Source organism: Vigna unguiculata, chromosome 4 (assembly GCF_004118075.2).
Source record: "Vigna unguiculata cultivar IT97K-499-35 chromosome 4, ASM411807v1, whole genome shotgun sequence".
NCBI lineage: Eukaryota > Viridiplantae > Streptophyta > Magnoliopsida > Fabales > Fabaceae > Vigna > Vigna unguiculata.
In genome coordinates this window covers 31,449,701-31,521,789 of record NC_040282.1, presented here as the reverse complement: position 1 = coordinate 31,521,789, position 72,089 = coordinate 31,449,701, and the positions used below count along the sequence as shown (strand labels likewise).

The 72,089-nt window shown below is 32.1% G+C and overlaps 7 protein-coding genes across 13 annotated transcripts; 5 read left to right on the top strand and 2 right to left on the bottom strand.

The window, feature by feature from the left end:
* Nucleotides 1–7,877: 7,877 nt before the first annotated feature.
* On the top strand, nt 7,878–9,517 carry LOC114180746. The gene is made up of 2 exons (XM_028067042.1): nt 7,878–8,607; nt 8,769–9,517. Exons 1-2 carry the CDS (start codon nt 7,878–7,880, stop codon nt 9,515–9,517), a joined length of 1,479 nt encoding a protein of 492 aa, XP_027922843.1.
* A 15,207-nt stretch (nt 9,518–24,724) lies between these two features.
* On the top strand, nt 24,725–28,464 carry LOC114181453. The gene is made up of 3 exons (XM_028067917.1): nt 24,725–24,830; nt 25,999–26,082; nt 26,608–28,464. The coding sequence occupies exons 2-3, from the start codon at nt 26,005–26,007 to the stop codon at nt 28,147–28,149; spliced, it is 1,620 nt and encodes a 539-aa protein (XP_027923718.1). The 5' UTR covers nt 24,725–24,830; nt 25,999–26,004; the 3' UTR covers nt 28,150–28,464.
* Nucleotides 28,465–41,826: 13,362 nt separating this feature from the next.
* Nucleotides 41,827–44,778, top strand: LOC114182576 (UPF0481 protein At3g47200-like). 2 transcript variants are annotated; one of them, XM_028069471.1, is made up of 3 exons: nt 41,827–41,921; nt 43,177–44,453; nt 44,537–44,777. In XM_028069471.1, exons 2-3 carry the CDS (start codon nt 43,189–43,191, stop codon nt 44,538–44,540), a joined length of 1,269 nt encoding a protein of 422 aa, XP_027925272.1. In that variant the 5' UTR covers nt 41,827–41,921; nt 43,177–43,188; the 3' UTR covers nt 44,541–44,777. The 2 variants fall into 2 exon arrangements, with proteins under 2 accessions (XP_027925272.1, XP_027925273.1); XM_028069472.1 differs by having other exon boundaries at nt 41,839–41,921; nt 42,400–44,453; nt 44,537–44,778.
* A 5,733-nt stretch (nt 44,779–50,511) lies between these two features.
* LOC114180745 (ATP-dependent DNA helicase PIF1-like) lies at nt 50,512–52,549 on the top strand. Its single transcript, XM_028067041.1, has 4 exons — nt 50,512–50,620; nt 50,702–50,836; nt 51,290–51,883; nt 51,969–52,549. The coding sequence occupies exons 1-4, from the start codon at nt 50,512–50,514 to the stop codon at nt 52,547–52,549; spliced, it is 1,419 nt and encodes a 472-aa protein (XP_027922842.1).
* An 876-nt stretch (nt 52,550–53,425) lies between these two features.
* Nucleotides 53,426–56,323, bottom strand: LOC114182577. Of its 4 annotated transcripts, none has more exons than XR_003604123.1 (5): nt 56,206–56,323; nt 55,529–55,648; nt 54,950–55,096; nt 54,394–54,473; nt 53,426–54,309 (listed from the first exon to the last, which is right to left on the bottom strand). XR_003604123.1 is itself a non-coding variant. In XM_028069474.1 (3 exons), exons 1-3 carry the CDS (start codon nt 54,664–54,666, stop codon nt 53,782–53,784), a joined length of 669 nt encoding a protein of 222 aa, XP_027925275.1. In that variant the 5' UTR covers nt 54,667–54,939; the 3' UTR covers nt 53,426–53,781. The 4 variants fall into 4 exon arrangements, 2 of the variants coding, with proteins under 2 accessions (XP_027925275.1, XP_027925274.1); XR_003604122.1 differs by having other exon boundaries at nt 54,950–55,082; XM_028069474.1 differs by lacking the exons at nt 54,950–55,096; nt 55,529–55,648; nt 56,206–56,323 and having other exon boundaries at nt 53,426–53,787; nt 53,920–54,309; nt 54,394–54,939.
* Nucleotides 56,324–56,979: 656 nt separating this feature from the next.
* On the top strand, nt 56,980–60,142 carry LOC114182575 (putative UPF0481 protein At3g02645). Of its 3 annotated transcripts, XM_028069470.1 has the most exons (4): nt 57,113–57,301; nt 57,591–59,055; nt 59,138–59,184; nt 59,668–60,142. In XM_028069470.1, exons 2-3 carry the CDS (start codon nt 57,603–57,605, stop codon nt 59,143–59,145), a joined length of 1,461 nt encoding a protein of 486 aa, XP_027925271.1. In that variant the 5' UTR covers nt 57,113–57,301; nt 57,591–57,602; the 3' UTR covers nt 59,146–59,184; nt 59,668–60,142. The 3 variants fall into 3 exon arrangements, with proteins under 3 accessions (XP_027925270.1, XP_027925271.1, XP_027925269.1); XM_028069469.1 differs by lacking the exons at nt 57,113–57,301; nt 59,668–60,142 and adding an exon at nt 56,980–57,031 and having other exon boundaries at nt 59,138–59,406; XM_028069468.1 differs by lacking the exon at nt 59,668–60,142 and having other exon boundaries at nt 59,138–59,406.
* Nucleotides 60,143–62,541: 2,399 nt separating this feature from the next.
* LOC114181721 (TMV resistance protein N-like) lies at nt 62,542–66,275 on the bottom strand. The gene is made up of 4 exons (XM_028068254.1): nt 65,653–66,275; nt 64,380–65,481; nt 63,966–64,238; nt 62,542–63,866 (listed from the first exon to the last, which is right to left on the bottom strand). Exons 1-4 carry the CDS (start codon nt 66,150–66,152, stop codon nt 62,721–62,723), a joined length of 3,021 nt encoding a protein of 1,006 aa, XP_027924055.1. The 5' UTR covers nt 66,153–66,275; the 3' UTR covers nt 62,542–62,720.
* Between the last annotated feature and the right edge of the window lie 5,814 nt (nt 66,276–72,089).

The window sequence follows — 72,089 nt, the reverse complement described above, 5'->3', positions numbered from 1 at the left end:
GCATTTTCTAAGATGGCAGAGATACAGTGATTGGGCGTGACTTGTTGCTACAACAAGGGATGCTAGAGGATATTGGGCGTGACTTGATACTACTGGAAAACCAACATCTATTCTTTGTTCTTGAACCACTTGGAGATAAGAAAACCAAATCTTCTTGATCCAAAAAACACAGCATGGTTCATGACAACACATATCCATTTTTCCTCCATCATCCAAACATCACCTTCTCCAAATGCTGGTTTTTTTTTCCATTGTAGGCAAATGACTTTGGTTTATTACGGATATAGGCAGCTTTTTAAAAAATTACAGAAGTAGGCAAAATGTGTTGGGGGTGCACGTTTTCGTATGAAGAAATCGTGTAGCCCCCATACATTTTTGTGGTCAACTTGGTCAGAGGGCGAAATTGTGTGGGAGGTGAACGTTTTTGGTGTCGTAATCGATTACCGTATGTTGTAATCGATTACTGCATGCTGTAATCGTGCAGGGGGTTAACGTTTTTTAAGCCGTAATTGATTACCGTAGTGTGTAATCGATTACTGAATGTGTTGCAATTTTCTGGGTATTGTGTAATCGATTACATGCGTAATTTTTTGAAAAAAAACGTTACATTTCACTGGATAGGAAAACAATGATGTATAATATAGTTGAATATGAAACTAAAAAACAGTGATATAAGTGAAAAAAAAAGATTACAATCAATTAAAGTACTAAAATAATAATATCAATGTCAAAGTGCATTAAAGAAATACAAAGTTTTTGAATGAAAATAAACATGAAAATGCGTCTAAGATGGAGGAAATTGGCGCCGCACATAAGTCATGTCTTCCTCAAGTTGTCCAACCCGAGCATCTATACTGTCAAATCTTGAACCAACAAAAGCCTAGAGATCGCGGATTTCGTGGATAATATCATTAAGCATAGCAGCAGATGCATCTTGGGTAGGCTGAGGCGGTGGAGATGGTGTGCGGTCATCATGAATAGGTGCATCCTGCATATCACGTTTATGAATCCATTCACCATTTTGGTTTTTTACAAAACCAAAGGAATGAATCACTTCAGCACCAATTGGACCTGTTCTCCAATTAATCTCCTCAAATGGTTCATCATCTAGAGGAACATTGAACTTAATAAAAATGTCAGTAATATGATTAGCATATGGTAAAGGGGCATGGTCTCTTAATGCCTTTTTCATCCGATATCTAATCAGATGACCCTAGTTAAGCTGCCTTCCGGTCAGCATTGCCCACATTAAGATAATGTCTTCTTCAGTAGCTTGGGCAAGGTTAGTTGATCGGGGCACCAGGCATCGACATAAGATGTAGTGCAGGATACATGTTTCCACTTTCATTTGCCCTGCCAGTATTCTTCCTCCAATATTTACATTGTCACGACAAATCATCATTTTTGCATTGTGACTTGAATAATCATCTCTCCATTCCTGAACCATGGTTCCCTCAAAACAGACCCCTTGAGTGCCCAATTGAGTTATACAATAAAACATATCTATATCCATCCTAATTTTCACATGCTTAACTTCACTAAGAATAACTCCTTCCTCAGTAATTTGTAAGTTGGAATAAAATACTCTAACTAATACCGGATAATAACGTTGACGATTAGTCAAAAAAGGTAATAATCCCAAGTTGTGGAGTATATCATAGCACTCAAAGTTTTGCTCAGCAATAAAATCATCAGGATATCTGGGTTCAAGAATATCTCTGGCAGAAAATTTTGAAGTATACCTCTCGTATTGTGCTACGGAAGAGAACAGTCTTTGTGGTTGTGAAGGTGCGATTATTTCTTCAGGTTCGTTGACGGCGGGACCACGGCGGCGAGCACTGACTTGAGTCTTGCGTTTACTTGACGATTTTGCCATTTTAGGGTGTTTCTGAAGATTTGAATCGGTGGGTTTTGTAGAGAATTGAAATGAGAAAGATTGCAACAAACGGGAGGTGATTTGGTGAAGATATGAAGACAGAATGATGAAATCACGGAGGAGAGAAAGGAGGCGCGGGTGGGGTTTTTGGGATGCAGCGGCGGAGAGAGAAAATGTTGTTTTTATAGTGGAAGACGAGTCGTAATCGATTACAGGGTTTGTGTAATCGATTACGACGTTAAAAATAACATTCCAAGGGCTCCTGATATTTGTGTAATCGATTACAAAGGAAAAAAATAAGTTCCAGTGGGTCGTGGTAGAGTTGTAATCGATTACAGAGTTTTCTGTAATCGATTACCAATCTAGAAATAATTTTGGCAAATTCTCCTGTTAATCGATTACGAAGGTATTATTTGTGTTCCAGGTTGTCGTGTTACTTGAGTAATCGATTACAGGCTTTGGTAATCGATTACATTGTACAAATTTGGGGTTGTGTAATCGATTACGCTGGTATCAGATGTCCAAATTTTGGTAATGGTAATCGATTACACTTTCATGGTAATTGATTACCACACACATTGTTGGAAAAAATTAACTGTGGTGATGGATTACAGCATAACAATTTTTTTTTAGCATTTGTACTCCATTGATAAGAAAGTTTAAAATATTCCATTAATTAAAGAAAAATAAAATGATAAATAAGTTGCACATAACTTGAAATGGAAAGCAAAAAATAAAAAAAACGATTTACGGCAACCATATGTATCTTCTTCTTCCCCGGTGATCCACAAACCATCCAGAATTGATATCTTGGTATTCTTCGGAAGGTGTTGGGGGTCTGATGTCTCTAGTTTGGATGAAAAGCTCGATATTGGAAGAGATGTGCGATTTTTTGACAGATTGGTCTAGACTTTGTACGTGTGTCCAACGACTGATCATTTGTGAAACATCAAAGTCACATTTGATTTCCACGGTGTCATGATATAGTCGCCTGTTGCGTATTGTTGAAGGGCAACGATAGTCAATTTGTTTGACAACTCTACGGTCACCACACTTGACTAATTGAGTTACGGTTTGTAATAATTCATTATAGGTGCAATCATGTCTGATGGAGAAGGTTTTTGTGGAACCGGAATGAAACTCAAGACCAAAACCTAATCGACTCTCTATGATACCAGCACCCCTTAAAGGTCCACAAAAATAAATAATAGTTGGTGAAGTTGGGAGAGAGTTTGAGGATGACGATGATGGGGTGTTTGTAGTTAAAAGAGAAAGGATTTCTTCAGGTGATCTTGTGAAGGTCACGTACAATTCAATCATGGTGTTCAAAGGGAAAGAAGACTTACATTCCAACATTTGAAAAACATGTTCATCTGTCTTTATTTCAAATGCGTCATAGACAATATTTCCTTCAGAAGTCATCGTGGGTCGTCTGAAGTATAGGTTGTTAATGGTTGTGTGTGACTGGCTTGGAATGGCTGCACAAACTCTTTACTTCAGCATGTTGTATGTGCAGTTGTATGGAATGCGAACAATCTCCGGAGTCTGACATATTAACTTCACCCCATCCTCACAGAGTTTGATTTCACCGTTTGTGTATAAGGCGGCTATGTAAGAATTGGTGAAATCTTGCGACTCTATTATGCCAAACATTTCAGGGGAAAATTGTTCCATCTTTGGGTTTTCAATTAAGAAAGAAAAAGAGGAAGGAGATGTCAAGCAATTGATGTGTTGAAAAGTTGAAAGTTTGCATTTGATGTAGTGTGGGGATGTGGTTTTTATAAGCATAGTAGTTGCACAATTATTGAGTGAATCAAGAAAGACAAAATGATAAAGGTTGAATTCATTACGTACACATGCAATTGTCATATTGAAATAATACACATACAAAGTACAATATTCTCCCATAATGTGATAACTTTATTTCACAACAACATTATTCAACGGTGGCTGTCTGTGCCGCATGGTGGCCTTCGTGTCGGTCGTCGAGGTCGTCTCTCAGGTTGTGGGGGAGGAGGGGGTGACTCACTTTCGTCATCAGTATCTTCCACTTCCACAGATTCAGAACCTCCTTCTGAAACATTAAATGGAATTTCAGGTTTGTAGTATGGTTGTGAAGATGAGGCACCTCGGTATGCAGATGGTGGAGTTAGTGTTGATGTTCCAAACATTTGTGATGGAACACCCCCATAGCTGGAAATATGTGGGTCAGCTGAACCACCATAATATTGCGCTGGACCTGATCCAAAGTTTGAAGGTGCTGAAAAAAAACCATATGAAATGGGAACCTGTTGAGATGACGATGGAGGATGCATTCTGTGATCCCAATTCCCAAAACCAGCAGATACATTTTGTGACTGAAGGAGGCCGGAAAAGGGTGTATCCGGACGAAACTACTGATGTGAAGGCGGATATATTACTCCGGCATTTCATACTAAAACAAAATAAAAAATTAAATTTTATTATTTAAAATTAATTATAATCGAAACTTTAATTAACATGCAGGGAATGAAAAAATGATTCTCACTTCATCATCGGATGATTGCGCATTAGCCGTGATATACCGGATGATATGATTTATGTACCATTGCATGTAGGGCGAGTTATCACGCAGATGACCACTTTTGGTGAAAGGTTCGTCCTGAACAATGGAATTATGGCGATTATTCCATAGCATGATAAAGCGATGGTGATATTGCCTCCAATTAATTTCCCCCTTCCTCGGAGATCAATTCGGTGAACCTCATCCAGGTTCATCGGATCGGATGGGATGTTTTGTCGCCTACCAAACTGTCTGACTACCCGGTCAACTTGGTGAAATTCAACCGTTGCAAAACATATAAGAGGAACCAATGCCCGACTAATTGGAGAAACATTTATTATTATCATGCAACTAACATGTGGTTGTCGATATGGTGTCCATAAAAACTGGAAAAATTAGTGTTAATAATTTGAAAAGAAAAAACTAAGGGAATTTCAAGGAACAAAATAGTAGAGCATGGATTGATAATGAACCTGCTTTGGTTGAAATTGATCAATTTTTTTTCCGGAAGCCCACCACAGTTGTTTGGTCATGGAACACAGAACGTGTTTGCCGACACCACCTCACACTTAAGGGGAACGCAAGCCCAGCCACAATCTCGTCCTCCGTGACTAGTTGTATTTCTGGAGAGATGCATGTAAATCTCTCCCACGCCCAACACTGGAGCAATAACATGCATTCACCAATGTTGTCTTGATGGAATTTTATGCTGTGATCTAGTGCACGATAGAGGCATGCCAATACTGCGGAACCCCAACTAAAATTTGAAATATGCTCCAAATCTGTTAACAATGGCAATAACATAAAATGCACAAGACTGGTTGATGTATCCGGCATCAACATGCTGCCAATCAAAATGAGGATGTGTGCTCATGCATATTGTCCAACTGTAGCCAGTGTTGCATCATCCGGTAATTCTCGAAATCTGCTATTTAGCCATGATAGCTTTATTCGGTTCCCTGTAAACATATTTTCGGGAGGAATATCCCCCAATAAATCTTGACACAATTGTAGCAGGTTTCCAGAACTTCCACCGGTGACGGGTTCACCATCAATTGGCATCCCCAGTTGCAGTGAAACATCTTTCAGGGTAATAGTTGTTTCTCCGAGTGGCATGTGGAAGGTGTGAGTTTCAGTCCTCCACCTTTCACATAATGCTATTACCATTAGGTGGTTAATCTCCATATTACTCACTTTCAGAACGTGACCAAAACCAGCTGCATCAATTACCATTCTGACCCTAGGGTCAATAAGATCTGTATGTTTTAGTATCCAGATAGAATGGCGTCGTGGTCGGAGGACCCTCTCGTTTCCTTCCCAAATGTGGTTGGTGATGTGATCGTCTTGATGACGCAACACGAACAAGTTTGCTGGGAGGTTGTTGTTTTGAGCCATAATAAACTACGTAAAAGTATATGAAAATATTAACAGAATATCATTTAAAGTTAATCACTAACAAAACAAACAAAAAACAAATTATCATAAAATTTACCGAACCTGTTAGATTGACGGAGGACAAATAAATTTTTATACGCTGCAAATCCAACTACTATGAGAAGGCAATGAAGTATTCAGTGATGTGAATGTTGCACCTGATATGGATACTTAAACTACCTCACCACACTATTCACTCACATACCTTACTTTTCATTTTTCTCTCTCTCACGTACTAAAGCACCTGTCTAAAAAATAGGACCCTATTTTCCTACACCTCCATGCACACCACCACATGGCTCCCTCTATTCACCACACAAACCTTCTCTTCAATAATAATCACTTTTTCAGAGAATCTCATACTATTTCTCACATTTGCAGGTGGCAGAAACATTTCCAATCAAAGCATTATTGTGAATAGTATCATGCACAACAAAAAAGGATGCATTATTTTCAATAGTAATGTGCAGAAGCGTGATTTATTTTGAGTGCATAAGCGTGAAGTTGTAATAGTATCATGGCAGGTGCAGCATTCCAGGAATCACGCTGAATCGGAGAATCAAAAAAGTGTAAGAAGAAAACGTGCTGGGGGGTGTTAGGTTTTACAAAGGGGGTTTCACTGGGAGATACAACACACCAATGAGAACTGAGCCCAACCACATAAGGCATTGACACCACTCTTAACCCAAAACCTTAAGGCAATAGGTTTATGGGTCTTGATTCTTATATAGTGCTCTACTTTCTCATTTCTGGTCAATGTGGGACTTAGACTCACACTTGGATTCCTAACAATCTCCCCCTCAAGGGTGAGTCCCTTCAACCACATTGGTACACTCCCCCTCCAGCGGAAGCTGCCCAACCACGAGTACTCCTTTTCTGCCCTTTTCTGTACCGCCGTTATTCTTAACGGGACACGCTTTACCTGGAACCCTTACCTGGGACCTTTGCCAGGAAGACTTTCGATACTAGGACCATACTGCACTCGTCTGAGCCGGTTTTAACCATCGGCTCTGATACCACTTGTCAGGTTTTACAGAGGGGGTTTCACTGGGGAGAACAACACTAATGAGATCTGAGCCCAACCACATAAGACATTGACACCACTCTCAACCCAAAACCTTAAGACAATAGGTTTATGGGTCTTGATTCTTATATAGTGCTCTACTTTCTCATTTCTGGTCAATGTGGGACTTAGACTCACACTTGGATTCCTAACAGGGGGGTACGTTTTCTGAATAGAAAATGTATGGGGGGTACGTTTCATGTATAGAAAACATATGAGGGGCAGGTTTTCTCAAGAGAAAACGTATGGGGGGGCACGTTTTCAAACTAGAAAACGTGTAGGGGGGCACGTTTTCTAATAAAAAACGTGTGGGGGGTGCACGTTTTCTAAAAAAAATATTTTTTTTTCTTTTCGCACCCCCTACCCACTCCTTTTGCACACCAACCCACTCCATTTCATTGTAGTCACTAAAACGCTTATATATTCTACCACACTACCATTGCTTCTCTTATCAAAAGTTTTCTGCATACCAAGCTTGACATCTGAAATTTTCTGATCTATTTTTTGATCTAAAAAATTCGGGTGTAAACTTCCATACCAACCTGTTCATAATGAGTTCGTGAAATTATGGAGGATCTTCTTCGTCTAATCCAATCGATGACGAACCTATCATTCCAGACATTGTCGAAGAGTTTACTTCCAATGATTTTGATGAAGACAATGCAGACGATCAAGAAATTGTCCCGATTCCTCCTATGGATTACAATCCCTATGAGGAAGTCGAACTACAAGAACGCATGCAATTCGATTCTAAAGAGGCAACGGTGTCTGCCATCAAACATTATCATATCACTAATGGATACAGCTTCAATGTGGTAGAATCAAAACCGCATCTTTATGTTGCACGATGCATCCATTACAACAATGGATGTCAATGGCGTCTGAGGGCTAGTTATAGTAAAATCCGACATCATTAGGAAATCAAGTCCATTGATGGTACACATACGTGTTTCTCTACATTAATGTCACAAGATCACTGCAATCTAGATTCGACCCAAATTGCTTCCATTGTTTTTTATTTGGTCCGCACAAATCCAAGCATTCGCATCAAAAGCTTGGTCGCTGACATCAAAAGTCGTTACGGATACACAGTCACATATAGAAGAGCATGGATTGCGAAGGAGAAAGCAATAACAATGGAGTATGAGGATTGGGACCAATCTTATAATGAAGTTCCCAGATGGTTACTAGCTGCCCAACAAACTAATCCTGGGACAATTTTTCAACTTTCCGGTCCTCCAGTTAATATTGATGCTGAGGATGGAAGTTCCACATACATTATGGAACGTTGCTTCTGGGCATTTGGACCTTGCATTGAAGGTTTTAAGTATTGTAAACCTGTTGTTCAAGTGGATGGAACCTTTTTAACAAGCAGATATCATGCCACCTTGCTAACTGCAATTGCTCAGGATGGAAATAGAAACATATTTCCTTTGGCATTTGCAATAGTAGAAGGTGAGACAAAGGAGGCATTGATTTGGTTTTTTCAACTACTACGAGAGCATGTAACTCCTCAGCCAAATTTCTGCCTAATTACTGATAGAGGCAAGGGAATTTTGTCAGCCCTACGATCGGAAGAAGTTGACTGGGAATCAGACAATCTTCACTCTGTCTACTGCATACGTCATCTGGGTTCCAACTTCAACAACCGCTTTAAAAATGCCGATCTCAAGAAACAATTCATTAACTTGGGTACGACGTTTTCCTAACTTTAAATTCCAGATGCACAAAATATTTCCTATACATAATACTTTTTCATTTCATTTTATATTTCTTTTTCACGGCTTATGAAGTCAAACAACCTATCGTGCAAGCAAAAATTTCAGCTATGAGGTCCCAATTCCCATAAGCAGTAGCTTGGATTGATAAAATCCCCTTACATAAGTGGTCTCAGGCTTATGATGGGGGACGCAAGTACACGCACATGACAACAAACTTGGCGGAGTGCATGAACTCTGTGCTTAAAGGGGCTCGCTCATTACCTATCTGTGCACTATTGAAAATTACATTTCAAAACATAAATGCTTGGTTTGTTGAACGCGGCTTAAAGGCAAACTCTATGTTAAGAGCTGGCCATCAATATCCAGAAGATGTCACAACCTTGCTCCAACAAAATCAACAGAAATATGCATATTGTCATTTTCAACGCTACGATCGAGATAATTCAGAATTCGAGGTGCAAGAGATATCGAGCCCCCATCACTATCGGCCAAAACCAATCTCATTCACTGTCAGATTAAACGATTGGTGGTGTGATTGTGGTCACTTCCAAGCTAGTCGATTACCCTGTCAGCACATCATAGCTGTTTGTTCTTTTGGTCATATGCCACTTTCAAATTTTATCGATCCAGTTTACACCCTTGATAACATAAAGAAGGCTTATCAAGTCCAATTCCACCCCCTGCGAAATGAGGACTATTGGTCAACATATACAGGTCCTAATTTCACTCCAGACCCCCAAACTAGGCGTAAGGCTTCGGGACGACCTACAACGACTAGGATCCATAACGAAATGGATCAACCCCTTACGGATAAGCCAAAAAAATGCTCTTATTGTCGCACTGAGGGTCATCATAGGGGACAATGTCCATTTCGCCAATAATTTGTACATTTTTTATTTCAATTAATTTAATTTTCAATGTTTTTTTCTTCTTTCTACAATGTCAAAACTAAGACAATTTTCTATGAACATTAATATTTCTTATGCCTTCATCAACTACAAGTTCAAATACTTTATTCTTTTATGGACCAAAAAACTTTATCAAATGAGAACAAATTATTATGCTCGCCTCTGTATCCATTGTAATCGATTACAATTCACTCAAACAAAATGCATTAACCATGTAATCGATTACACTTCGTCTATAATCGATTACATTAGACCCAAAAAACAGCAACACATGCAGTAATCGATTACAGCCTACAGTAATCGATTACTCAATGAAAAACGTATTCCCCCCCCCCCCACGATTTCATCTAAAAACGTGCATCCCCCAACGATTTCCTTTGAATGTCGTTCACCCCCCACACGATTTCCTTTGAATGTCGTCCACCCCACACGATTTCGCTTATTGACAAACTCTGACCGAACAACGTACGGGACTACACGATTTCTTCATAACGAAAACGTGCACCCCAAAACGTTTTGCCTAGTTCTGCAATTTTTTTAAAATCTGTCAGCTTCCGTAATAACCCAAACTCATTTGCCTAGAAGGAAAAAAAAACCCCAAATGCTTCATCCCTTCCAACACATATTCAACTCCATTTTAGCCCATCCACTGTACAAATTCCATTTTCATCCCCTCGACACAACCTCCACAGATTCAACCAGACTCCCCATTTTTCCATCACCTTTACATAACCCCATCTTCATCTTCACCATTCTCCCTACCCCTCTATCATTTCCCCACATCACATTAAACCATCATTCATCTTCATCACTTCCTCTATAACAGAAATCAGACAGCAAAGTTCGCTCCTCCATCTCCTCTGGTCCAAAAACGAAACCTCCACCTTATGCGGCATCCAACTTCCCAACTCCATTCGAACACCATCAATCTTCATCGTCAACATCATCCTCTTCATCTCCCTTAGCACCAAAAACCCCCAGTAACTTCTTGCACCAACAACCGAAACCATCTTCTCCTCCATGGTAACCCATCATCCTCTTCATTCATTTTCTTCACCATCACACTTCCACACACACTCACCATTGAAATACAACACAAATCAAAAAATCAGAAGGACACGGGTGGTATCGGCGACGGCGCCAGGCGCGACGTTCAGCATAGTGCCAACGGCGATGCACAAGGTGACAACCCAAGATGGAGTTCTCTGGTCTTGGGAGTGTGAACGGGCTCGCGTGCGGGAAGAAGAATGAGAACATAAGGCGCGCCTCTTGTCGCCGGTGATGGATCCGGTATGAATCGGAGTTGATGGCGGCGACGTTGTCCGGTCGTCGGAGTTGCAGTTGCTGCGGGTTCAGGAGGCAAATGTGTCTCCGCGTGGGAATGAACGAGGAGAAGAAGAAACCCCTACGGTTTCTCTATTTTGAAGAAGAGGATATTTCGGCCTTGAGCCAGTTCTTCGTGCACCCCTACTTTTGTCTCCATGCACTCCCATGTACTCCACTCCTTGCACCCTTTATTTTAATTTTCTGCACTTCCAGATTATTTATGTTCTACATCTGTTATTTTATTTTGTTTCCACCCTTATACTTCATTGCACAAACCCCCACTATTTGTTTCTAGATTGCTTTTTACTGATTTCATTTGCACATTCACTTCATGTACCTATGTTTTACCTCGTGCAGCTCCACATTTTGTTTCCTATACCCCTGCACTAAATTTCTGCTTTCTGCACCCCTATTTCTTACCAGTTGTAGTCCATGTTACTGGCACTCTATTTACTGTTTACACCCCACATTTTATTACTTGCACCGCATTGCTTTTTGGGTTAAGTTTCTATCTATTAGTTTTACATTTACCCTCCTCATTACTATGCGTTTCATATTTTTAAGTGTTCACCTTGTTTTTATTAAATAAAGAAAATAAAAATATGTTTTAGAGTAATAGTAAAGATTTTTTTTTTTGTGATAAATAATGAATATAAAAATATATTTTAAAGATTTTAAAATCAATTAGGTGCACTTCTAATTTGATTATTTTTAAGATTTTAAAATCACTTTAGATGCACTTCTAATTTGATTATTTTCGATGTTTTTAAATTATTTTACATCTACTTCTAACTTTGGTTATTTCAATATCCTAAACCACTTTAGATGCTCTATCTCAATATTTTTAAACTATTTTATATGCACTTTTAATTTGGTTATATTTCCAATATTTTTAACTTTGGATGTATTTCTAATTTGATTATTTTAATATTTTAAATCACTTTGGATGCACTTCCAATTTATTTATTTTAATATTTTAAATCACTTTAGATACATTTATGATTCAATTATTTCTAATTTTAAAATCACTTTGCATTTATTTATAACTGTTATTTTAAAATTATTGGGAACATCTTTTTATATTCATAATTTTGGTCTTACAAAACATTACATTCAAATTCAAACATTTCCTACCCGCTAATATTTCTATAAAAGTTTTTTACCAACAAATATTTTTTCAAAGAACTATGTGATTTCTGATTTTCCATTAATAGAGATATATAAGACTGAGGTCATTCCTTTTTGTCGGGTTCACTTCCCAAAAAAGATCCAAAATATTCCAAAATTTCTTTTTCAAATCATTTTCTGCAAAGAACTACGTTATCTCTAATTCTTTATTATGAATGGAGATATGTAGGACCGATGTCAATACTTGTCGGGTTCATTTCCCAAAAATCCAAAATATTATAAAATCATTTTCCCAAATAGTTTTTTTTTTAGAACTATGTCGTCCTTGATTTTTCATTGTGAATAAAAATATGTAGGACCGAGGTTAATCATTGTCGGGTCCAAAATAATTAAAATATATATTTTTGTTTCTTTATATAGTATTTTATTGTTATTTTTTAGGGAAAATAAACATTTATAAAAATCACATCTATTTTGCGCATTTGATTGAAGATAAACGTTTTAAGACGGATGTTGTAGGGTGTTAATACCTTTTCTAAATGTATTTGTCTCCCGAACCTAAAATCTGATTTTTGTAGACCAACTTTTATTTTATAATGTTTCCATAGTTTTTTAGAATAAACTATGATGACGACTCTAAACTCTTTCTTTCAACTATTAATTCTTTTGTTGCTGTGCCATTACGATTTTGGTCGCGACATTACAACCCAACAAATACGCTTTTCATTACTGAATAAGTAAGCCACAACCATTATTTCCTTCTAATTGGCAGACTTGGACAAACTTTTCTCAACACAAAATTAAATTTGATACAGTATAAGAGATTCAAGCAGTAATTGCACCGCAAATATAAGAGTTCACATTTCTTTAATTGAACTTTAAAACAGTGCAAAGTAATTTTTGTTAAAAATAGTTTAATTTTTCTAGTACAATGTAATATACATAATTTATAATTTAGTGCAATTAAATTTATTTTGCCAAATCCTATATATTATATTTGTTTGTCTTACCTGATCAAGACTATACCAAATAAAAAATAATAGTCGTTTAGTTAATAAAATTAAATTCAGAATTAAATGAATTAAAAACAGAAAACAATATGTCCAAAAGCTAATTGAGAATTCATCCAAAAACTATTTAAAATGCAAACATCTATGCAAGAGTCTAGATCAAAATCCATATCCAGAGACTAAAATACTAACAAAGAAAACTGAAGTTTGCAAAAAATAAAATTTAATCCCAAATTTGTAAATTTTAGAAATTGATAACATTTTAAAGTACACACATTCTCGACAAAAACTCTCCAAGTAATTATAGAATAACTTATGATTAGCTTCATATTTTCATGATTTCATATACTTAATTTATTTTAAATATTGGTTTAAGTTTTTATAACTATGCTTTTATTAATATAATTTAATATAAACTTTGTCATGTATTTCTGTTAGTGTTTTCTCTCCTCAAGTTTAACTCTTGGTCAAGATAATGGAAGTTAGGGCTTTAAAACTTTTTTTTAGTGTCTTGTTTGTTTTTGGTTTTGAATCCTGCTTAAAATGTTTGTTTGATATTTGTGGTTGTATTTTCTTTAGTTTTGTTGTTTGGGATTTTGGGTTTAAGTGAAAATTTTTAGTTTAAGCGAGATCAGTCTAGCTTAAGCAAGAATTTCTAGCTTAAGCGAGAATTGTTACAGAATTTTAATTTCCTACTTTAACTTGTGATTAACTTAGTAAATGTTAAAAATATGATGTATGAAGCTATGTATGAATGATATGTTATTTTTTTTTACCTGTACTTGATGTGTTTAGCTTGGGATGATAATTATTCCGAGATAACATGTGTAACGTTGATGGTAAAAGAGTTTCAAGAAAATTCTTGGTGATGGTGTGGTTAGTATATGTCTTGATGTAGGAGATGTCTTGATAGGGAAGGTATTCTGAACTTTAATAATCACTCACACTCACATAGAGTAGAGTGATTATGTGGTGAGAGTGGCAAGATATCCTAGTCTTGGGAGGAGTTTGAGCCTGAGACATATTGGGATTAACCTTGTGATTGATTGGGTGATAACTCATTGTGGCTAGACTCTGCAGAGTTTAGAAATCAACGCAAGTACATACTTCCTTAGAATTCTATATCAAGCGCATAATCTGGATATTGTGTCAAGAGTTAGTTGGGGGTTTGATTGAGTGAAAACTTTATGAGTTAATGTTTCTTTTCTCCATGTATGTGTTTCTTTAGTGATGTACTTATGTAACTATATTTACATATAAATGCTTAAATACACTAGTTTACCCTTCTTTCTTTCTGTGTTTGTTTCCTTATTATGTTTTCCTTTTTGTAATGATCACCAATGTTGATGTGATGTGGAAACCCTTAGCTATCACAATGATGATGGAAATATTGCAGTCTAGTTTGACCACATGTTGGTTTTGACTCACTGTTGAGCTCCTTTTGAAGTACTATTGCTCTGTGAGCAAATCTTTTGTTAAACTATTGCCCTTTTTGTTATGGTTTATGGCATTGCTAGATGCCACTGGATTCTCTAGTATGATTTGGATAACTGTAACAATGAATCTTGTTATATGTTATGTCGGTATTCTATTTTATATTATAATTATGCACCATTTTATTTAGAAAAATTATTCTATTTAAATGGGATTCTACAATAATAAATATTTATTATTATTATTATTTTATTATTGTATACGGAATCCATGATCCACAATATACTTACATTATTCTATACTATTGTTATTATTTTTATTATTAATATTCCTATTAATATTAGTACTATTATTATTGTTATTGAATTAATGAATATATAATATTATTATTATTTTTCTCAATAGTATTTTTGTTATTCTATTATTATTATTTTACATTATTATCATTATTCTGAATAATAATAATAATATTAATATTAATAATAACACAATTATAATATATTAATAATAATAATAATATTAATATTAATAATATAATATTATTCACAATTATAACACATAAATACAATTATATAAATAAATTATTTAATTCAGAAAATAATAATTATAATAATTTTCTTTACTTAAGTTAATAAAAAACAGAAAAAAAGATCGAGACTTATGCGGTAATACTTTAGCAAACAAATTTTTTAATGTTATACCAGATAAAAATAACTAAATAACAATCCAACTCTCTAACCACACAATAATAACTGAACAAAAAAACTAAAATATTTGAACTCTTTAACTTCCATCCTTTCTTTCATCAACTAATATCATTTTTTCATTCATAAATGAAAAATCAATACAATACGGTAAATAATGACTACTAAGATCATTATCTACTAAATTCATTTTAAGAAATCGATACGAAAAAAAAAACTACTTATTTATAGTAAAATAATTATTATTATAAAAATATATACAAAATTCAAAATTTTTAACTTTTTTATATTATTATGTTATTCTAAATTTAAAATTATATTTATAATAAAATATAATTATAACACTTAATAAAATTATATAAATTAACTCATTTTTTAAATATAATAACTATTTATTATTTTTTAACACATAATTAAAATAAAAAAATAACAAAGACCCGTGTGTCGGCAAGGTCAATACCTGATTTATTATATAAAGACCTCTGATCTCTTGACAGTCCATTTCTTTTATATATATATATATATATATATATATATATATATATATATATATATATATATATATATATATATATATATATATTCTACGGCTCCATTAATTAATATTTTATTACAATATAATATTTATTAGGAAAAGTAAGTGAGAAATGGTTGTTATTTGTGAACAGTGCAGTCAAAAGTAGTTTTTTGTTTATATAAATAAATTGACTTGGAAAGACTTCAGCATAAAGAAGATTATTATATAAAGTATGAATCGTTGAATTAGATGAATCAGAAAGCAGTTGTTGTGGGAAAGGTAATTTAATTGCTGAATATTTATCACATTCCACTAATTCCACAGAATAATAAAAATACTGTAATTACGTCACAAAAACGGACGCTAAATTATAATATTTAAATATAAATTCTGCATTGCGTCAGCGGACGGTAGATGCAATATACTAATAAAATTAATTTAACATCTGAAATTGATAGAATCAAAAGAGCGCTAGCACTACATTATATAAATAAGAAGGTTTAATCATGCATTTGATTTTTATTTTCGTAGTAAAATTTTAATATGGTCTCTTATTTTTTTTTGTCTTAATTTGGTAATTTTTGTTAGTGGTACAATAATCCGTTAGAGGAGTGTTACGTGTTAGTTCCTGGATTTTTTAACTTTTTATTTATTTATTTTTTTAATTTTTAAAAAAAATAAAAATTTATCACATGCCAAGTTGTCATCGTGCCACGTGATAGTGACAAAGTAATGTGGTAGTGATAATGACATGTGTCACTTTTATATCAGGTGTCATTTACACTTTCTCAATTTGATCTATTTATTTTAATTTTTGACTCAATTTAATCCAATTTTTGTAAAAATTAAGTAATTTTGTTGCTCTCCAATTTAAAATCAAATTTAATTTCTATATAAATGTACACAAATATTTCTATCAAAATTGATATTTTAAGTAAATATTTTTAATAAAATTAAGTTCATTTAATTAATATTTTACATTGAACTTTATTTAAAATTGCAATATTTTTACATTATTTATATAAAAATTAATTTTTGTTTCAATCTGGAAAGGAACAAAATTGCATTATTTTTACAAAAATAGGGACTAAATTGAGACAAAAGTTTAAATACATGGACCAAATTGAGAATGAGAAAATGACACTTAGCATAATATTGACACGTGGCATTATCATTGCCACATCACTCTGTCACTGCCACGTGGCACGACGACATCTTGACATGTGGCATATTTTTTATATTTTAAAAAATTCAAGAAATAAATAAAAAAATAAAAAAGTTCGTAAAAAAAAATCAGAAAATCCAGGAACTGACATGTGGCGTCCCATTTAAGGTTACTGTACCACTAACAGAAAGGGCTAAATTGAGATCAAATTTCTCAAAACAAAGACCAAATTGAGATAAAAAAAATAAAAAAACCAAATTGAGATTTTACTGTGAAAATAAGAACAGAAATCATATTTAAACCTAAATAGAATAGTACATAATATCGATACGATAAATTTGGAGCTAGTTTAATTGATTCTCACTTTGTCTGCATATTATATTTGTTTGTCATACCTGATCAATACTATACCAAATAAAAAATAAGTAGTCGTTTAGTTTATAAAATTAAATTCTGAATTAAATGAATTAAAATTAGAAAACAATATAGTAGAAATAATAAAAATGTTTAGAAATTTTGAGAGAGAAAGGGTTGTATAAGACACTTATTATACATTCTCTTTATTAATTGCAAGACCCCCTACAATTCAAAGGCAATTCATTTGAACAGAGATTTGAAGTTGTAAAACATACAATTGAGAAGAAGAAAAGTAACATGTATTTTTATTAACAGAAACATGAACAAAGAGGTTCAGTGGTGGAACTATGCAGTGACAGACGGAGCCACGGCTCCCCAATTTTTTTTTAAATTTATTTTATATATATATATATATATATATATATATTTATATTTTTAAAATTATATTATATATTATTTATATTAAGTTTATATTATGGAAATTATAATAAAAGATAAAATTAAAAATTTAATGAGACATTGATTTATAAAAGGGATTATAATTTTTTTGGTTATAGAATTTTTTCACCATGTAAATTATCATGAAAGTGGTGTGGGGAGAAATAAACACAAATAGATAGATTAGAAAACAGATATTAGAGAACATACACTACTACAAATTTGGTGAATAGTGGCCGAAATCAGTGACTGAAAAATTTGGTCACTATCAGTGACAGAATCAGTAACCAAAACATATTTTTATGATTTAGTAACCAAAATAGTGATTGATTTTTTGGTTAGAAAAAATTAGTCACTAAATTGTCACTGTATTATTTTATTCTTGAAGTATACATTTTCGCATGATCTCTCACATATCAATAGTAGTATCTTATTATGATTTATGTATGTTAGATTTATAATTCTTGTTAGGATGTTTCTCCAAATTAAGTTTATCCCAAATAGTATAAACTTAATTATGATTTTAGGGATTCTTTTATGAAATTGGTATGAACCCTAATTATACTTTTTACCAAATTATTATAACCCTTAATTATGAAATTTAAGGATTTTAAATGACAATTTTTTTTTAAGTTTTGAATTTATATTGTGTTGCTTATTTAATTAATGTAGTACGAGTTTTGTTATGTTTTGCATTGTGATAATTGTGATTTGTGAATATAAATTTTATCTTTTTCTAAATAGGTGAGATGTGATAAATTTATATTAGAAAGATTAAGGTAAAGAGTAAAAAAATTGATTCTTTTTTTTAAAGAAGAAGGTTTGTGATAAAGATGAAAAAAATGCATATACGTTAACTAAACTTTCCATGAGAAATCTCATGAGAACCAAGAATTCAAGACAATGAAAAACAAATTTCTAAAGTTCCTAGATTTATATATAATGAATTTAAAAATTCATTAGAACGCGATCTAGAAAAAACATCCTCAAATTTGACAATACCCACCAAATCAAATTGATGAGGTACAAATAGCTTATCTAAAATAATATTCATGGTTTGGTATCATGATATAATAGCAGATATAATAGCAAATAATAGTCATGTTTTTGAATTCTACTATTATGTGTGCTTGTTTTAAGCGGAGAAAATGAAGAGAAAAAATGAAAAACTTTTTTTTTAACTAAAAAAAATTATATATAAGGGCATCCCTAAATTTTTTGTCCAAGTTCTGCCACTGAATAGGTTCAAGATATATATGACTTAAGAAAGCTATATTTCATTGAATGCTTAATTTTAATTCTTCATTAACAATAAACGTATTGGACAAATAAAAACCAAGCAAACTCATTATATTCACTTTTCAGTAGAAAACCAATTACTCACATCATTCATGACATTAACATTTCAAAGAACGAATCATGTTTATAAGTATGATATCATGTATATAAGTAGATAAATAAAGAAGTTTAACCATTCTCTAATAATAAAAGACAAACTATAATTTATCATGTATATAAATGTGTGTGTGTGTGTGAGTGTGTGTGTGTGTGTGGGTGGGTGTGTGTCTCTGTGTCTGTGTGTGTGTGAGAGAGAGAGAGAAAGAGAGAGAGAGAGAGAGAGAGAGAGAGAGAGAGAGAGAGAGAGAGAGAGAGAGAGAGAGAGAGAGAGAGAGAGAGAGAGAGAGAGAGAGAGAACCCCACTAATAAGTGGGGAGCTGCGAAATATTCTGGACAACTGTTGTGGCATTTTTTGGGATACCATTGAAGGGAATTCATTACTTTGGGTTCATAACCACTTCGAAGTAATTACTACATTCCTTTTGAAGTACATCTAAGATGGTGTGTGTAATTTTTGAAGTTTTTAAAAACTTGTTAAAAATTTCCTTCGTAGTTCTCACTTATTTGCACTAGGGTTCCCACATATGTTTGATCGTTGCTGTGGCATTTATTTCACACCCACAAGAATGGAAGGGAAACCACACTTACAATCAACCAAAGAATCATTGCCCACAAATCAAACAATACAATGCACGCACAACACACCCATGAAAATTCGTACGAGAAACGCACGAATGTCGTACCGATTTTTGAACAAAGACAAAGATAGTAGATGAACCACCAATGGAGGAACACGAAGGAGAAGACGAAGTGAACGAACACACAAGCACACTAAAAAACCATTGAATGAGACTTAAGTCACTTGCAAACAAACAAGTGATGGTAACCCAATTTGTGATTGGAGATCCCATGAATAGGGTTCATATGAGTAAAAATAAGTCACTTGTTAGTTTTGATAGAATTAAATTGATTTTAAATCAATTATATCTATTCTTATGGGGGTGTGAAAGTGCTAGAGATTGCATTATTAAAAGGTTAAACTTTATAATTAAAATTCTATGAGGTGTAAGAATTTTAGTTGAAACAAAGTTTTTAATGATTTTTATACCCCTTACAGGTGGTGTATGATTTGCAGCATACACTTGATGAAATCACCTATATGAGTGTCGAGTGAGACCACTTGTTTGAGATCTTGGCATCATCTCTAGAGCATTCATGAATATCGGGTGTAAGACCCTGGAAAATTAATTAATTAAATAATTAATTAATTAATAAATGCGGGAGGAGGGCGTCTTTATGACATTAATTGCTGTATAATGTGATGTGGAAAAGTATTAGCTCATGTGGTTGAGAGTACTTTGTTTGTGTAAGAGGACTTGAGTTCGAGTCCTATATATGCCAATTATGTGTAATTGTTTTCGTTATTGATTTTTAAGGATATGTATGAGTATGTGATTAGTATTGTAAGATATTGTTGATTTGTGAGTATCACCAAATGTGAATTGGCATAGTGATTGTGCTTTGGCCTTATGAATGGAAGGTCATGGGTTCAAACCTTGGTGGGCAAAGAATAAGATTTATTTTTGTTAACATATTAAGTTGTGGTATGAATGTGAAGGGGTAAAGAAAAGCCTAGCAGAATGGGAATTAAAAGCCCAAACTCGTTTTATTTTTAATACCCACCTTAAAGGCACCTATAAAAGCCAAAAATTAGGTAAAGGGAAGGGTTTTGGCTGGGAATTTGATTTCGAGAGGAGCACGAGTTGAGAGAGTGAACTGAGTTTGAGGGCAAGGGCTGAAGCAAGAGGAGATTGTTGAATCAAGGGATCCTATCTGCACAATTTTGATCACACACTCCAGGTTAGGGGAGTTGTCTCTATGTGTTGTGTATTAGTTGATATTGTGTTATGATTCTGGGTTATTGCTTTTTGATTGAATTCTGAATGGTGTCAATTTTCGTATTCTATGTGCTGTGATTGTAAAATGGAGGTATATGGAATTTAGACGTTTGTTTATGTAAGCGGAATAGGTTGTGGGATGAGGGTTTGGATACTTTTAGTCTTATATTTGCAATTGGTGGTATAGTGGGTTGGGAATGGATGATTCTGAATGGCAATTGCCATTATAATCACGTTGGTATCGATTGACTGGTTTGTGGTACAATTTTGGGCATGAAGTAACTTTGTTTTGGGTAAAATGTGTGTGTGACAGTGAGGGGACTCTGCAAGTCTCGCCCAAACGAGTCTACCTCGTCTAGGCGAGAGTTGCAGAACCTCACGTCTGGTTTGGGTTGCGCTGCTCGCCTAGGCGACCTTGGTTTAGTGTTGAGCGACTTAGTCTCGCTCAGGCGAGGGACAACTCGCCTAAGCGAGGCCGCGAGGAAACTTGAGCGCTTTTGAGCGCGATATCTCGCCCAGGCGAGAAGTATTGGTGTTTTGAGCGACTCTGTCTCGCTCAGGCGAGAGACATTCGCCTGAGCGAGGTCGCGATGTGAAATGACATGGTTAAGTGGTTCCTCGTTTAGGCGAGGGGAAGGCGTTGCTTTGAGCGATGGTGCAACTCGCCCAGGCGAGGGAATCTCGCCTAAGTGAGATAACGTGTAATGGTGGTTGTTTAAAGCTCGCCCAGGCGAGGCGAACTAGCCGAAGCGAAGCATAGGGCTTAGCTTGGGCGATGGGTTCCTAGTCTAAGTGAGTTTATGTGAACTATTGTATTTCTATGTGTTTGTAAGTGTGTTTTGGTTGTTTACCATAAGGATAGATTGTATATGCATGTGGTGTGATGTTTGGGCTTGAAGGACTAAGTCCAATAGGGGTCTGGGATGTGCTCGGTGATTGGACACATGATGGGCATGGAACTGGTTGAGTTCTCGTCGGCTACCAATGGACGAGGAGTCCTTGGTATGGTGATTGCATGTGTCGGGCGCACGATGGGCAAGGAACTGTAATGTTCCCGTCGGCTACTATTAGGCGAGGAGTCCATAGTATGGTGATTGCGTGTGTGCCAGGGTCCAAGTTAGGAGACTTGGATGTTTATACTACAGATGAGGAGTCTGTAGGGTAGGACTATGAGCGGGATAGGCTCATAGGGTTGGACCACGAATGAGTCAGTTTCGTGGGAGCATAGGGAAGTCCCAAGACCTAGTTCATGCATATGACTCATGAAGGACTATGAGGTCATGGTTGGATGATTATGAAATATGAAATTAGTTATGTTATTTTGGGTTGGGAAACATATTTATACTCATGTTTCTTTATATATATGTTGTGCATAGCTCACCCTTTTTGTGTGTGTGTGGCGATGATCGGGTAACTTGTTATCCAGGAGCAGATGATTTGACAGGTGGGCCAAGAGATGCTTAGACTCGGAGCGAGGGCTAGCATGGGATATTATGTAGATACATATGTATTATGTTTATTATTTTATTGTTGTGAAGATTATGTAAACTTGGCAGGAGCCATTAACTTTATTTTAGTTTTATGAATTATGGACTCCTGGTTTTTATAACTCGTATATTTAAAGTTTTAAATTTCCCGTATTTTTGGGAAATGAGGTATTATTAAATGTAGTGCGATTATTTTACTTTGATTTATTTTATTAAATTCGTAATATCCTGACGGGATGTTACACCGGGCTTGCACATGGCCCATTAAGCACAACACAGTGATAATAACAAATGATTGTGGGGATGTCTTATGATTGATAAACCGCTAACGCATATCAAGTGTTTTTGGTTCATATAGCTTGCTATACCAACTAAACCATGTGTTAAGTTTATCAATCTAGGACTAGTTCATATAAGTTGTTATACCAACTTTGATGTATTACTTCTTATATGAAACCCAAGATTTTCTTTCATTCTTTCTATCTAATTCATACCATTTTGCAATATGTGGGGGATTGTTGTAAAAACAAATTTTAATTTTTATTGCAAATGTATGAAAGTCGTGACAACAGTTTCAATTTGGCCATTATTGTTATAGCTATTTTGATTTGGTATTTATAGTGTTTTGACTGTTTATGGCTATTACAAATCTCCAACTGGGCGATGGAAATTTAGCCCATTTCAAACCACCTCTCTCCATCTATAAATATGTGTCTTGTGCTTCATCTAAAAACACACTTATCATATTTTTACTCTTCTTTCTTCAAGCTCTCTTCTCTCTCTCCTCTTATTCTCTTTTATTATCCTAGGTTACTTACACTTTAAAGATTATTTTCTTGCTAGTTTTGAGATGTTTGGAAAATCCGAGAAGTTTGTCTTGTATCTTGGGGGAGTTTTGCAACACATCGTGGATAAGTGTTGACAAAAAGAAGGAAGCCTAGTGATTTTGAATGATGATCTAGTAAGAATGAAGACAAAATGTTAAAATGTTTAAAGTTATCTTGTAAAATAAAATAAGTGTGTTGTATAATAGTTTTACTTAAACTTAGAATCAGCAACATAATCTTCGTCTCTCTAAGGTTTCTCATTTTTGGAAAAACTGCAGTGATAATCGATTATCACTAATGATAATCGATTATCTATGCAAAACTTTTATTTTTCGAAATCCTACTAGAATAATCGATTATTTCCCAGAATAATCGATTATCATGTTCAAAATTTGTTTTTAGACAATAATCGATTATCTTTGGTAGTTGGAACATGACGTTTTAGTTTTTAACCTAATTTTCGAAAACCCTGTTTAAGGAACTGCAGTTCAACTTCGAAAAAACATTTTTGAGAAGCTAGAGTGCTAGTGTTGTGACTGCAAAGAAAGTTCTCTGAGTGTTCTCAAAAGAGCTTTGAAAAATCTAGTGTGGGTAGAGCGATAACTTTTCCTAAGAGGGCTTCTAGGAGATTGAGTGTTATTGTTGTTGCTAGGAAAGCTAGGTCAAGTTCTATGTGTGATTCAGAGAAAGGTTGTTCATCTCTTATGGCTTCAAAAAAGGTGTTTTCTTTCCCTATTCTCTTGTTATCTAATTGTAAATCTGATATTTGTTCGTGATTGAGTTAATCTCTTTATTTGAAGAGATTAACAACTAAACGTAGGATCTTTTGATCTGAACCAATATAAATATCTGTGTCAATTCTTCTTCTCTATCTCTTTATTTTATCTACTATTGCTTTTAAAGGAATTGATATTTAAATTAATCGGTAAAATTTCAAAAAAAATTTAAAGTATTAATTTTAATACTAAAAACCAATTCACCTTCTCTTGATTTTTGTCCAAACGCGAAACATTCTGCTGCGCGAAACCAACAACAAGTTTTTAAGAAATGTGAAGTGATTTTTAGTTAGTAATTTTTCAGCTTTGTTGTGGAAGTGGTGTATATAGTATAAAAAAAACATTTTTCTATAATATAGCGTTTTATTGAAAAAGTATGTGCAAAATGATTATGTGTGAACAGTGGTGTTAAATTGGTGTTAAAGTAGTGTTTTGTTGTATAAATTGACTTGGAAAGATTTCAGAATAAGGAATTATTATATGAAGCATGAATCAATGCATTAGATGAATCAGAAAGCAGTTGCTGAGTTATGAAAAAGGTGATTTAATTGCCGAAGGTTCATCGTAATCCTCAAAAGTTTCACCATATCAGGTTCCTTCCTCCAATTTACTCTATTTGGTTCCAATGAATAGAATTTTTTTTGCACTAATTGTTTTACTGAAAAAGTAAGTGTGAAAAGGTTTTTATTTATGAAAAGTGGTGTCAAAAGTAGTTTTTTGTTTATGTAAATAAATTGACTTGGAAAGACTTCAGCATAAGGAATTGTTATATAAAGCATGGATCAATGCATAAGATGAATCATAAAGGGTAGCTGATTTGTGGAAAAGGTGATTTAATTGCTGAAGATTCATCAGATTCCTCAACAGTTTCACCATACCAGGTTTCTTCTCCTCCTATTTGCTCTATTTGGGTCCAATCCTTTTCGATTTCATCCATGAATAGATTTCTTTTGCACTAATTAATTTTAGCTGGAGATGTTGAACATGTACTAACTTTTTGGTTCAAGTATACGTTGAATTCAGAATTTTTTTCAAGTTGATTTCTTCATGTTGTATATATTTCTGCTTTAGTATCAAATGAATTAACCTCAACCTTGGAACCAAATTTTATTATTGAAAAATTAATCATACTCCAATTAGTTTTTACCAGCTTTATCCGTATTGTATGTTGCACAGTGCGTCATTGATGATTATTTTATTAAATAGTGGGATATTTTCTATTTTTTCATATTAATGTAAAAGATGTGTTGCATCATGCTTTTTGGACCTTTTCTATAACGATATATAAAGAAGATTCATTTTTTTTTATTCATAATTTAAAATATCAATTTTACTCTTTAAAATATAATTATTTATTAAATTTTTGAAAATTGACTGTTATTTTTATAAACTTTTTTATATAATCGTTTATATCTATTCTTCTCTTTTTCTCTATTTATCAACAGTTATTCTCTCATCTTTTATGATATATTTGACTTTATTTTTAATAAATATAATTTTATTTTATATATTAACTTAATAACATTACATTAACATCACATTCTAATATAATATTACGTATATTTAAAATATGCGTATACACAGGCACAATGTGTATTTGTTATTGTTTGGAAAATTCCTGCTGAAATGAATTATATACATTTTCGAAATTTTATTTTCTGAAGATGCATTTAAGAAAATTTATTCTAAAGTAAATCTCATGCATTCCAAAAATTTCTATAAAATCATATTTCAGAAATCTGATTCCGAAAAATTTATTTTAGAAATATCATTTCAAAATTCTCGTTTTGAAAATTCTGAAAAACTAGTTTTGAAAAGTTTTTGAAATTAATATATAATCTAAAATTCATTTCTATGATGGGTAAAGTGGTCATTGGAAAATTTGAAGAGGTTCAGTGGGGATGGAATTATGGGGATGATGGAGGAAGTAAAAGCACAATGTCATTTACTAAATAGTCCATTGGTGAACAGTAATTTATTATATAAATTGACTTGGAAAGACTTCAGCATAAACAATTATTATATAAAGCATGGGTCATGCATCATCAGATTCAGATGAACCCAAACAAGTCGCGGAACGATGGAATGGCTACTTCAAATGTAAAAGATTCATCAATAGTGCCTTCATCACAGGTCTTTTTCCTCATTTTTTTCTCTATTTCGTTCCAATGTTCTTCCTTTCATCCATGAAAATATTTTTTTTTTTACCTAATTATCTACTTTACGGACATTGTTTATCGGCGTTTTTTACTTACTCGACCTATTTATAATATTGTTATTATTTCTATTATTGATAGATTCAAAATTGGCCAATAAATATGAACCTGTTAAAATATTATTCATTGGTCTAAAAATAATATAAGAAATCAGTCCACTTCGGAGACTTATCGAACAAATCTGGTAAGAGCAATGATATTTTTAACAAATGGTGAGAAATTTTCTCATTTCTGCTTGTTAATGTAAAAAATGTTTTATATCAATTTAGAAAATATCTTTTATATATATATATATATATATTATGTTTAAGAATGATTATTAAAAATATGTGTTTATAAATTATAATTACTAATTACTCCAGCTTTAAAAATGATATTCAAAAACCCAAAATCCGAAATCCGAATATTTGAGTAAGTTATTATATAATTTTTCATGTTTCAGCATGGTAACCAAATGGAAGGACAACCGAATAATTTAGAGAATGAATTGACTAAGATGCTTCAAAATGTGCCTCTTCCAAACATTCAAAATGTGGATGAGCAATGCATTTATAGGGTACCGCCAAATACTCGTAAGCGTTATCCCGTATCATACATACCTCGTATAGTTGGCATTGGTCCTTACCATCGCAAAGGTTCTTACCATCGCAAAGAATCTGACCATCTCAACCATCTCAAAGTTTCTTACCATCCCGAAGACGCAGAGAATCGGCTTAAATTGAAATATGTGCAGGCATTCCTATCTCGAACAAAGCTATCTGTGGGAGAATTGGTTGGAAAAATTGAACACATGCGCACAAACATAGAAAGTATTCGAAGTTGTTATGCGCAGACTTTTGAATATAAAGATGATGTGTTTTTTAGGATAATTTTAGTTGATGCTCTCTTCATAATTGAGCTCTTCCTAAGATGGCACGAAGACACGGAAGAAAAGAAAAAAGACGATACAAAGTCAGAAGGCCATACGAAGTCAAAAGACCATACAGTGTTAAAACCATGGAAGCGTCAGCTGATTAGGCATGACTTGGTGCTACTGGAAAATCAACTTCCATTCTCTGTTCTTCAACAACTTTACGACAATTGTGTCCCCAATATCAAGAAACCAGTCCACCATGCCACCGGTGAACCAGTTCCCGATACCGTCGATGAACCACTTCCAGGTACCCCCTGCTTTTTTAAGATATGTGTCAACTGTATATGCACTGGTACGAATTGTTTCAACCGTATACCCACTCCTTCGAATGGAACACCGGCTGCTACGAATCAAATAATCTCCTTTCTTCAGCTTTCTTTCAACTGTCTTCATAGCACAAGTTTTCAAACCGAGTGTCCAAGAGAGACTCCACGACACTTCACTGATTTGTTAAGATCTTCAATAATATCATCATCAACGATTGATATTCAAAACCCCATAAAAGGCCAAAAAGATGTTAATCATGTATACACCGCAAGCCAGCTGATGGAGGCAGGTCTTAAGTTCAAGGTCAGTCCAAATAAAAGCTTTCTTGACTTGACATATATAGATGGAGTGTTGAGCATGCCAGTCTTGAATATAAATGGCAGTACAGAAATTTTTTTCAGGAATATGATGGCATATGAATATTACCACCATTCGGCTACAAAAGTCCTTATTCAGTATGTAACCATCCTAAATTTTCTTATCCATACTGAAAAAGATGTCAACATACTTATTGACAACAAAATTATTTTAAATTGGACTGGTGATGCTAAGACGGTGGTTACAATAATTAATCATCTGAACTCAAGTTTTAGTATGCCAGACTTCATTCCACATTATTTCTCCATCTGCAATAGCTTAAATAAATTCTATGAAAATCCATGCAACAAGCTCAAGGCTAGCCTCAGACAAGGCTACTTCAACACTCCTTGGAAAAAGTTATCTACTTGTACTGCAGTTCTTCTAGTTTTCCTGGCGTTAGCTCAGACCACATTTTCAGCCATCTCACTAGCAAAGAAATTATGACAATTTCAATACTTAAACAATGCTGTGGAACAAGTCAAACTCATAAAATTGTTAATGTGAAGGTAATTGAAGAGAGGATTCATTAAATAAGCAACAAGGAAGTCAGTTGGTGAAGAAAGTATTTGATGTTTGTATTTGAGTGTCTCGGTGTAAGGAAAACTTTGTGATGTGATTTACTGTGTTGTTGCTTTTCATTCATTGAAGATTCAGCTTGTTTTCTGTTTTCTCTATTTGGATTTCAGTGTGATTGTGGTGTTATTTACTCTGATGTTGCTTTTCTTTAAATGAAGATTCAACTTGTTTCTGTTTTTCCTATTTTGATATTAACTTTAACTACGTACTTTTTATTCACAACTAACTTTGTTGCGAGCTTTTAGATTAATAAAACTATTTCAAACTTTAAATAATCTCTGCTTTTAACACAAGTATTTAAATATTATATATCATGTATTTTTACAAGAGGACGGATACATTTTTTGTTCCGAAAGGATCAATATACCATTTAAGATCAATAAACTTGTATTGATTCATCTTATTATAGCAAAATGTAAGAACTAACAACTAAAATAAAATATGTAAAGAGAAATCAACGAACAATAAATTAATCAAATATTCGCTCTATGTTTTATTATTTTTCCAATAAGTTATGGTAGGGTTGAATTCATATAAACTTTTCTATATAACCGACTTGATCATATATGTTAGGTTTTGATTGGTGTGAACCTTTGTTACGTATACGCTTCCTTCCTCTAATACTTTTTGAACAAAGTGGTAATGTATGTTTGTGTACTTTATCCTAGAATAAAAGGCACAATGAATGTCATAATACAACAATTTTCTACTGCTTATGTCTGATTTCCTTTGTCAACAATATGGGCAGAGCTACAATATCTTTGAAACTTGGATAACCAAATTATTTCCCCTCCTATAATTGTGAACACATAGCTAATAGTAGATTTTTCTTTATTTACTTTTTTTTATCAAAGATCACTTACAAAATGTGAATCAACATATCCTATGATACTAATTTGGAACCTCCAAAATATAATGTAACATTTGAGCTTCTTTGTGCAATGTATAGTATTGTGTAAATCATGGCATATATAAGGTTTTCCACGCATATAGTACTTCAGACATTTTAATCCTTACTTCCATGTTATAACTCGTATTTGAGGATAACTTTTAGTTCAAAGAAAATGGGGTAAAAATTTGTTTATATTCTTGCATGTTGAAACATTGTAAGACCTTTAGTAAGTAATTCTTTTGAGAAATTCAAATTCTTTCATCTTTTTTGTTTCACTAAATATGCACTCGTCAAATCTCGTTTGTTGGTTCCAAGCCCTTCATATCAAGCTCCCTAGAATTGCACGTTGAACTCTAGATTTAAGCTTTGTTGGGGCCTATCACTAACATGTTATCCACATACAACGGTTGACAAACAAGTCTCACAATAAAGCACCTCGTATATTATAACTTGTTGTATTTAGTAATGAGTAGTACATGGTCATTTTATAGGCTCATAGAAATAACCTTTCAACTACATCCAACACTCCAAAAAGAACTCTAGTGCATGCCACAATCATTACTAGATGCACTCCTGACCTTTGCACTTTCCTAAGACACTTCTACTCTCTTCTTTCTTCTTCGTTGTTCATGCACTTCAAGAGACTCGGTAAGCTCTTCCACCAATAGTATTGTCAAGTCCTTGGACTCCTCTATTGTGCAAGCAAACGATATTCTCAAAGTTGTTGGTTAACGACCTTAAGATTTTTCTCCACCACTTGGCAAGTGGACAGTGTATCTCCATTCCTTTCGAGTTGATTCACCACGGTCTCAACACGAGAGACGTACTCGGCAACCCGTTCGGCTTCCTTCATCCTCATGCTTTCAAGCTCACCTTTAAGAGTTTGAAGCTCAACTTGCTTCATACGATTATCCCCTTTGTAAGTCTTCTCCAATATATCTCACGCTTCTTTTGAAGATTTAGCATTAGCTATCTTCTCAAAGTCGGATTCATCGACAGCATGTACAAAGTCGTTTTGTGCAAGACTTGCGAAATTTAATTAATTAAATAAATAAATAATTAATAAATGCTTGTAGAGGGAGCCTTTATGACATTAAATATTGATTGATATGACCTGGAATAGTACACGCTTTGGTTGAGAGTACTTGATTATGTTGAGAGCCTTTATGACCTGTCCACTTTTTCTTCTTTTTTTCTTAATTTTTTAAAACTTTTTTAATTTGTTTTTAATTTTTTAATTTTTTTTATATTTACATATAAATTATTATTAAAGGCATATTTAATCAAATAAAATATTTTTCAAATTTTTAATTGATTAGTTAATGTTTTTAATTAGATAAATTAAAATAATTATTAAATTTACATATTAAATTATTCAATTATAACTAATAATTGAAACTTAATTTGTAGGTGTTAATGATTTAAATTACAATACTATTATATATTTACACATTTAAAAAATATAATATAAAAAAATTAATCTTTTTAATTACTTTTATTTTATTTTATTTTTTTAAAACAGACCAATAGGCTGGCTCGTACCTTGACTCATCAAGTTTACAGACTAGATGGATGAGCCAAAACGAGCTGACGTCCCTTTTAACACGGGCTGGCCTGTTGAGCCCGACCCATTTTGCTACCCGTAAATATCTTATACCCATTTACTACCAATCTTTCACGATTTTATTCTACTTAATTGTCATTTGGTCTTATAGACCCATATTTGAAACCTCTTGGAAAGTTTTCATGTCTTGCTTCTATAAAGAACCTATATTTCTTCTTGTTTTGTTGTCATCCATAGAGAAGCATTTGAACCATTTAGGCTCTTGAAAATTTTAAAGCACCCCTTCTACATTAATATTCATAATATCTTTTCATAACATATTTTGATTCCTAAGATGGTTTAAATTCATCTTAAGTAGATTGTTGGAGTCCTCCATTATTAATCTCATTTGACTATCATTTTTATCTCCTATTTTGACTTGGAATAATCAATTAAAGGCTTCTTAAAGTTTTCATTTGTATGCTCATTTTGTTGTTCATTTTCTACAAAAGCTACATTCTTACTAGCAACAATCTTATAGGTAGTGAGATCTCATAGACCATACTCTTTTGCATTGTCACCATAGGCCAAGAATATACAATTTTTAGACTTTAGGTTTGTCTTTTTTTTTTTTTTGTTCTTTCTTGGGACTCATACATTACATAAACAAAAGAACCAAATACATGTAGTAATGAATAATCAATTGGTTTTTCTTCCCACAACTTCATTAGTGCCTTTAAACTAATCATTTTAGCGGTGATCGATTTATCATACATGTTACTTTAACTACTTTTGCCCAAAATACTGTCACTCTCATTATTTGTGATTCCCATACATAAAAATGAATCATGTGTTTACTTCTAATAGTTAATTTAGCAAACTTTAGCCTATGTTAGCAAACTTTAACCTATTTTGCTCCTTATTACACAGTGCTCACAAACAAACATGCATATAAGTTCCATAGCAACTTTTTAAATCTTGTTCTAACATATGATTAAGTCTACATGTCGTATCAATGTGGCTTATTCTTGAGATATTGATGCAAGCGATTTTTTTTTATTAACAAAGAATAAAATTAAACTAGGGTACTTTAACCCTTATACATAAAACATGTATGATTTGATGTATTAACTTAGCATCATAATATCACCAATCACAATTCAACCAAAACACTTGGTCACAGTCTATATAAATATTATGATCCACAATCAAAAGAACCATAAGTGAGCATCTATATCAGATCACCTAATATAATATATACCGAACATTAAGAGAAACCAATTCTTCTTCTGCACAAGTGTACAAATGAGGGTTAGTATAAATATATATTGTAGTCTCCCAACCAATGCAATACCTTGATTTATACTATATATTATCGAGCATATAGTGAACATCTTCTAAAAAGAGGATTGATATGCTAACTTTGATATTGATGCAAGCGATGCATCTACTTAATAGGACGTATCTACCAAAAGTTGTTCAAAATTTTCATGATTCTGTCAAAAAATTTGACAAAAATGCAACTCATCCAAAAATATATATTAATATGTTTCAAAAATTCTATTCCAAAAATTACATTCCAAAAACTTTATTTTTGAAATCTTATTCTAAAAGTTCAAAATAATTTACAAAACGTACAATTTGAAAGTCTCGCTTTCTAAAGAGCATAGAGGTATGAGGAAATGCGCGAAGAAGAAATTGTAGAAATGCATAAAGTAAAAGCCCGATATCATTCACTAAATAATTCATTAATGAACAGCATTTTATTATATAAAGACTACTAATCTCTTGACAGTCCATTTCTTTTTTCTCTCTCTCTATATATATATATATATATTCTACGGCTCCATTAATTAATATTTTACTACTATAATATTTTATTAAGAAAAGTAAGTGAGAAATGGTTGTTATTTATGAACAGTGGAAATGCATTTTGTTATTTATGGTTGTTTATATAAATAAATTGACTTGGAAAGACTTCAGCATAAAGAATATATAAAGCATGAATCGTTGAATTAGATGAATCAGATAGCAGTTGCCGAGTTGAGGAAAAGGTAATTTAATTGCTGAATATTTATCACATTCCACTAATACACATAATAATAAAAATACTGTAATTACGTCACAAAAACGGACGCTAAATTATAATATATAAATAGAAATTCTGCATTGCGTCAGCGGACCGTAGATGCAATATACCAATCAAATTAATTTAATATCTGAAATTGATAGAATCGAAAGTTACGTTACATAAATAAAAATAGTATATGATATCGATATGATAAATCTGGAGTAGTTTAATTATTCCTGTTATGAATGAATGATTGTCCATTGAGTTGATATATTTACTCATATGATTGATACTCATATGATCCATTATTCTTTATGTAAATATTTGTATTAACTAAGCTGTTTTGTTTCTTTATGAATTACATGTTGTATGTATAAATAAGACTCTTCCTATCAATAATAATACACAGATGATTTACTCCCTATTTTCTGATTCTCTCTATTGTTTCTTCTCTTCTCTATTATCTATTATTCTCTCTTCTCTCTATTATTCACTTTATTCTTTATTTCATAACACGTTATCAACACGATGCTCCAACTAATTGAGGACTAGTGGAAGTTTGTTCTCTACAACGATAGTGCTCTGCGTGTCTCAATCCAGGTTCTTTCTAATCCTTTTTAATTTATAATTTTACCTTATATTTTTTCCCTTGTGATAAGAATTGTTTGACTTTATTAATTTTCATATCCATCTTATTATTTTTATTTTTATTATGATGCGATGATTATTATTATTATTTTGATGATGATTATTATTATTATTATTATTTTATGTGGTAACACGCGAAATGTCGTAAAATTTGGATTTGTGACCCTTGATATTACAAGGAATAATTCCTTATATCGGATTTTAAATGTTGAAATACATTTAGATGCAATGGATATTGGGATACCATTAAATAAAGAAATAAAGCATCTAAACAACTAATTTGCTCATGTGACAAAAATATTGTGAAAAGAGATTTCACAAATATTATGAATTTATTTCATGCCTATGTATGGCTGGTTGGACAAAGCAATAAAGCTTTTGATGAAAAATCATGAGATCCGCCTAATATACTTCATTCCCAAAAGAATGCAGCAATAAATATTATGAATTTATTTCATTACTTCATGCCTTTGTATGACTGAACAAAGCAATGAACTTTTGATAGAAAATCATGATACCTATCCAAATTGGTTCTGCTCCATTCCCATAAGTGAATGCGAATGCAACAACATTTGATTTATATTTTCATGATCGTGATCGTGATATTGATTATGGACATGATTATAAAGAAAATTTCAAAGACACATTTTGTCACCATAAGTGGCACAATAATGTGAAAAAGGGAAAAGGAAAATGTGAAAATATTAACAAAAAGATGAAAGTATATATTATCATTACGGTGGTAAAGATCATTTGAGTTGTACTTATTGTACACCAAAGTATCTTACAAATAATGAGAAGAACATAGAAACACACTTTGCTTATGAAGATTGTGATTGTGATTATGGCCATATGGATGCTAAGGAAAATGTGAAAATATTGACAAAAAGATGAAAGTATATATTATCATTACAGTGGTAAAGGTCATTTGAGTTGTACTTATTGTACACCAAAGCATCTTACAAATAATGAGAAGAACATAGAAACACACTTTGCTTATGAAGATTGTGATTCTGATTATGGCCATATGGATGATACTCATCTTGATATTATTATTTTTTTTGTTAAAGCAAATGGATCACCTCATTGATTATGAGAGTGTTAAAAAAAAATCTCATTGATATTTATGTTTATATAAAAAATGAATGTTTGCACTAGTATCAAAAGATATGTGTCTTATTGATAGTGCAACAACTTATACAATTCTCAATAGTAATAAATTTTTCTCTTGTTTGATAATGCGAGACATCAATATTAGTATTATTTATAGTACTACAAATATATTTGAAGACTCTATAAGAGCAATTATACTTCTACCAAGAAGTTGAATAGAAACTTATTAAGTTTCAATGATATTTGTCTAAATGGATATTATATTGAGACAAACAATGAAAAAGATAAGAAATATCTTTAAATCTCTATGATTGAGTTGAAAAAGAAAGTGTATTAGAGAAATTATCAACATTCTGTTATAGTTTGTACTACAAGTTTATTAGTACAATTGAGATGCATGTCATGGTAAACCAGAAGTTTACAAATCAAAATGATTGCCTTGTTTGACATGATCAGTTATTATGATGCGAAAAAAAAGGTTGAAAAACTCATGTGGACACGTTTGAAGCGTGGTAGACCTATTGGTTCCAAAGATAAAAACTCTTGAATGAGAAAGGGAGCTAAAATGCAAGATGACCTAATCGAAAATGTGAAAATCCCAAAAGATTCATTTGACATAATTAATGATTTGGTTCTAGAAGAACCTCAGGTACCTGAAATTGTTGAAAATGATGAAATCTCGATAAGTTATGTCATGAATCGTATAATATGGAACCAAAATGAAGTTAACATTGACGAAACTTTTACTTATAACATATCGATGAATGCTATGAATGACAATGAGGATCAATAAGCAATGATCATTGAAGATTGTTGACAAAGAAAAGATTGACCAAAATGAAAATATGCAAAGAAGCATAATTATATTTGTTTGCTAAACGAAAGGTTTTTGAACATATAGTTCGCACACCTGAAGTTATGAAACCCGTTGGGCACATATGAATTTTTGCGCAAAAATCAAATTAAGAATGATGAAATTGTTAGATACAAAGCACAATTGGTTGCTCAAGGTTGTTCACAAAACCTTGTATTGATTTGTGAAAAAATGTATTCACTAGTATTGGATGCAACAACATTGCAATATTCGATTATCCTAGTTGCACAACAAGATTTGCATTTACATCTAATGGATGATGTTATAACCTATTTGTACGGTTCTTTTGAAAATCATATTTATATGAAAATCCCTGAAGGATTTTATTTACCCAACAAGACAAATTCTCAAGAGGGGTATTCAATAAAATTGAACATGCTCTTTTATTGATTAAATCAATCAAGACGTGTGTGGCATAACCGTCTTATTGAGTACTTATTAAAAGAAGGATCTAGAAATGATCCTATTTGTTCTTATATTTATATGAAAAGGTCCAAAAATGAATTTGCCATAATTATTGTTTATGTAGATGACATAAACATCGTTGGAACTCCCAAGGAGCTCACAAAGGCAACTGATTACTCAAAGAAATAATTTGAGATGAATGATCTTTGAAGAGCAAAGTCTTATTTGAAATCAGAAATTGAGTATTTAAATAAAGGTGTTTTTATACATCAAGAGGCTTATATGATTAAGGTGTTTAAAATGTTCTAAATGGACAAAACACATCCATTATGCACTCCAATAGTTGTGAGGTCGTTAGATGTTGATAAATGTTCTTCTTAGACCTCTATAAATGATGAAAATATTCTTGGTCCAGAAGCACCATATCTTAGTGTCATAGAAACACTAATGTATCTTGCTAATTATTCTCGACCTGATATTGCATTTGCTGTAAATTTGTTAAGCAAGATATAATTCTTCAACTACAAGAAGAAAATGATTTGGAGTAAAACATATGTTTCGTTACCTTAAGGGTACTACGAATGAGATTATTTCATTAAATATGATTCAAAATCAGACCTAATGGGTTATGTATATGCATGTTATTTTACATATTCTCACAATGTCACAATGGTTGATCACAAACAAGATGTTTGTTCACATGTGGTAGCACAATGGTTTCATGAAGGTATATGAAACAAACCATAGTAGCAACATCGTCTAATCATGCAGAATTACGCAAAAAGTTGTGAATATGTTTGGTTAAGGTCTATAATTCAACATGTGAAAGAAACTTGTGACTATCCCTGACAAAGATGGAATCAACAACCATATATGAAGACAATAATGTATTGTTCAATTGAAAGAATGATATAAATATCCAAAAATTCATTCATGTGAAAATATGGCAGGTCTATTTATGAAGTTTTTGCCAAGAAGAACTTTTGAACAAATAATTCACAAGTTCGGACTTTGTCACCTTAATAATGTAAGTTTACATGAGGGGGAGAAATAAAATATGTGATGAACAATATTGTATTAAAGAATACAAAATGTTATACTCTTTTTCCTTCACTAGGTTTTTTATCCCAAAGGGTTTTTCCTGGTAAGGTTTTAACAAGACACATTCTTTTATCAATGGACACTCAAGGGGGAGTGTTATGAATTAATGATTGTCCATTGATTTGATACATTTACTCATATGATTGATACTCATATGATCCATTACTCTTTATGTAAATATTTGTATTAACTAGGCTGATTTGTTTCCTTTATGGATTACATGTTGTATGTATAAATAGGACTCTTCCTATCAATAATAATACACAGATGAGTTATTCCCTATTTTCTGATTCTCCATTCTCTATTGTTTCTTCTCTTCTCTATTATCTATTATTCTCTCTTCTCTCTATTATTCACTTTATTTCATAACAATTCTTATATTCTCTACATATTATGTTTGTTTGTCATACCTGATCAAAGACTATACCAAATAAAAAATAAGTAGTCGTTTAGTTTACAAAGTTTAGTTAAAAAAATTAAATTCAGAATTAAATGGATTAAAAACAGAAAACAATATATCCAAAAGCTAATTGAGAATTCATCCAAAAGCTATTTAAAATGCAAACATCTATGCAAGAGTCTAGATCAAAATGCATCCAAAGACTAAAATACTAACAAATAAAACTGAAGATTACAAAAAATAAAATTTAATCCCAAATTTGTAAATTGTTTAGAATTTGATAACATTTTAAAGTACACATTTTCGACAGAAACTCCAAGTAATTATCGTTATAATAATAAAATGAAAAGTAGAAATGATAAAATTGTTTGGAAATTTTGAGAGAGAAAGGGTTGTATAAGACACCCATTGTACATCTCTTTATTAATTGCAAGACCCTCCTACAATTCAAATGTTATTCATTTGAACAAAAATTTGAAGTTGCAAAACATACAATATTGGAGAAGAAGAAAAATAACATTCATAGCATGCTTAACTTTAATTCTTCATTATCAATAATCTGCATTGTCAAATAAAAACCAAGCAACTCATTATATTCACTTTGCAGTAGAAAACCAATTACTCACATCATTCATGACATTAACATTTCAACCAACGAATCTTGTTTATAAGTATGATATCATGTATATAAACAGATAAATAATGAAGTTCAACCATTCTCAATTAATCAAAGACAAACTATAATTTTTTTTACACATAGTGAAATATCCAAGTGAACAATATTAACAATGACATTAATGCAAGAAGATCAAATAAAGTTAGTATAAAGCTAGTATTTATGACAATGACATGTTTTACACATTAGGATGGAGGCATTATGCTGATGATGCAAATTTTATATAAGGCTACATTACTGGTTAGGTCCAATACAATGCTATTATGCTAGCAGTTATAACAATGTCGCAATTCTCTTTTTTCAAGACTTATGCAGAATTTTTACTTGGCAAATATAAACCAATCAAACAAGTTGTAAGTTGTACCTTATTAATGAAAGATTATTATTTTCTGATATAAGAAAAAGGACATGGAAATGTATACATAGGATTATCGGACGGAACAAAATAAAAATAAGAGAATCCTGTTAATTGTGTTGTAGTGAATCACTACTTTCCGTATATAAAATTTGGAATATATAGACAAAAAAACAAAAAATACAAACCCCAATTCAGTTGCAAAGAAATCTTTGGTAACATTTTGAAGGTTCTCATGTGGGTATTCACCAAAGTCCCACGTCGAGTAATATGAAGAAGAGAGTATAAAAAAAATACTATAAAAGTAAAGAGTTGGTTTTGGGATTGTCATCACAACTCAATAGGTCTATTGAGTTGGATGTACAAGGAGTTTGGATAGTTGTATGTTATGGGAAAATTTGTAATTTTTGTCAGAAAAATTACACTATGAATTGGGTGATAATAGTTTTTGTTAAGTGTTTGTAAATATAAGTCTGTAGGTGCCAAACTAGGTTAAATTTTTGTACGTTTTTATTTATATTTTTCTGTTCTTATTTTTGGATGTACTTCCCCTTTGATAGATTATTTTCTTAGTGCGTGATTTCCTAACACTAGAGATGACAAATAAACCCGTGCCCGTGGGTATCACCCGAACCCGTCCCCGTTTTGACGGGAATCCCCGCTTTGATTGGGTATGGGTATGGGTAATATCCGAAATTTTCAACTGAGGATGGGGATATATATATACCCGCCCAAATACCCGTCCCCGCTTAAATTACTAAACTATTTATAATTTATTAAATAATCTAAAAAATATATATAAATAAATAATATATTTACACATAAAATAAAATATAATATAATATAATATAATATAATATAATATAATATAGTATATATACATATAAATAAAATATACTTTTATATACATATATATATATATATATATATATATATATATATATATATATATATATATATATATATATATATAAAAGCATAAAATATCTACGCATATACATATAATATATACATAATAATATAATATATATTATTATATTTATATTATTATATAATATAATATAATATATACTTAAAATAAATATATATCTATAAATATATATATATATATATATATATATATATATATATATATAAACATAAGATATCCACACATATAATATATATACATAGTAATAATAATATAATATATAATATAATATAATATATATAAATAATTATATATATATATAAACATAAGATATCCACACATATAATATATATATACATAGTAATATAATATATAATATAATATAATATAATATATATATATATATATATATATATATATATATATATATATATATAACATATTTCTCATTCTCTTTGTTTTTTGTTATATAACATATTGGCAATTGCTTCAGTTTTAGATCCAAGGTACAAGATGGACATGTTAGAATATTATTTTTATAAATTGTATGGTAATGATTTTGATCTGAAACTTAGTAGGATTCGTCAAATGTGCTATGATTTGGTTTTGGAATATCAATCAAAAAAGAATGAAACTTCTTCTTATAGAGCTACATCATTGGAGTTGGGAAAGGATGTTGATAATGATGAGAATGAATTTTTAGAGTTTATGGCAAAAAAGAAAAAATCTAGAACTACAGTTATGAAAACAGAGTTGGATTATTACTTGGAAGAAGATAATTTGCCGGTTACACAAGAATTTGATATCCTATCATGGTGGAAAACAAATGGGTTAAAGTTTCCAACCCTTCAAGCAATTGCAAGGGATGTTTTAGCTATTCCAATAACAACTGTAGCTTCTGAATCTGCTTTTAGTACTGGTGGTCAGATATTAACTTCTCACCGTAGTCGACTTCATCATATTACTATAGAGGCTTTGATGTGTACAAGAAGTTGGATATGGAACTCAAACCATCTAGGTAAGTTACTCAAATTTATTAATATTTTTTGTTAGTATTTTTGTGAATTCTCATCTAATATTCTACATTTGGTGTTTGTAGGTGTTAAAAAATTAAAAGGAAAAGATGTTCTCATGAGTGAAAATGAATCTGATGAAGAAGGTACATTATATTCTAGTAATTAAAATTTTCAATTTCAATTATTATATCATATCTAATTTTTCATTTTTTTTCTATGTGTAGGTGGATCGAATGCAAATGAAACCACTGATCATTTGTAAAATTAATAAATATTTTGGTTATTATAAAATTTTAGTAATGTGTAATTTTTTAGCTTTTATATAATTATTTGAATTTTATTTAGTTGTTATTTGATACTTTAATTTGAGATTTATACTATTATAATATTTTTCTTAATATTTGACATCATGAAAATCAAAAAGAGTATGTTATTTTAATATTGAATATTTTGATAGTATCATGATTCCGTTGGTGTGATTTTTAAATTTTTTTTATAAAAAATATTTAATTGATATATGGAACAATAAAAAAATGGGTATGGGTATGGGTATAAAAAAATACCCGTTACCCGGTGGGGATGGGGATGGGTCAAAAGTTGTATACCCGTTGGGTTTGGGGATGGGGATAAATTTTTATTATGGAGATGGGGATGGAATCATGATACCCGTACCCGCCCCGCCCCGTTGCCATCCCTACCTAACACATTTATATATTATCATCTAAATTTATTTTCTGAACTAACATTTATAATGAATCCTATAAATAGAAGAAGGAACTAACTAGTTTGAGAAGAACCCTCACCCTTTTTCTGGAATTGACGGAGCTCCAATTACAGATTGGACTCTCTTCAAACGCTTCTTTGCATTGAGCGTTGCTTCGCTGCGTCAGTTTTCTTCTCCGCGGATTTTTGAGTTAAGGATATTGGATTCAATTTAAGGACTGGGACTTTAGATTGTTTAAGGCTACACATGTCATTAAAGAAACTGCTATCTAATTCTGCTTTAGTATCAAATGAACTACGTACCCTCAATCTTGGAACCATATTTTATGGTTGAAAAAGGATAATTATAATCCAACTTGTTTTTAACAGTTTTACCACTTGTAAGTTGCATGTTAACCAGTGCCTACTTGATGATATTTTTATTAAATATTGTGATATTTTCTCTTTTTTCTTATTAATGTAAAAGATACTTTATATAATGTGTTCTGTAAAATTTTTTAAGAAAAAAACATATTCTAAAATATATTTTATCTATTTTGAAAATTACATTCCAGAAATCTCATTTTAAAAATTCCATTTCATAAATATCTTTCTGAAAATTTTGGAAAAAGGTTTTGAAAATATACAATTTGAGAGCCATTTTTCTAATGAGAAAAATGTTTATTTAAAAAATTTGAAGGACTACACGAAGAAATTGTGGGATGGAGGAAGTAAAAGCACAATATCATTTACTAAATAATCTATTGAACTGCAATTTATTATATAAATTGACTTAGAAAGACTTCGGCACAAGGAATTATTATATAAAGCATGGATCATGTATCAGATAAGCAGAAAGCAGTTGCTGAGTCGTGGAAAAGGTCATTTAACTGCTGAAGATTCATCATCTTCCTCATCAGTTTCACCATCACAGGTTCTTTATCCTCCTTTTTTTTCTCTATTTGGTTATTTGTTCTTCGTTTTCATCCGTGAATAGATTTTTTTTTTCTTTTTACAATAATTATTTTAGTATCAATGAATTCAGAATTTTTTTTCAAGTTGGTTGATTTTTTGTTGTTGCGAAGTATCTAATTCCTTTAGTATCAAATGAATTATCCTCGATCTTGAGTAGAAAAATGCTAATTATAGTCCAACTTGTTTTTAACGACAGGGTTTAGGGTTCAGGGTACTGGATGATATTTTTAATAAATAGTGAGATTTTTTTTTAATGTAAAAAATGTCTTATATCAATTTAAAAGTATTTGTTATATCAATTATGTTTAAGAATGCTTATTAAAAATAATTATTTATAATTTCTAATTACTCCACCTTTAAAAGTGGTATTATAAAACCCAAAATCCCAAATCCTATTATATTTGAATTAGTTATTTATATCACTTTTCATGTTTCAGATCTAGAGATAAAATGGACTAAAATGCTATAAAATGGGATGGTATCTATCACACAATAGAACATATTCAAACATCTGCTGGAACACCTTTATATTGAGACTGAGTACCTGGAGTCACAAAGATAAGTTTAAAATGCAAAGGCCAAACACAAAAAAATAGTCAGTAGCAGAAGATGACACAAAATCATTTAGATTTATTTGAGAAATATACTCCAGAAGAACTTAAAAAAAAAGTAGAGAAACTCTACGATCGAATCCATCGCCGGAGAGGAACACCTGCGAAAGCCTCCTAAGCACGAATCGGAGCCCTTCCCCGCAATAACGGTGACGCTCGACGCGCTGGCGAAAGACAGAGGTGATGAAGTTCTGTATAAGCATGGAGGCGAACACGAAGAGGAACAGATGATGAGGGTGTAGAAATCTTTTAATATTAAAAAAATTGAAATATTTTTTTTCTTAAATATAATTTTATAAATGTCTATTAATATTGATGAAAGTTTTGAGTCTTTTCTTTTTTGCTGTTTGGATTTTTAGTCAATCCTATACAATTCTAATATTTCTTTCTTAAGAAAGAGATAAGAATAAAAGAGTGTTAGGTTTTACAAGTTTCCGGGTTGACTACTGTGCCACCTAACGCAAAAAGTTTGGTGCAACCTTTTAGAAAAATAATTCAAAAAACAATCATGTATGACTTTAATTCAAATGTAAATGTAACTCTGTCTCAAGGTTCCAAATCCTAATATTTCAGTTAGTTTTTATATCATTTTTGGTGTTTCAGAGTTGTAACCAAATGGAAGGACGACGGAGTGATTTAGAGAAAGAATGGACTGAGAAGCTTCAAAATGTGAACCCTCCAGAGATGGATGAAATCCATATGCAATGCATTTATAGGGTACCATCAAATATTCGTAACTATAATCCTAACGCCTACACACCTCAAGTTGTTTCAATTGGCCCTTATCATCACAACAGTTTTGAGTCAATGGAGGAACTTAAACTCAAATATGTTAAGGGATTTCTAAATCGAACACGACTATCTACGAAAGAATTGGTTGCCAAAATTGAAGAGATTGAAAACAGCAATAACATTCGAAGTTGTTATGCAGACCCCATAAAATGTAATGGTGATGATTTCTTTAACATGATTCTAGTTGATGCTTGCTTCATGATTGAGCTTTTTCTAAGATGGCACGAACGTAGTGATTGGGAGGGAAAAGACCCTTTAATGTTAAAACCATGGATGCTACTGCAGATTAGGTTTGACTTGATTCGACTGGAGAATCAGCTTCCATTCACTGCTCTTGAACATCTTTATAACCACACTGCTATGCATCCACTATTCCCCTCCTTTCGTCAGATTTGTTTCAACTATTTGAAGAGAACAACTTTAAGACCCGTGTGTCCAGGAGAGAATCCAAAACACTTCACTGAGTTCGTAATATCTTCTATAATATCATCATCATCACCACGGTTTGGTCTTGGAGAACAAGGAGAATGCCAAGAAGTTAGTCATCTATACAGTGTAAGCCAACTAGAGGAGGCAGGTATTAAGTTCAAAGTCAGTCCAAATAATTGCATACTTGACTTGGAATTATCTGAAGATGGAGTGTTGAGCATGCCAATCTTGAATATAAGTTCCAGTACACAACTTTATTTCAGGAATATGATGGCATATGAACATTGCCACGATTCGGCTACAAAAATCATTACTCAATATGTAGCGATCCTAGATTTTCTTATCAATACTGAAAAAGATGTGAACATACTTGTTGACAAGAAAATTATTGTCAATTGGTTGGGTGATACTGATAAAGTGGTTACAATGATTAGTAATCTGAACTCGACTGTCACAATGCCAGAGTTCTGTTCGCATTATTTCTCCGTCTGCAATGGGTTAAATAAATTCTACGAAAATCCTCGTAACAAGTACAAGGCTATGTTGATACACGATTACTTAAACACTCCTTGGAAAATAGCATCTACTGTTGCTGCAATTGTGCTACTTTTGCTCACGCTTATTCAGACTGTATGTTCAATCATCTCATTAGTTCAAAAGTAAGAAATCATTGACAATTTCAATACTTAAACAATGCAATGGAACAAGTCAAACTCATAAAATTGCAATGTTAAATGTGCAGGTAATTGAAGAGAGGATTCATTAAATAAGTAACAAGGAAATCACTTGGTGAAGAAGATATTCGATGATTGTATTTGAGTCTCTTAGTATAAGGAAACCTTGTGATGTTATTTATTTAGTGTGTTGTTGCTTTTCTTTCAACGAAGATTTAACTTGTTTTCTGTTTTTTTCTATTTGGATTTCAGTGTAAGGGAAACCTTATGATGTTATTTACTGTGTTGTTGCTTTTCATTCAATGAAGATTCAACTAATTTTCTGTTTTTTTCTATTTGGATTTCAGTATAAGGAAAACTGTGATGTTATTTACTGTGCTGTTCCTTTCTTTCAATGAAAGTTCATCTTGTTTTCTGTTTTTTCTATTTGGATGTTAACTTTAACTACTTTTAAGCAAGTAAAGTGAATACAGGAATGTAGAATCTTATTATCAAACTCAAAATCACTGTCTTAAACCTCTAGTATCAAAACTAATATGTAAGTTCAAACATAGCGGGAAGCTTTAAAGTTTTATGTACTCAATCATGATAAAGGAAGTTAATATTTCATATGATTGTAGGGAGTATTGATATGCATTCTCATGTTTTGTTTTAATGAATTGATATGTTATGAGCATGTCTCCATGAATACTCTATATGAGTGTGAGCATGTCTCCATGAGTGCTCCTAAACGTCTAAGTATGGTTTGTTAGAAATATTACATATTTCTTGGTTTTAATTCTATTGATGGATATATAATATATTTTATTCTTCTTTATTTTTATCAAATATTATGTATTATGATGTATCTTAAGTTTTATCACTTTTCCCTATATATCATGAGATATTGTTCTTTATATATTCAACAAGTTTTATGAAAAGTAAGAAAGCTCTTTGAGTTACTTTTCATCAAATACCTCTTGTACATTTTTTTTTGGGTTAAGTATGTTTTTAGTCCCTGAACTTTGGTCAAAAATTGGAATTCGTCCCTGGTCAAAACTTTGATAAATTTTGGTCCCTAAACTTTAAAAATGAATGAATATAGTCCTTTTAACCCAATTACATTGACTTTTTTTAACATATCGAATGTGTTTCATGTTAATATTGGAGTTGTTTACGTCGTTTGACACATTCTCGGCTCAATATTTACTGAGAAATGGGTTCAAAACCTAAAAACAAGTTAACAAAATTGGGTTAAAAGGACTATATTCATTCATTTTTAAAGTTTAGGGACCAAAATTTATCAAAGTTTCAACCAGGGACGAATTCCAATTATGGGTTAAAGTTCAAGGACTAAAAACATACTTAACCCTTTTTTTTTTCCTTCTCATGACTTATACATATCTGATATGGTATCAGAGCCAAGTTAGAGCCTATCCTAGCGAACTTTCTTGGACATTCTGTTCCACCCGCTATCGGGCCGCTAACGGACCACCCACTAATTTCTAATCCCACGCACCAGATGAATATACCTTTGCGTGAAGGGGTGTGTTGGAAGTCTCACAGCGACTAGAGATAAGGCCAATTCACAATATATAAGTGTGTGCAATCCTCACCTTACAAGAGCCGATTTTGTGGGGTTGAGTTAGACTTAAAGCCCACTTCTAACATGGTGTCAGAGCCATGTTAGAGCCTATCCTAGCGAGCTTTCTTGGACATTATGTTCCACCCGATATTGAGTCGCTAAAGGATCACCCATTTCTAGACCCACTCACGAGATGTTTAAGTGAGGTGCCTCACCTTACAAGTCGGTTTTGTGGGGTTGAGTTAGGTTTAAAACTCACTTCTAATATGGTATCAAATGAATATAAAACACCTTCCGTATTTACTCCTTTCTTGTTGATTTCCTACCATGGCGAATCTTACTTCATCCTTTGGTTTATAGGCTTCCGCATGTTCTCGTCGACTTCTCAAGGTTCTCAAATTTCTCGAATTTATCAAGTTTCTTGAATTTCTCAAATTTTGTGTCTTCTCAAGTTCTCAAGAATTTTCTTCATGACCGCTTTCCAAAACTGCTACTTTCAAGTTGGGCCTTCATAAACTTCATGCCCATCTTGAGAGGGGGTGTTAGAGATATTACACATCTCTTATTTTAATTCTATTATGGATATATAATATATTTTATTCTCCTTTTTTATTATTATCAAATAATATTATTATGATGATAACTTAGGTTTTATTACTTTTCCCTATATATCATAAGATATTGTTTTCTATATATTGAACAAGTTTCTATGAAAAGTAAGAAAGCTCTCTGAGTTACCTTTCATCAAACTCCTCTTGTACATATTTTTTTTCTTTTTTCCTTATCATGACTTATACATATCTAATAAGCCCACTTCTATAACATGGTTAGATGAGTGTGAATATGTCTCCAAAATCTCTCCTAAACATCTAAGCAGGTCCTTATAACTCCAATGGGTTTAGCAGGTCCTCATTATTGCTACGGGTTGGACAAGTTAAGGAAAGGTAAGAGTAAGATTCAAACACAATGAAAAGCTTTGAAGTTTTACATACTCAATCTAATCTTACTTCATCCTTTGGTTTATAGGCTTCCGCATGTTCTCGTCGACTTCTCAAGGTTCTCAAATTTCTCGAATTTATCAAGTTTCTTGAATTTCTCAAATTTTGTGTCTTCTCAAGAATTTTCTTCATGACCGCTTTCCAAAACTTCTACTTTCAAGTTGGGCCTTCATAAACGTCATGCCTATCTTGAGAGGGGGTGTTAGAGATATTACACATCTCTTGTTTTAATTCTATTATGGATATATAATATATTTTATTCTCCTTTTTTATTATTATCAAATAATATGTATTATGATGATAACTTAGGTTTTATTACTTTTCCCTATATATCATAAGATATTGTTTTCTATATATTGAACAAGTTTCTATGAAAAGTAAGAAAGCTCTCTGAGTTACCTTTCATCAAACTCCTCTTGTACATTTTTTTTTTCTTTTTTCCTTATCATGATTTATACATATCTAATAAGCCCACTTCTATAACATGGTTAGATGAGTGTGAATATGTCTCCAAAATCTCTCCTAAACGTCTAAGTAGGTCCCTATAACTCCAATGGGTTTAGCAGGTCCTCATTATTGCTACGGGTTGGACAAGTTAAGGAAAGGTAAGAGTAAGATTCAAACACAATGAAAAGCTTTGAAGTTTTACATACTCAATCTAGATTTTTTTTAGGGAAGCTAATATTTCATATGATTGTAAGATGAGTATTAATATGCATTTCAATGTTTTTGTGTTAATGAATTGATGATATGTTGTGAGCATGTCTCCATGAATGCTTAGAGACGATAGTGAGAATGTCTCCATGAGTATTCCTAGATATTTGAGTATGATTAGACAAGTGTGAGCATGTCTCCATGAGTGTTCTTAAATGTCTGAGTATGATCAAATAAGTGTGAGTATGTCTTAGTGAGTGCTCATAAACGTTTAAGCAGGTCGCAATGACCGTGACAAGTTAGGTAGGTCCTCATGATTGCTATGAGTTGGGTAGGTCATCATGACTACTACGAGCTGAGCAAGTCTCCTATTGAATGATATGTTGTGATATTGATAATTCTTTGATTGTAATCATTGTTATATTAAGTTACCCTTCTATATATAGTTACAACAACGAACATGGTCCTCCTAATTGATAACAGTTACAACAACGGACATGGTCCTCCTAATTTATGAATACAAGGCCAAGCTTGTCATAGAATTGGAAGTCTTTTATCACCTGTTGGAGAAGTACCAAGATTTGCCCAACTCTACATCTACGACATTGAAAATGAAATTCACAACAGAATGCAATCATTAAGGTAATTGTATTTAACCAATATACTTCAATCGAAAACTTATACAACTTAAGGCAATTTCAAATTATTGTTTTGTTTTAGGAATGACAACAAGGTTGATATTGAAATTGTAAAGAAGCTAACGAACATGTTAGATGAACACAATGTTCATGCAAAATCTTTTAGAATGGCAAGAGATCGCTATCGAGAGAAAGAATTTATGAATCTGAAACTAAGACTTATTGCTGATAGAACTAAGGATGGAAGGATATACAATACTCCTAATGTTTCAGAAGTAGCAGCCTTAATTGTTGGTGACGTTGATAGTGTTTCTCCAAGTGATATTATAATGGAAAACAGAAGTGGAAGGCTGCAAAGAATTAATGAGTTGCACACCAATTACCTAGGATTTCAATATCCTTTACTATTTCCATATGGTGAAGATGGATATAGACATGATGTTAGGCATCGTGATATCAGTACTGGGAACAATTCAAAGAGGAACCGCCTAACAATCAGAGAATGATTTTGTTTCAGAATTCAGACAAGACAAAATGAAGCCCAAACAGTACTTAGATCAAAGAGATTGTTTCAACAATTCGTGGTTGACGGTTATACTATGATAGAATCTGAACAGTTGTCCTTTATTAGGAATAACCAATCAAAGCTTAGAGTGGATAAGTACAATAATCTTTGTCAAACAAGTTCAAATATGCATGAAAAAGGATCAACCAAGGGCAAAAGAGTTGTTCTACCATCCACTTTCGTTGGAGGCACAAGATTTATGAATCAATTATATTTTGATGGAATGGCCATTTGTAGTTATGTTGGTTTTCCAGATCTGTTTCTAACTTTCACATGCAATCCCAAATTGCCAGAGATTCGAAGGATACTGTGTAACCTAAATTTGACACCATCTAATAGGCCAGACTTGATCTCAAAGGTATTCCGAATTAAATTCGATCAACTTCTTACAGACTTAACCAAAAATCATTTCCTTGGAAAGGTTATTGCATGTGAGGATTACACTAAAACTACAAACCTGTTATATATTAATAATTCTAATTACATGTTATAACTTTATATGTTTTCAATGCAGATATGTACACAATTGAATTCCAAAAACGTGGTTTGCCACATGCACATCTACTTCTCTTCTTGCATTCCAGTTGCAAATATCCAACTACGGAAGATATTGATAGGGTTATTTCAGCTGAAATACCATGTCCTAAACAAGAACCAAAACTATATGAATGTGTGAAAGATCATATGATTCATGGGCCATGTGGATTAGCAAATAAATCTCTACTTTGCATGAAAAATGGAAAGTGCTCTAGGTTTTATCCAAAGATGTTTCAAGAGACAACTACTATTTCTGAAGATGGATTCCCACACTACCGCAAACGCAATAATTCAATATCTATTGTTAAGAATGACATTTTCTTAGACAACCGTTCAGTAGTTCCATACAACTCCAAGTTGTTGCTTAAGTATCAAGCTCATATCAATGTTGAATGGTGTAATAGAAGTACCTCCATAAAGTACTTATTCAAATACACTAACAAGAGTTATGACAGAATTACAACAGCTATAGTGGATAACAACAACCAATCTTCAGCTTCACATCAAGCTGTAGATGAAATCAAGCAGTATGTTGATTGTAGATATATATCTCCCAGTGAAGCATGTTGGAGAATATTTTCATTTCCTATTCACGGAAGAAATCTAGCTGTAGAAAGGCTATTTTTTCATCTTCTTGGTGAGCAGTCAGTCTACTTCAAGGATGACGACTATATTGACGATATACTTTGAAAACCTACAGTTGCAGAATCTATGTTTACAAGCTAGATGGAATGCAATAAAACACATGAAGCTGCAAAGAGTTTCACATACCCACTTTTTGTTTCAAAGTTTGTATATGTCAAAAAGGATAGATGCTAGAAACCAAGGAAAAAGGGCAACACAATTGGAAGACTGATTTGGGTGCCACCAACAACAGGTGAACTTTTCTATCTTAGGAGAATGCTTACAATAATCAAAGGGTCATCATGTTACGAAGACATTAGGACAATCAACAACATAGTGTATCCAACTTTTAGAGATGTCTGTCAAGCGTCTGGTTCTTAGTAGATGATAATGAATACATAGAAGCTATAACAGAAGCCAAAGATTGGGATCTGGTCACTTCCTAAGGAAACTATTTGTAACTATGTTAGTTTGTGATAGTCTTAATAGACCAGATCAAGTATGGGAAAAGACGTGGCATTGGTTGTCTGATGGAATACTGCACAAAGAAAGAATAACAACTGCAAATCCAGGTATATTTAAAATACTACCCAAACTTATTTTTTCATTGATCACCAAAATACATCTTAGTAATTCTGATATTATTTATGCAGAATTGCAACTTAGCAATGACACCTTGAAAAATTTAACTTTATCTGAAATTGAAGACCTTCTTCTGAAAAATAGGAGAAGTTTGAAACAGTTTCCTTCAATGCCTTATCCTGATGCTTTTGCAACAACTAATTGTGGTAATAGATTGATATACTCTAACTAGATTATAACGTGGTTGAACAACATAATCTATTTCAAAGAAACTACAATTCAATGATAGGTGAGTAGTTCAAATATAATTTTATAGTAGATGATGAAGGAAATAATTACAATAACCTATGTTACAATAATAATATCTACCATTAACTTATTTCATGTTGCAGTTGAACAAAAGAACATATTTGAAAAGGTAAATGAGGTCGTTATGAAGAACAATGGTGGAATGTTTTTTCTTGTATGGATATGAGGGCACAGGAAAAACTTTTATTGGTCAATATTATCATCAGCACTGCGATCAAAGGGAAAAATCGTCCTGACAATAGCATGAAGCGGAATAGCATCACTTTTGTTACCCGGTGGACAAACAGCACATTCTAAATTTAGAATTTCGATTCCTATACTTGAAAATTTCATCTGTAACATTGAACAAGGTTCTGATGTTGCCCACCTATTAAGAGTAGCTCATCTTATAATATGGGATGAAGCACCAATGGCACACAAATTTTGTTTTGAAGACCTGGATAGAACATTAAAAGACATTATGAAAGATGATCTAACATGTAATTCAGTTTTTGGAGGGAAAGTAGTTGTATTTGGAGGTGATTTTAGACAGATTATACCTGTCATTCCTAGAGGAAGTCGATCAGATATAGTCCATGCTACAATTAATGCGTCATACCTATGGAATCACTATCAGGTATTGACATTGTCCAAGAACATGAGACTTATGCAATCAGGACTCAAAAAATCTACAGCAACAGAAATTGAACAATTCTCTGATTGGATTGTTAAACTTGGAGATGGAAAGTTGTGTGAACCAAATGATGGAGTGGTTGAAATCGAAATACCACATGAATTTCTGATAATAGAATTCAGTGATCCTCTTCAAGCAATTGTGGATTCCACTTATCCAGAACTAATTCAAAATTACAGTGATAAAAACTATCTAAAGAGCAGAGCAATATTGGCCAGTAGAATCGAGACTGTTGATGAAATCAATGACTACATTTTGTCATTGATCCCAGGTAAAGTATATTTTATTCGCCTAACTCCATTATATACTATAATACATGCAACAACAAAAAAAATAACACTAATATTGTTTTGTAGGAGAACCGAAAGAATATCTTAGTGCAGATTCAATTGATAAATCTGACAATTTCACAAATGATGACATGGATGTCATTACACTAGAATTTCTAAACTTATTGACTATTTCAAGATTGCCAAGTCATAATAACATCAAACTCAAAATTGGATCACCCATAATGTTATTAAGAAATTTGGATCAATTTGAGGGTCTGTGCAACGGAACCAGATTAATTATTACTAGACTGGTAAATCATGTCATTGGTGCAAAGCCTATTACAGTGAACAACAATGGAAATGAAGTATATATACCTAGAATATCTATGTCCCCATCCCAGTCCCCATGGCCATTCAAGCTAATTAGAAGGCAATTTCCAATCATGTTATCCTACACCATGACAATAAACAAATCTCAGGGACAATCATTAGGTTCGGTAGGATTATACCTACCCACACCAGTATTTAGCCATGGTCAGTTATATGTTGTAGTTTCTAGGGTTCAGAGTAAATCAGGATTAAAGATATTAATCCATGATAAAGAAAAAAGACCTTTGTCTCATACAACAAATGTTGTTTTCAAGGAAGTCTTCCAGAATGTATAACTGGAAGCAACCTATATCTTTATCATTGTATTATGTCTCAACATTATATAGTATATGCACCTCTCTATATCTATTCCAGATCTGCAATAGCCATACATATTACATAACAACAAATATAAAAAAATAAAAAAAAATACACAATTTTTATAAAACATTGTTGCTCTTGCATTTTTTTTAAAAAAAAGACATATCGTTAATTATTAAGAATGAAAATGTCGAACGAAATCAAAACGAAAAATTACCTGTTCTTGCTGCTTACACTACACTTGCTTTCCCCTCTTCGTTCTCCCCATCTTCATCTCTTAAATGATATAAAACAATGATACCCAAAAACGATTCCCCATCATTTAAAACAACACCAACCAACAACGCAACAATGAATATTACTATTTTGACCCTAATGACACCTAATTAATTTCTATATACACCACCACTATTTGAATACCCGTATTAAAACTACTAATACACATGCCAAAATACGGTACACTTGGATATTCGAACCATATCCTGCATCAAAGACATTGCTCTTAAAAATGGTCATTTACGAAAGCCACATTCGAAATACATTGAGATTAAAAAATGTTATATTCAACTAATATTGATATTTAATCTAAGTAAACCATTACACATTCATTTGTCAAAATACATTACGTTTGTTGTTATAATCAATCGATTCATCTATCTATTCATCATTTCATAACTTCATCTATATATTCATTGTAACACTCTAATCAATTATCGTAACGCCTCATTATTATAATAAAAAAAATTTACTATTTCATTTTTAAAAAACCAATACTTTTTATACAACATTTGAGAAACAAAAATCCAACCATTAAGTATCACAAACGATTACTATACATCAAAAGTTCCAAATTTCAAAAACCAATTACTTCATCCACCAAAATAAAGATATCCATACATAACAAACCAAAATTGCAAACATAATTAAAAGTACTTGTGCCACACTTGCACCAAAATGTTACCACATAAGTTTATTTTTAGCGTTACCAATCTAAAGTCAAAAAACACCCTAAATTTTAGCAATTATTATTGTTCTGTCGTCATCTTTTTGAACTTCCAGCTTGATAGAGTCTCCAACGCATAAGTTATTTTCACTGACAAATCTCTTCCATTCAGAACCCAGATAACATTCAGATTTTGATCTTGCAACCCATCTAATTGAACATTCCTAGCTGTTTCCATTGTCATTTGATAGAATATACTCCTTCTTAGACCTCGACAATGCAGATCCAACAAAAGAAGCATTAAGATATTGAAAACAACAATTCAAAATGTTAACAAATTAACTGAACAATAAAATGCATACTCAAAAACAATAATGCCATTAAAGATATACATAACAGTACCAGCGACGATGCACCAACATCATAATCAGTCAAACACTTAACCAACGAATAATCTGCACCAGGGTCAGCAACATCTGAACCAACATTGCCACTACCAGAACAGGACGCACCATTTATGTTATAATCAATCTCCATTCCTTCTAACGGAAACAACCTATACAAGAAAACATTCTTCGAAACATAATTCAGATGCAAGTACACTTCATCTTTCAAATTATAGTACTTAAACATCTTTCCAATACCACCACGAAAAACTGTTGTACCATTTGCTTTCACATCAAACTTAAACTTAAAAGTTTTATAACAGGAATCTATGAATTGCATCTCTTCACCATATATTAATTTCTTCTCCCAGAATAAATGAAAATATGCATCCAAGCAAATCATAGACTGCATTCCGAAAAACAGAAAATATTAGATTGGAATAAAAATGTACTACAAGACAAAAGAATTTAATAAGGTTGGAAAGTTAACCTCTGTCGGACATAACTTCACCCGAAATGAAGACAAGAACCTGGACCACACTAAATCTTCCTTTGCAATGTAACTATTACCTAAACCAGGGTATTCGATCTCAGTCCAGTTTGTGTCAAAAATTATGATTCGAAAATATCTATCACCACAGAAAAAGGTACATATATAATGCAAATCATCCAGTTCGTAGAAATCTTCAAAATCATATGGAACTCGAAATATCCCCTTACTAATCAAATTGTCCTCGAACTCTAAGTTCATAACATTTCCCATTGGATCGGTGAAATAGTTCGTTCCAATAACCAACTTCTTACCCCCATTCAACCATAAAACCTTCTTCAAAATCCCCAAAGCCCTATAATGCCCATACGTGCAAGAACACAGCCATATACAACATGCATGTCAGAAAAATTAACCAAACTATGCATCAATGACATTATCAGAACCATTAAAAAGACAATGAAAGAATTCATCAAACCAATAGGAGGTACTGAAAAACATATATATAACCAATATTCATAACGCATATCAATCGCAAAAGTCACTAATTACTTACGTCACCCGGAGTTAGCAAGCAGATCAAGTTCTGGAACAAGTTCTTGAAACTGTATCTGCAGGAAGACGACATCTTCTACCACGAAAGAACCAGCCGACCAAAGAACAGAAAAAGTCTAACGGAGAACCTCAAACTGAAAAACGAAACCTATGGCTTTTTCAATTATATCAAAGTATCGCAAAATATAAAACTGCACCTGAAAATATCTGACCATGAAATAATTACTAATTAAAATATATATTAAAATATATCTGACAAAGCATTAATTATTGACTAAAATATATATTAAACTATTTCGCAGAACAGAACAAAAAATCCCATGCGTATGCACGGGTCTGATGCTAATTAGAAGTAAAAAAAAATTAAAAATTACTTTCCTTGACGCACGGGTCTGATGCTAATTTACAAGTAAAAAAAAATTAAAAATTACTTTCCACGTCAAGGAGTAACATTATAGTCAAATTCGGTAGTCATTTAATCATTATCCTTCAATTTAAGCCCATTATCTGCGTGATGGTAAGGACCAATGGAAACAACACGAGGTGTGTAGGATCTGGGACAACAATTACTAGTATTTACCGGTACTCTATAAATGCATTGCTGATCCACATTTTGAATGTTTGGAAGAGTCACATCTTGAAGCATCTCAGTCAATTTTTCTTCTAAACTATTCCGTTGTTCTTCCATTTGGTTACAATTCTGAAACATGAAAAATGATATAGTAACTTAAAATATTAGGATTTCGGATTTTGGGTTTTAGAATATATTTTTAAGGTTGGAGTAATTCGTAACTATAAACACTTGTTTTTAATAAGCATTCTTAAACATAATTGATATAACAAATATTTTCTAAATTGATATAAAACATTTTTTACATTAACAAGCAAAAGAGAGAAAATTTCTCACTACTTACTAAAAATATCATCAAGTACGCACTGGTCAATAAACAATATCGGTAAAGCAGTTAAAATCTAGGTGGATTATAATTTAGTATTTTTCAACCATAACATATGGTTCAAAGATTGAGGGCAGTTCATTTGATATATACTAAAGCATAATTAGATACTTCACAACAACAAAAAATCAACCCACTTTGAATTTAACAATACTTTGAACCAAAAAGCTGGTACTCATGCCTTGACTGTCTCCCCACGTTTAAAATCTCCAGCTAAAATTAATTAGTGCAAAAGAAATATATTCATGGTTGAAATCGAAGAAGATTGCAACCAAATACAGCAAATAGGAGGAGAAGGAACCTGGTATGGTGAAACTGTTGAGGAGTATGAAGAATCTCATTTTCCACCCTAAAGATAAGAAAGGATTGGTGTCGACACGACTAGGGTTTACTAAGAAAAGAGAAGAGTGGGTTTTGAAGCAAAATGAGAAGAGTGTTATAAAAGTTAGACTCAAATTTGAGGTGGTCATTGTTTACTTCCTTTTTTCCTCCGAATTAAATTCTTTTTTGTTTTCAATCTCTTTTTTCTTATTTGTTACTTTTGCACTTGGATATAATATTGATAATGATCAATGAGTTTCGAAAATTCTATTCCAAAATTTACGTTCCAAAAATTTAGTTCCAGATATCTTATTTTGGAAATCTTGTTCTAAAACTTTCAAAATAATATATTTTAAAAAAATTTCAAAATAAACCATTTAAAATCACTTTTCTAAAGAGGATAGAGACTTGGGAGAATGCGCGAAGAATAAATTGAGGAAATGGATAAAGTAAAAGCCCGACATCATTCACTAAATAATCCACTAATAAACTGCAATTTATTATATAAAGAGCACAAATCTCTCGACGGTCCATTTCTTTTCTATATTTATTCTATATGGTCCACAAATAAATATTTTATTACAATATAATATTTTATTGAAAAAGTAAGTACGAAATGGTTGTTATTTGTCAACATGGGTCAAGGTAGTTTTTTCTTTATGTAAATAAATTGACGTGGAAAGACTTAGGCATAAGGAATTATTATATAAAGCATGAATCGTTGCATCAGATGAATTAGAAAGCAGTTGCTGAGTTGTGGAAAAGGTGATTTAATTGCTCAAGATTCAACAGTTTCACCATCTCAGGTTCCTTCCTCCTACTTGCTCTATTTGGTTCCAATGAATAGATTTTTGCACTAATCATTTTTTTTTTTTTTTGTTTTGAAAAAGTATATGTGAAATGGTATTATTTATGACAAGTGGGGTCAAAAGTAGTTTTTTGTTTATATAAATAAATTGACTTGGAAAACCTCAGAATAAGGAATTATTATATAAAGCATGAACCAATGCATAAGATGAATCAGAAAGCAGTTGCTGAAGATTCATCATCTTCCTCAAACAGTTTCACCATACCAGGTTCCTTTTTCTCCTATTTCCTCTATTTGGTTCCAATCTTTTGCACTAGTTATTTTAGCTCGAGATGTTGAACATAGGGTACTAACTTTTTACTTCAAGTACTACGTTGAATTCAGAATTTTGTTGTTGTGGAAAAGTTGATTTCTGAAAATTACATTTCAGAAATCTCATTCCAAAATTTTCATTTCAGAAATATCATTCCAAAAATCTCTGAAAATTATGAAAAACTTGTTTTGAAATTTTTTTTAAATATTACAATCTAAAACTCAACAATTTTTTCATGTTTCAGAGTTGTAACCAAATGGAAGAACAACTGAATGATTTAGAGAAAAAATGGAGTGAGATGCTTAAAAATGTGACTGCTCCAAACATTGATGAAATCGATAAGCAATGCATTTATAGGGTACCAACAAATATTCGTAAACATAATCCCAAAGCCTACACACCTCAAATTGTTTCCATTGGTCCTTATCATCACAACGGTATTAAGCCAACGGGGCTTAAACTGAAATATGTCAAGGCCTTCCTAGATCGAAAAAAATTATCCGAGAAAGTATTGTTTGCCAAAATTAAAGAGATATGCAAAAACACCAATAGTATTCGGAGCTGTTATGCAGAGACGATTGAATGTAATGATGTTGATTTGTTGACAATGATTTTTGTTGATGCTTTCTTCATAATTGAGCTTTTTCTAAGATGGCGTGAACCCCATGTTTGGGAGGAAAAAGACCATATAATGTTAAAACCATGGATGCGACTGGGGATTAAGCATGACTTGATGCTACTAGAAAATCAACTTCCATTCTCTGTTCTTGAACAACTTTACAACCTCACGAATGAACCACTCCCCAATACCAATGAACCACTCCTTGGTACTACGAATGAATCATTTCGTGGTACCACGAATGAATCACTCCGTGTTACACCATCCTTTTTTAAGATGTGTGTCAACTGTATAGGCACTGGAACGAATTGTTTCAACTGTATGCGTACGAAAGAACCACTCATTGGTACGAATGAAACACTCACCGGAACGAATGAACCAAATTTTCGTCAGATTTGTTTCAACTGTCTTAAGAGCACGAGTTTTGAAAGCGAGTGTCCAGCAGAGAGTCCAAAACACTTCACTGATTTGCTTAGATCTTCAATAATATCGTTATCAAAGATTGATCACGGAAATCAGAACGAACGCGAACAAGATATTAAACATGTATACAGTGCAAGTCAACTAATGGAGGCAGGTCTTGAGTTCAAGGTCAGTCCAAATAAAAGCTTTCTTGACCTGGAGTTATCTGAAGATGATAGAGTGTTGAGCATGCCAATCTTGAATATCAATGCCAGTACACAACTTTATTTCAAGAATATGATCGCATATGAACGTTCCCACCATTCGGCTACAAAAATCATTACTCAATATGTAGCGATCCTATATTTTCTTATCAAGACTGAAAAAGATTTGAACATACTTGTTGACAAGAAAATTATTGTCAATTGGAGTGGTGATGCTGAGAACGTGGTTACAATAATTAATAATCTGGGCTCGAGTATGAGTATGCCAGACTTCATTCCATACTATTGCTCCATCTGCACTCGCTTAAATAAATTCTATGAAAATCCTCTCAACAAGTACAAGGCTATATTCATACACGACTACTTCAACACTCCTTGGAAAAAGGCATCTACTATTGCTGCAATTGTGCTACTTTTCCTCACGTTTATTCAGACTGTATGTTCAATCATGTCAGTGGTTCAAAGTAAGAAATGATGAGAATTTCAATACTTAAACAATGCTATGAAACAAGTCTAACTGATAAAATTGCTATGTTAAATGTGCAGGTAATTGAAGAGAGGATTCACTAAATAAGAAAAAAGGGAGTCACTTGGTGAGGAAAGTATTTGATGATTGTATCTGAGTGTCTTAGTATAAAGAAAACTTTGTGATGTTATCTACTGTGTTGTTACTTTTCTTTCAATGAAGGTTGTATGAGAATTCTAACTAGAAAAGAAAGTAGAATAAACCTTGTATCAGAATATTAAAACAGGGAAGAACCAAAGCAATATGTGAAAATGAGCAAATGTTATATGATGTGATGATATTCTAGCTAGAAATTACCAATGAACCTATAAAATGCCATGAATGATGCAAGGAAATATATGTTGATGGTTAAAATGAAGAAAATGTATGATTAGCTATGAATTATAAAACTGTTCGATGAAATGTGTGAATGGGAATGCAGAGCTTTTCTCTATGATTTCCTTTGTAGACATTAGTTTTTACAGTTAATAGTGAATAATTCAGTTTGTGAGTTTATCACTACTTTTTCTCTGTCTTGTTTTTCTTATCTTTGTTTCAACGTACCTAACAGCATGATAGGAAACAGAGCACCAGAGAAGCACTTATTCATATGGCATCATAGGCTCAAAAGCTACAGTATGCAATTTTATCATCAGAAATTCCTTTTATGGTTTGGCCCATTCTTTTTCTATTTTCTTTGGTCATTAGTTGTTTAAGAATTAAGGTCAAGAGTAATTTAAATACAACTTCCTCCATCGATCGTTCAAGACAAGCCAAAGTATCGAAGTATAACTGCAGTAATGCTTCAAGCTTGTTCTCAGAACCTGAAAGTCTAATAAAATCATGACGAGCAGAAGAAATCTTTTTATGCAATGTTGAAGTGCGCAGATGAACAATGCCTTGAAACTCTTCATCAATCAGCTTTTGCACAGCCTGCAAAACTCGAAGAAATCGATATTGAAGTTCATTGTCAAAATTGATCATGAAAAATGTATCACACTTAAATATAATAGGGAATGTCCAGAATCCAAGAAAGTGAAAAACAATCCACGGGACTACACATTTATATATAAGGGCTCCCATTTTATGAATAATCTTCTAAACCATTAGTATTTAGAAAGAAAAAGAAAAAACGTTTGTCATGTTAAGAAAAACTAAAATTCTAACGTCGTAACTGCTTCCATACTTTTTAAGGTACGAAATACAAATGAATTTCAAAATGCGTTATTTTTGGACCAAAATATAATTTATCCATATTTATATATTAGTTGTGACTGGTTTTTTATTTATCACAAAGTTGATTGATAATAGTGATAGAATTACAAAATTATTATAATAAATATTTTAGAAAATTAAAATACATATTTCATAAATATTTATTGATAAATGTTACATCAAATAAAAATACTTTTCTTACAATAAAAACATAAATTTATTTTTTAACAAATGTTTAATTATTATTGGTGAAAAATTATTAATTATTATAAAACTAAAATATGTGTGTCAATAATATATATATATATATATATATATATATATATATATATATATATATATATATATATATATATATGAATATGAGTGACAAAATAATATTAAATTTATATTTTAGAATTGAATTTAAGATTTTTCTTTCATCAGTTAAAATTAATTTTATTTCGTCAAAATGTAATTAATTGTGATGAATATTAAATTTTTCATTATTTATATATATTATTTTTGACTAATTTTTATGAAAAGATATTATTAATAACAAGACATTAAAACATATTTATAGATTGTAATAATATATATATATATATATATATATATATATATATATATATATTACTAAAACTAATTTTTCTTACAGTAATATTTATTGATGGAAAACTATCCTCGTATAGGATCGTTCTAATAATTTTTTATCAGAAAATTAACAAAATAGAAAAAGTGAAAGAAATCATAGATAAAGAAATTTAAATTAATAAGTAGAGAAATATTTGTCAATTTAAATTAGAATGTCACATATAAAAATCAAAATTCTAAAAGAAAAAAACTTAAAGATTATCACTTTTTAACGCTTTCACAAACTTTTTAACACTTCTAGTGTTACGATGCTAATTTATATCTACATTAATAAACTAACAATATATGCATCCCTTATGCAAAGATAAAAATAAATAACCCGAAAAGAGTGTCATATTGCTTTCAACCTAAAAACTATGCTAATTAGATCTATTAAAATGAGTCACTGGTTTGCCGTTTATTGAGTTAATCTAATCCGATTTTTCAAATTATTATTTCTAGTGGATTTGTATGTCTCAACAGTATCCTAACTCTCCTATTTACATTGAAACTCTTAGTTCAAAATCCAATTGTTTTCTATTAAGTTTAATTAAGGGGAAATTAACAAAGAAACCATTTTGAGATTTATTTTCTATTAAGTTCAATTAAGGGAAAATTAATAAAGAAACCATTTTGAGATATATTCCTATATTCATGGGAGGTAATTTAGTTTATACACCCTTTATAATCACTCTCTTGATTGTTATAAAATAAAACTAATAATAGAGAAAAGAAGAGAAGGAAAAATAAAGAATGAGAGAATGATGAACAACTTTTTTGCGTCTCTTAATATTAATAAGAAGAGTCATATTTATATATATACAACATGTAACCCATAAAAGATACACATCAAACTAAAAATTAATACAAATATTTACATAAAACATAAAAGATAAATAGTAATGAATCATATTAGTATTGAATAGCTATATCATATCAATGGATGATCATTAATTCATAACCTTAATGAATTTGTTTAATATCTTCTTAATTGAATAATTATTATCAAATCCAATCTCTTAGAATTTTTTCAAAAGAAATAAATCTTCTTAATTTAGTAATTTAACATTTTATCTCTAAGAAAATTTTTTAAATAAAACAAATCTCTTAAATTAAATTAAATAATGAACTATTTTATCTCTTATAATAGTCTTTTAAATAAAATACATCTTTTTAATTAAATAATTGATAAACCACCTTATAGATATATATTTCTTATTTGTTTTCTAAGAGTCTTACAGACTCCTAATATAATAAAATTTTCATCCACGAAAATGTACATAGTGAAATTTTTCTCATGTCTTTCCCTCAGTAAAATTGATAAACTAATTATTTTAATTTTAAAAAGACTTTTTAAAGAATAAATTTGAAGAATAAGAAGAAATCCCGTTTACAAATAAGGACCAAGCATAGAAATTCTGGATATAATTTGGTAATGTTCAAGTGCATCCTAGTTACTTGTGCTTTTTTGTAAAGAGCTAGGTAATGTAGAACGTTTTGTGTTATTGTAGAAAGGGAGAAACCGCCTTTCTCCCTCCTGACTTCCCACTTTCTCTTTCATCAATTGCCAGTGTGTTTTGAAAAAATAAATCTAAAAATAAAAAATTAAATTCACATAAGCTGCAACGTCAAGGAGTAAAAATGTTGTCACGTGGAAGTTAGAATATCATTCTCCTAAAGTGGACGCGACCGTTTAATGTGGGTGCGACCGTCTCTACCTAATTTCCAATATTCAAAAGCTTTCTAAAATCCTCTAATGACATTGTACAAAGAACTAGGTAATGAAGAAGAACGTTCTCAGTTATCGTAAGCACGAATATCCTCTTTATTGTTTCCTTCCTCATACACACCAATCAGGCTCCAAATTAGACTTCCTCCACCAATGCTCCTTTTTGTTTTCTTATCTTCACAATTTCTTTGCATAGGGAAGTCTAACTGAAAATAAATCTTAGCTTTATCCCACTCTCGCTCTGAAATCACCTCATCCACTTTCCAAATCACCTCATCCACTTTGCCTTCTAGATCACACCAAAGTATTGTGTTACTCCCTCCTCCAACAATGAAATTGCACAGAGCACTGAATTGTAAAGTATTGTTAATGAGTACTCTGAACTTCAAATTCATTACTACGACACTTTTCAACGCAGGTGCTAATACTGAACAACATAGCGCTACCTTAGGAAATTTGTTTCTAAATCGGAACATATTTATCTCTGAGTTCTTCTGGTTTAACCAAAGCCGGTCATCTTCCAGTTGAATTTTTGAGAATAACAATCTTAAATCAGAATGCAAAAGCTGATGCAAAAGCTGATTAGGAGGGTAAACTCGGATGACATTATTGGGACTTACGTATGAATAATACACGTCAAGATATACGTGGTGTGAATTATACACATCAAGATAGACGTCAGAATCACCAATAAGCATGGCCCTTGGAGACACCTCTGAGCTCAACTCTTCTTCAAAAATTTGATATACTTCATGCCCATAATCCACTACCACTTTAACTTTCGGCATTATGCTTATACTACCTGGTACCTGATGAAGCTTCTCACATCCCTTCAAGGACAATAGTTCCAGCCAAACAAAATTTCCAATAGAAAATGGCAATTTCTCTATGCCTGTGCCGTCTAAATATACTTTCCTTATTTTCTCCATCTTTCCCAATACTTCAGGGAAACTCTCAAGACTTTCGCTCCCCCAAAGATCCAAAGTTTCAAGAGATGTCAACATGATGGAGGGTGCAAGAGCTTTCAGCTTGGTGCAGTGTTTAGCACTCAATAACCGAAGTTTATCAAGAAACCCAATTGATTCATCTATGTTAACCAAATTAGAACATCTATCGAGACGCAGAGTTGTTAAGAATGGTGCCTCTCGTAGGCTCCGTAGATCAGTTAAGAACGTGCAATCTTCAAGGTTTATTACAGATAATGATTCCATCATCTGTGATATAAAAATTAAACGGGTCAAGTTATTATCTTTTAATGTAGAAACTCATATTTAGAAAAAAAAACAAAACAAAACTTAGATAGGTAAACATGCCTTTTGTGGTTTGAACATCCGAAGTGAACTTTCAGGCATAAGGAGTATCTCAAAGCGTTTGGGATTGAAATCAGAAGGTAAAGATGGCGAAGGATAGCAACTCCAGTCTACCACTCTCAAGCTATTTGGTAGATGCTCGGGAACTGTAGAAAAGCTTGAACCTTTAATGATCAAAATCCTCAAGTTCTTCATTTCCTTGAAGGCTTTTCCATCCCATTGCACTTGTATGTTGTTGTACCCTTCAAGCTTTATGAATTCTATTTTATCAGATCCCTTCCATGCCAGAGAATAGTTTATCCACAAAAACATGCATTTTGATTAGCTATGCCATCCACGGATAAATATATAACTATTTTCTTATAAAGGGATGAACATGAACAAAAAATAGCACAAATGTTTATTATATCAACATACCGTATTTTCTTCCAAAACATGAACAATATCTTCGTCAAACCATAATCTACTACGTCTGCCTGGCTCAAGTGTTGATTCCTGCCTTACAATTTCTCTTCCTGTGTCCCGAATTAGGTCATGCATTCTTACAAAACCAGAAGAATCAATCTTTATGAGAGATCTGTCAGCCAACACTCTCAAACCATCTTCTACATGAAAACCATGAGCTTTTAGCATTGGTGTTACATTGCTCAATTCATAGGTATTGAAGAAACAAGCAATGTCTAGGAAAATCCCCTTTTCATTTTCTTCCAAACTATTATAGCTTACTTTAAGTATCTCCTGTATCTTTTCATGAGGAATACCTTCATATTTGTCTAATGCAGAACTGCACTCATCCAAACTTTTTCCAAATAATTGGGATCCTATAACTTCCAGAGCCAACGGAAGGCCACACGCATAAGAAACCGCACGCATTGCAATTTTCATATAAGGTGGATCAACTTTACCATTTTTGAAGGCATGCCAGCTAAACAATTCCAAAGCTCTCTCAACTTTTAATGGTTTAACTTCATATAAGTTCACCACCCCACGAGCATCTAGCAAGTGCTTGTCTCTTGTGGTGATGATGATAATACTTCCAGAGCCAAACCAATCACATCCCCCAGCAAGTGCCTTCAACTGCTCTAATTTGTCAACATCATCAAGAACTAGAAGGACCTTCTTCTGTTGAAGTCTCCTTTTTATTAATGGTATTCCTCTATTGACATCTCCCACTTTGATATCTTCTCCCTTGAGTATCTGAGAAAGTAGTATTTCTTGAAGTTGGACATTCCCGTGCTTATTAACTGCCTTTTCTCTAATGTCAGGTAGAAAACACGAACCATCATAGTGCCAAAAAATAGTGTTATACAGAGCACGAGCAATGGTGGTTTTACCTATACCCCCGATACCATAAATTCCTATCATGTTGACATCAGACCCCTCTCCAAGTAGAGATTTCACTCCTTGGACTGCATACTCCAACCCAATTGGTTTATCAGCAACATGTAACGGGATGTAATTTATCTTTGCGGAGATCTCTTTAACAATCTCTCTGATAAACTCAAATTCTGGTTGAGACCTACCCATCATAATAAAACGTGTGAACTAAAACTAGAGCATCATATTTGTGTATAGTTCATTCATTTCAATCACATAAAATTTTGCATCCATTTCTCTTTCCTAATACGAAAATTATCAGCAAAAGAGAGTTTATAAAATATGTGTGTAATAAAAGAAGAGTATGAAATACCCATGTCGGAAATGCCAGCCTGATAGATTAGCTGCTTCATGTAAAGCCTTCCTCCACTTTTGTGTCTTCTCATTGTCAGCATCATTATGGAACCTAGCTTCGTGTTTTGACAATGCTTCTCCATAACTTCCAGTCTGATGTCGAACTTCTGATGGATCAACTCCATAAAATATTGGATAAATTGATCGACCCTCTTCCTTGGCGCATTCAAGGATCTTTACAAGTTCATTTAAGCAATAAGTTGAAGATGCATAGTTTTTGGAGAAGACAACGATGGAAATCCTTGAATTTTGAATTGCGTGGAAAAGAGCAGGTGTAATTTCTTCCCCTCTTCTAAGACCCTCCTGGTCAATGAAAGTATGAATGCCCTTCTCGCACAAGGAATGGTAGAGATTATGAGTAAACTGATAACGAGTGTCTTCACCTCTAAAACTTAGAAAGACATCATAAATCCATGTATGACTGGAGGAAGACAAGGATAACGAGATTCTCCGTGCCATGATTTAAGAACTTGAAAAATACTATGAAGGATGAGAAACAAGGTTGTGATTAGTGAGAAGCAATTAGTTGTATTTAACTTGAAGATCTGGTGGGTGTATTCAGTCTTTTGCGATGGCAGAGGTACTTGACAAAATTTCCCGGACCACATTGCAGAAAAGTCATGTATAAACGATTGAAGGGATAGATACAGATTCCTTAACTTCATCGAGGGAAGATATCTAGCGAACCAGTAGCGGACATTCATAGGGATAATGGGTATGGCCCCTTCAATTTTTATAAATTTATATACGTTAATATATAATTTTAAATATACTTTTCAAAAAATTAATATTTATAATATATTTCATAATATTTGATATTTTAATAAATTTGTATATATCTATATTTATATACTTGTTGTCCACGTTTATTTTTTAATTTTATATTTTAAATATTTTTTAAATAAAAATAATTATTTTATTAATATTATCTTTTAAATGATTATTTATGTAATTTAATTATTTTTTTATTTGATTTTTTTTTTAAATTTAATCATTATAAATGAAAATTATAACATCTCAATTTTAGCATCTTAAAACTAATAAAATAGGATATTTCATCTTAGTGTTCAAAACAGATAAACAAATGTATAAAGTATATTAATACAGTCTTACAAATGACCATTTGTAACTCTAAACACAAATTAACCACTTACAACAACTTCCTACTGAAACCTCCTTCCGATCTAAAAGATGACTCCTCAACCTCCAAAGATGTCTCTGAAACTCCAACTACCACTACTCCCACCGAATAGGTGATCATCGTAAAAGGAAAACATACAACACAAGACAGAAACACAGAAGAAGGGTAAGCTAATGACTTTTAAAGAATTTTCTTAAACCATATAATATTGATATATCTAACAACTACAGACAAGTAGATATCCACATATATATATTTATAAACTACGACTCAACTAATCCGGATACATGCATTGCGGTCAGATCCAGTCAGTTCTACCCTTGTAGTGGCATCTCATGCTCTGCAGAGCGACAAATTAAGAGTGAAAACTCTACCACATACAAGATAAGTCCGTTAACACCTATGGTCAAGGAAAAATCCCTAGGCTAGGACATCCTGCTTCTCTCACCACATACCACATTCCTCTCTCCTTGAGAATTTGAATGGTTATTAGAGCATCAAGATAACTTCTAAGACAATCTCTACCTCAATGCATACACTACCACAATCACTACTAATCCTCCTTGGGTTAGCATCAACCAATCTCAACTCAGTCTCATATAAACAATCTCATACCAATATACTCATCATTCATAATAATTACAAAGCTTTTATGATAACTAAAATACCACCCAATTTAACTCAAAAATACAAGTTTCAGGTTCTGACTCACTCGCCCAGCCACTGGCCCATTCTCGCCCAGCTAGTACCACTCACCCAACAACTGGTATAGGTCTGGAAGTTCCTGACTTGGAAATTCGCCCAACGAGTAGCACTAGCCTAGCCACTGGCCCATGCTAGCCCAGCGAGTATACAAATCTGCATAATTCTGCAAATCAGTGTTCTGCATAATTCTACAATCAACTCATTCGCCCAGCGAGTAAGCAAATCTGCATAATTCTACAAAAACTGATTTAGCAAAATTATACCTATTCAACCAGTCCATACAACTCCAAAACCTCCACCAAAGACCATTCGAGTATCAAACATTAATTCTATCAAAATATTCACACCAATTGCATCCAATTGCACCCATAACATACAATCATTCTCAAACAACATATAAAACCTAAGTATTTATCGTTTTCAAACATCACAACTCAATTCACATATCAAACACATCAGTCAATTACAGAATAATCATATAATAACATTCCTAACAGGTTTGTGAGACATAATAGACATTAGTTTCCCTTACCTGGTATCCTACTTAAACAACTCTATAAACGTTAGACGTCTTTAATTCCACGGGATGCTCTAACTACACATAAAAACATCATAAGAATGATCAGGACATATCATTATGATCACTGATCAGTAGAGACTCATACTGATAAATAAAACGATGCATGCAAGCGAGTCTATTTATACTAAAACCTTTTTAATATTAAAATAATCGAGTCTCACTATTTTTAAACCATTGTCACTTCTAAAATACTATTTTCTACGATTTTACAAAAAATAATTATAGTAAAATTATAAAAATGATTTATATTTAATTTTATAATTATAATAATAACAATAATTATAATTTTATTATTTTTTATTATTATGAAAAAAGTGAATACAATGTTTTTACTCGTTTATATAAAATCTTTGAGATTACTTGTTTTGGTTCCTATTTTCATTCAAAAATATTAAGTTGATCCTCTAGTTTTTTTTTTTTGTCTCAATTGGGTTTGATTTTTGAAAAAATGATGCAAATTTGTCATTTTTATTAAATTTAATCAGATTTTTCATCAAAATTGAAATGGTGAATAAGGATGATTATTTGATTTGTTGGTGTAATTGACGTAATTCTAGTATCATTTTTTTATGAAAGATCTCTTTTCTGTTTTAAAAAATTTAACGAAAAAAATTGACTTAAAAAAAACTAAAGGAACAAATTGACATTTTTTAACGAAAAAAATGACCAAAAGAGTAATTCAACCAAAATTTTGACTGAAAATCAACCATTGTAGGATACAAATTGTAGATGACTTTTCTAGTTTTTCTAGTTATACACGATAGCTTTCTAATTATATAAATTAACTCATTTTTTAAATATAATAACTATTTATTATTTTTTAACACATAATTAAAATAAAAAAATAACAAATACCCGTGTATCTGCAAGGTCAATATCTTGACAGTTCATTTCTTTCTATATATATATATATATATATATATATATATATATATATATATATATATATATATATATATATATTCTTCTGTTTAAATAATTACTTATTTTTAATTTACCTTTTATAATATAATTATTTATTTATTTTTTTTAAAATAATAATTATTTTATATAATTTTAACAAATTAATCTAACTTTTTTTATTTATTTTATATATTAACTTAATAATATTATTATAATATCACTTTACCGAATAATATATATTTATATATATATAAAATAAATTTTACGGGTTATATTATTAAATGTTTGATGTAACATCCATAACTATCCTATTAATATCTCAACTACCTAGATAGTAAAAAATATATAAATTAATAAGATATATGATGTAATTAAATAGGAAAAACTGAATTTTAAACTAGGGTTTATATACATATGTTAAAAAAATTCGTATATGTGGGTATTTGCGGATAAATTTCATAATGCATATGAAAAGGATATTGTAAATGGATATGCATGGATACAGGTATAATAGTATCCGTACTGGTGAATATTGTAAATGAATACTGTTTTTAAATTTATACCTGTATGTTAACGGGACGGATATGAGTATCATAGTATCCGTATACTCTAATTTAAATTAAAAAAAACATTATTAAAACATGAACACATCAATTTTGAATGGGTTATTTGTTATCAATTGGTTTTAATTCATTTCTTTATAAACGGTCATTCAACACTATTTAAATGAGTTATTTACACTATGTTTAAAATTTATGAATGTTATGCATTGTATTTTTATTTTTATTTGAATTTATAGTTAAAATATGTTATTAAATATTAAACTTTTCATTTATAAATACCTGCGAGTACCCGTGGATATTAAAAAAATATGCGGGTACCCCCATAACGGATACCTGCACGGATATGGATACGGGTACGAAGCGGATATTTATCCAGTAGATAGGGTACGGGAGAGCTACTATCCGTATTCTACCCGTCACGTTGACATCCCTATGTGCATATACATGGTTTCTCTTATTAAATTATCAAATATTTAGGTGATAAAATAAAATTTCAAACTAATTTAATTAATAAATAAATAAAGATATTTATTTAATAATTAATTAATAAATTGAATAAGTATATCTAAAGAACCTTTTTTATGGTACAACTTGCACTAGAAGATTTTCCAGATTTTGAAATCTTAATCCCTTTTTTTCATAGATTTGACTAGTGAAGCTTTCCTATATTTTATACCTGATCTATTATTTCCATAACTCGATCCACTACCAAATTTGCCCATGACTTTTGAAACTTGAACCATTTTTCTACCCTTTCTCTTCTACCTTGAGTTATTATTTTAGGTCTTTGCAATGTCCCTTCGAATACTTTCTTCTGTGATAGCCTCCTCATTTTTCCTTATTGCTTCTGTAACATGTGTCAAGAAAGAAGGAGAATTAGTACCAAATCAATTAGAAAGAATGGACACATGGCTATTGATCCAGGTAAGAGCAAAATCAGGACAAGCACAAGGTTAAGGAAAGAGAATATACTGCTAAAGGATTACATGTCAAGGTAGTCCAGGTGTTTGCTCTTTTACTTTGTCTCTCTGAAATTCTTTCCCCTTTCTAAACCCCGATCATTCTTCTCTGTCCCTATCCTAATTTTGGTTGGTATAACTTTTTGTACTGGTGAATTGCAGATCATGAATTGAGGAAGGCAAATGGCTTATGGAATTAATTAATTATTGAAATTCGATTTGACTATTTCATTGTGATGTTGCATATTGTGCTTTTTCCTTTCAATAATATAAATAGTTTGTGTTACATTAGTGCTTCCATTATGCTTCCATGGTCGTTAAAACTCATTCTGAGGAGATAGGTCGTATTGCTAATACAAAGGATATTAAATTCTCATAACACAATGAACGTATGAATTAGATACAAGCATAGTTGAATTAGATCTTACAAAATACGGCGAAGATGCATGGAAGTTTGTCGAGCTTCGGGGTTTCGGGAATATCGGGAATCACATGTTAAGGAGATTTCATTGGGTTTCCCTCATTTTGATGGAACTACACCGGTCTTGGAGTGGATCTTTAAGGAAGAAAATTTTTTCACGTATTATAATACTCTTATTAATGTTGCTAGGGTGGATATCGTTGCTATGCACTTCGACAAAGAGGTTATCATGTGGTTTCAGATGTTACATAAGATTGAAACGGTTAATAGTTGGTCAGATTTGACTAAAGCAATGGAGTATCAATTTGGCCCATCCTTTTATGATTGTCCTATTGTTGACCAGTTTAAATTGACGTAAACAGGTTCTATTTCAGAGTATTATCTGCAATTATGGTTCTCGCTAATATATCTATTGGATTAACGGGTGAAGCTTTGTTGAACGATTTTGTTGTAGGATTGAAAACTGAAATTAAGCGCGACGTGGTAGCTATGGCACCTCCTACATTGTTCCAAGTAGTGGCCTTGGCCAAATTATATGAGGATCAATATTACCCGACATCGAAATCTGTTAATACAAATTATACTCATCTGTATTCTTCTGTCACTGCAGATATAGCTACACCCAATAAAGTTGTTTCCAAAATAGCCGATAAACCTTCCTTACCAGGTCTGTTGCCAACCCCTGTTGCGCCACCATTAAAGCACACAAATGTGAAACACATCAGCCCTATAGAAATGCAGCTTCGCAGAGAGAAAGGGCGATGCTATTTTTGTGATGATAAATTTTCATTCACTCACAAATGCTCGATTAGACAATTATTGTTCTTACAATTATTATTCACTCACAATTCCATATGCAAACCATTTCAGATTCTGAACAAAATATAGATCATCATTTGTCCTTAAATGTTCACAAGGGAGGTATTGGAATTGGTACGATATTTTTTTTAGCATACATATGGTTACGACAATTTTAATTGATGCTAGTAGCCTAGACAACTTTTTGCAACCTAGAGTGGCTAAATTTTTAAAGTTATGGTGGGTAATGATAACTACACGGAGGCCGAGGGAGTGGTCAAGAAATTGAGAGTTCAAGCCTAAGGAAATATATTTCAGCTACCTAT

What these genes read in the sequence shown, in the direction of transcription:
- LOC114180746 (XM_028067042.1), top strand. Translation starts at nt 7,878, where the DNA reads ATGTCACAAGATCACTGCAATCTAGATTCGACCCAAATTGCTTCCATT. An exon ending in GAAACAATTCATTAACTTGG is followed by an intron (nt 8,608 to 8,768) that starts GTACGACGTTTT and finishes TCCCATAAGCAG; the next exon opens with TAGCTTGGATTGATAAAATC.
- LOC114181453 (XM_028067917.1), top strand. Translation starts at nt 26,005, where the DNA reads ATGAACCCAAACAAGTCGCGGAACGATGGAATGGCTACTTCAAATGTA. An exon ending in CAATAGTGCCTTCATCACAG is followed by an intron (nt 26,083 to 26,607) that starts GTCTTTTTCCTC and finishes TTCATGTTTCAG; the next exon opens with CATGGTAACCAAATGGAAGG.
- LOC114182576 (XM_028069472.1), top strand. Translation starts at nt 43,189, where the DNA reads ATGGAAGGACGACGGAGTGATTTAGAGAAAGAATGGACTGAGAAGCTT.
- LOC114180745 (XM_028067041.1), top strand. Translation starts at nt 50,512, where the DNA reads ATGTTAGTTTGTGATAGTCTTAATAGACCAGATCAAGTATGGGAAAAG. An exon ending in AATAACAACTGCAAATCCAG is followed by an intron (nt 50,621 to 50,701) that starts GTATATTTAAAA and finishes TTATTTATGCAG; the next exon opens with AATTGCAACTTAGCAATGAC. An exon ending in CATTTTGTCATTGATCCCAG is followed by an intron (nt 51,884 to 51,968) that starts GTAAAGTATATT and finishes ATTGTTTTGTAG; the next exon opens with GAGAACCGAAAGAATATCTT.
- LOC114182577 (XM_028069473.1), bottom strand. Translation starts at nt 54,666, where the DNA reads ATGGGAAATGTTATGAACTTAGAGTTCGAGGACAATTTGATTAGTAAG. An exon ending in TGAAGTTATGTCCGACAGAG is followed by an intron (nt 54,310 to 54,393) that starts GTTAACTTTCCA and finishes TTCGGAATGCAG; the next exon opens with TCTATGATTTGCTTGGATGC.
- LOC114182575 (XM_028069470.1), top strand. Translation starts at nt 57,603, where the DNA reads ATGGAAGAACAACTGAATGATTTAGAGAAAAAATGGAGTGAGATGCTT.
- LOC114181721 (XM_028068254.1), bottom strand. Translation starts at nt 66,152, where the DNA reads ATGGCACGGAGAATCTCGTTATCCTTGTCTTCCTCCAGTCATACATGG. An exon ending in GGCTGGCATTTCCGACATGG is followed by an intron (nt 65,482 to 65,652) that starts GTATTTCATACT and finishes TATGATGGGTAG; the next exon opens with GTCTCAACCAGAATTTGAGT. An exon ending in GGATGTTCAAACCACAAAAG is followed by an intron (nt 63,867 to 63,965) that starts GCATGTTTACCT and finishes TTTATATCACAG; the next exon opens with ATGATGGAATCATTATCTGT.